Source organism: Silene latifolia, chromosome 7 (genome assembly GCF_048544455.1).
Source record: "Silene latifolia isolate original U9 population chromosome 7, ASM4854445v1, whole genome shotgun sequence".
Lineage (NCBI taxonomy): Eukaryota > Viridiplantae > Streptophyta > Magnoliopsida > Caryophyllales > Caryophyllaceae > Silene > Silene latifolia.
This window is the reverse complement of record NC_133532.1, coordinates 46,032,718-46,104,806: the sequence shown is the minus strand read 5'-3', so window position 1 is coordinate 46,104,806 and position 72,089 is coordinate 46,032,718. Positions and strand designations below refer to the sequence as shown.

The 72,089-nt window shown below is 38.3% G+C and overlaps 4 protein-coding genes and 2 long non-coding RNA genes across 7 annotated transcripts; 1 reads left to right on the top strand and 5 right to left on the bottom strand.

Moving 5' to 3' along the window:
• Positions 1-21,656: 21,656 nt before the first annotated feature.
• LOC141590030 (aldehyde oxidase GLOX-like) lies at positions 21,657-23,276 on the bottom strand. Its single transcript, XM_074410647.1, has one exon. It carries the CDS (start codon positions 23,274-23,276, stop codon positions 21,657-21,659), a length of 1,620 nt encoding a protein of 539 aa, XP_074266748.1.
• A 1,578-nt stretch (positions 23,277-24,854) lies between these two features.
• LOC141592118 (uncharacterized) lies at positions 24,855-29,044 on the bottom strand. 2 transcript variants are annotated; one of them, XR_012521054.1, is made up of 5 exons: positions 28,775-29,044; positions 27,682-27,759; positions 27,498-27,571; positions 25,818-25,943; positions 24,855-25,328 (listed from the first exon to the last, which is right to left on the bottom strand). It is a non-coding gene; the product is annotated as an uncharacterized LOC141592118 (long non-coding RNA). The 2 variants fall into 2 exon arrangements; XR_012521055.1 differs by having other exon boundaries at positions 24,855-25,333; positions 28,775-29,001.
• Positions 29,045-49,421: 20,377 nt separating this feature from the next.
• Positions 49,422-52,329, bottom strand: LOC141592113 (cytochrome P450 736A117-like). Its single transcript, XM_074412700.1, has 2 exons — positions 51,326-52,329; positions 49,422-50,439 (listed from the first exon to the last, which is right to left on the bottom strand). Exons 1-2 carry the CDS (start codon positions 52,265-52,267, stop codon positions 49,750-49,752), a joined length of 1,632 nt encoding a protein of 543 aa, XP_074268801.1. The 5' UTR covers positions 52,268-52,329; the 3' UTR covers positions 49,422-49,749.
• A 4,708-nt stretch (positions 52,330-57,037) lies between these two features.
• Positions 57,038-60,433, bottom strand: LOC141592114 (cytochrome P450 736A117-like). The gene is made up of 3 exons (XM_074412701.1): positions 59,754-60,433; positions 58,880-59,199; positions 57,038-57,890 (listed from the first exon to the last, which is right to left on the bottom strand). The coding sequence occupies exons 1-3, from the start codon at positions 60,370-60,372 to the stop codon at positions 57,252-57,254; spliced, it is 1,578 nt and encodes a 525-aa protein (XP_074268802.1). The 5' UTR covers positions 60,373-60,433; the 3' UTR covers positions 57,038-57,251.
• LOC141592117 (uncharacterized) lies at positions 57,684-61,946 on the top strand. Its single transcript, XR_012521053.1, has 3 exons — positions 57,684-57,774; positions 60,836-60,885; positions 61,018-61,946. It is a non-coding gene; the product is annotated as an uncharacterized LOC141592117 (long non-coding RNA).
• LOC141592116 (cytochrome P450 71A25-like) lies at positions 60,673-62,896 on the bottom strand. Its single transcript, XM_074412702.1, has 3 exons — positions 62,271-62,896; positions 61,665-61,984; positions 60,673-61,445 (listed from the first exon to the last, which is right to left on the bottom strand). The coding sequence occupies exons 1-3, from the start codon at positions 62,887-62,889 to the stop codon at positions 60,807-60,809; spliced, it is 1,578 nt and encodes a 525-aa protein (XP_074268803.1). The 5' UTR covers positions 62,890-62,896; the 3' UTR covers positions 60,673-60,806.
• Between the last annotated feature and the right edge of the window lie 9,193 nt (positions 62,897-72,089).

Below are 72,089 nucleotides of genomic sequence, written 5' to 3'. Positions count from 1 at the left end.
CCTTTAGTGGCTTTGCACGGCGTTTTGGCTTATGCACGCCGTTTTGTGCACATCGAGTTTGAGCTTCTTCTACTCATCCTCAATTTTGCACATCGAGTACGGATTTGGCTAACTCATCCTCAATGTTATTGTATTTAAGTTTAATACACTAGATTCTTAAATTAACTAGGCTATATGAGATTCGAACTCATACCTTTGTGCAAGATTTGCACATTGCTCTCCCATTTGAGCTAATAGCCGTTAAGATATACGAGTACATAACAAAGATCGGAATCAAGGGTGTGCAAGATATTTAAGCCATTCAAATACAGTGAGCACAAAATGAATTACTTTGCTCGTTGAAACTGATAAAATAAGTATAAACATACGTCACAAACGCAACAAACAAGACATGTTAGGACTTGAAGAAAGTACGAGTACTATTGTACTCCGTATATTTTTTGCCCAAATATCAGAAGCTTCTTATATTGTAATAGGGGTCAAATGTTTTCATTGGAGAAAACAAAGCAAGTGAGCTGCATTGTGGCATAGTCCTTTTTCCGGGTTGTCAATAGATAAGTAAATGACATTGTCCTTATCACAATGTCACAGAAAATAAACTATAAAAGAAACTAAATATCGCAATAGCATCCACATACCTGTACATCATCATTAAACATTCTGTAGTTATGCCTATAACGTTGTAATAACTTGAAAGCCCATTTGCTCTGAAAATCTTCAAACTGCAGAAAATAAAACAAGAGGTCAAAAAGGTTGCGGGAGATCAACAAACTTCTTAATGTGGTACGTAAAGCAAAAAGCGGGAACATCAAGAAAGTTTCACCGAACATTAACATGAGGCCAACGTGTAAAAACAGACCTCCATAAATTCATCTATAATCGCAAGATACTCCTCACCTTCAAGACGGTGCTCCTGCAATCCCAAATCTGCCGATAGAAGTATAAAATGTTAAACATGCAATCGGACATCCGCAACTTAGGATATAAACAATGCAGCCTTTCTTTGCATCAATTTCTTTTTTTCACATATTTGAAATACGGACGTGTTATTCTTAATGCTAATTCACTATGCTTGCACTGCTACATCCTCTGTCAAAAGACAACTTTCTAACAGTTTGGAACTTGGTATAGTTAAAGGAGACTTACGGTAAAAGCAATCGCAATCCATCACCACTTGTTCTTTGTGAGGTGTTTCTTAACTCCCTCTCTTTTTACTTCATCCTCTTCGTCAGACAACTGATTCTCAAAATCGGTACACAATTGAATATAAAACCCATCAGATCCGGCTTCCTCTGCCAGCCTCATCCAATCATACTCCGGGCGAAACAAATTACCCAGATATAAACGTGCCTTAGTTTCCCTTTTGACGTCAATATATTTAAGGTAGTACCTGTATTGCCCACGGGAGAACACTTTGATTGGATCGAAAGATGCAGCCTTTGTGTGCAAAGCTTCCATGATAAGGGAAGAAACTGTAGAATTGAAATAAGGTTATGACCAAAACTTAAGAAAATAATTAAGAAAAATCGAAATTGATGTATGAAATAGTAAAGAAACGGAAAGAAACATACGAACAAGTGAGAAATCGATCAAAACCTGCAAATAAAAAGAGCGAAACTCGGTGATTAAACTAATTTATGACCAAAATTTAACAGAAATCGAAATCTAGGTATCAAAAAGTAAATAAAGAGAATGAAACATACGAACAAGCAGAGATCGATCAAAACATACAAACCAAGAGCGAAACTTACCAATTAAACTACTTGATTGAAAATTCTAACAAATTGAATAAGTTTATCAAAAATTAGTGTGATGAATATAGAATGAAATCGAGATGCATCAAAAGGAAAATTAGTTGATCGAAATTACCTAGATTAGGATGATAATGGCGATCAAAATTTAGGATGATAATGGCGATCAAAATTTGGTGAAAAAAGCGATCAAAATTTGAGTGGTGCTGAAAAAAGAGAGACAGAGAGATAGAGAGAGAAAGTGAAGAGAGTGGGAGTGTACGGAGTAAATGAGTGAGTATGAGAGGAAATGGCGGTAGTTAGATGTGTTTTGTAGGGGGCACGTGGCGAATCGGGTGCGTCTATAGTTTTTAGATCTAAGGGTTTAGAATGAGTCCAGCCGCCTCACCCTAAGAAGGGTGCCTCACATGATTCAATCTCTCTCTCTCTCTCTCTCTCTCTCTCTCTATATATATATATATATATATATATATATATATATATATATATATATATATATATATATATATATATATATATATATATATATATATATATATATATATATATATATATATGAAGTCTATAACATTCATTAAAATTATGAATTCAAGAGTAAGCTGAAAGGTTGAAATTAGGTTACGAACTTACAAGGAATGGGAGAAGAGGAAAAACAAAAGTGGAGTAAATGCATAATAAAACATCTTGAATGTGTTATTATTTATAGCATAGTAGGAGGTTTTTGAGAGTTGTCACATGGCAATTTATAGATGATTTTGCTAGTCATTTAACTATATTGTATAGATAGAAATATATTTCAACGCGGACATCAGCAATCCAAATGCATTTTGGGAAAAAAATTGGGGAAGATGATATTTTGAAAATTGTATATGTAGTTGATTCATATGTGAGAAAAAGAACAGGAATTACTAGTCCGATTTTGGTTTTTTTTAAAGAAGGAAAAAAGAGTGGATTAAAAAATAATTTATTGCTAAGTGCTTTTAGTCGATGTTTACGTGACATTTATAATCCCAGATGGCTTTTAGTCGATGTCTATGTGACATTTAATAGGTGTTTCAAGCAGCCTTTTAATAAAATTTTATAGATTAGAGTGACACGTGGATTAAGATGTGGCATTGCAAATGTATACGTGGCTTTTTCTTATCCTACGTGGCATTGTCTGCGTGGCTTTTTGAGGCTAGCCTTTTAATAAGATTTTATAGATTTTAATATTATTAAATCATGCAGATAAAATTTAATCAAATAAATACTCCCTCCCTATCACACCAATGGTAATATTGACTTTTTCACACTTGTCGAGACACGTTTTGCAACATAAATATCTTTTGTTACACGTTATTAAAAATTATAAAAATTTGATATTCTTATAGCATTCATGACGATAAATCAAAAAAGATCTCACATGACTATATTTTGTCTTATAGATTAGGAATAATATCGAATATTCTCTACTGCCATGAATAGTGGCAAAACGGTCAATGTTACCATTGGTCTGGTATGGAGGGAGTATATAATGTTTTTTTTTTTACAATATTACATAATTATTTTTATCACTTTTTGTTATTTTTAATTTGATACCATGGGTATCAATCTCATACTCACCCCCCTCCCTGGGTATGAGAAACTCATACCCCATGGGTTTGAGGTATGGGTATGAAATTTTCATTTTAGTCAAACAAACACATGGTATGAGTTTGATTCATTCCAACCTCATACCTCATACCTATATTGGGTGAACCAAACACCCCTTAGAATTTCCCCAAAAAAAAACATCAACTCTGAGGTACAAAAGAATATATCTAGTTATCTATCCTAAGTAAGTTCTGATCCATCATTACACCACCAAAAATTACACACCCAATAAATTACAGACCTTCTTTTAGGGGAAAAAAATTCAGTCCTTGCAATAAATTACAGTCCTTCCAGCCTAAATTACAAAACCAAAAGTTATAAATTACATAATCTTCAATCAGCAATGGGAGCCAAGTGCCTCTCTCAAGATTCCAGGCAAGAAGTGGCCATCTATTTGCTTCAGAAATCAAAACAATGCAAGCTCACCCGTGGTGATATAAAGGCAGCAGTTGTCAGGTTTGGTGTGAAAGATAAAACAATCTCAAATATTTGGAAACTTGCAAAAGTGCCAAGAGAAGTAGGTCCAGCATTAGATGTGAAGAGCAAAAGAATGGGTAACAAGAATAGGAAAAAACTACTACCTGATATTGAGCATATAAAAGCATTGGAATGGGGTCAAAGAGACACCATGATTAGAGTCTCAGAAAACACGGGAGTATCAGTTGGGATAGTCCACTCTTGGGTATGTCAAGGTTTACTTAAACCACATTCAAGCCCACTTTATCCTCTCACCTCACTGATGCAAACAAGTACCACATATTGAAACATGCTTTGAAGTGCTTACTGTTGAACATGTTGTACAAGATTTTTTAGATCCTAATGCAATGCCAATCACAAGAATAAAATTTGCAGAAATGAGCCATATAATCCACATGGATAATAAGTGGTTTTACATTACTTATGATGGTCATAAATTTTATGTAGTTGAAGGGGAAGAGCTACCATATATGAGTTGTCAATCCAAGAGGTATATACGATTTTATTTTTGAAAAAGTATTTGATATTAGAGTTAGCTAAGTGAAGATAAAACTTGATATTAATTTATTTTGATCTTCAAAATCAAAATCCAACTTATAATCAATCTCTTTCGACATCTCATTCCTCGTTTAAAGAACATCTTTCACCCCGAATTCAACTCATTTATCCACAATAACAATGCAGACTATTCACCTTATATTCAACTTGATTACGTTTGAAAGTGTGTTATAAATGTGCCAAATATCATACACATGCCCGAGACGTGTCCAAATACCATGGACAGGTGCCCAAATAAATGAAAAAAAGTTGGACACGGTTTTATAGGTGTTCGACACGTTTAGGTGTGTGTTCCACGAGTGTCGGTGTCGAAGATGATGTCGGATACAAAACGACTGGTAATTAAGAGGAGTGTTCGTGGTACCTAGCTCAAAATTTCAAGTTATATCAATTACCCTCTTGCTCGTCACAAATTCACATTAGTGGCGTCTCACAAGCTTGTAATGAAGGAGAATGTGATCATTTTAATTATTGATCTTATATGATAAATAAGGATTTTTGGATTATTAATTTATTTCCGCGGTACGCATTTTACTCATTAGAGTACCTTTTTCCCAATACTTTCCATTTGCATACCCTTCTTCTTCAAAAAAAAAAAAAAAAGAAAGAAAGAAACTATAAACCTCGTGGCTCTCTCCATTATGAGCAAATCTGTAATACTAGAGATTTATTAAGCTAAGTACTCGACCGAGTAGAGCCTACTCGGCCGAGTACTGCTAAATGTGCATTATGATCTGGTTCTGCCGAGGCATACTCGGCCGAGTATGATGAATACTCGACCGAGTAGAGGATACTCGGCCGAGTATACTCTATAGTCGACCGAGTATCTGGTCTGCGGGTAATATTTTCCGCGGTTGATTTAGAAAGGATTAGAGTTATTTATAAACGCAAAACAGTTTCCAATTACATTTCATAAAACCTAATCACTCAAACGACGCTCTAATCCTCTCCAAATCTCCCCTTGTGTGTGTGTGTGATCATAACAAGTACGCTCATCCTTTGTTTCATCGTCGGTAAGTCCTTATTTCTATGATTCATTGGTTTATATTTAGGGTTTGTCTTTAATTATGAATTTGGGACAATGGGGTTTTGCATATAGTGATTGTTGTTATGTGATTATTGATTAGGCGGAGACTTCGTAGAAGAGCCATTCTAGATCGATTGCTTGTCTTTCTTGTAGTTGCGAAAAGGTAGGGTTTCTCCTACTTAGTACTGTTAATTGATTGAGATTGCATATGTTTTATAATTGTTGGTATCTGCTGATCATCGGAGGTTGGGTGTTGTTGTGACGATGTTGGTGTGGTTGTGTTGTGACGGTTGTGGTGTTGTGACAGCTGTGATGCTGTTTGTGTGATTGTGGTGGAGTCACTTGCGGGAGTGGCTTCACACCCTAGTTCGCCCTCCGTGGAACCCGTCACGGGAGGGGATGTGCACATTAAGGGACAGGGATTGTTAGTCGCTCGTTGATGAGCTGGACTAGGTGGGGATGGGCTGCGGTCACCCACTGGCGGCGAGGATTACCTGTTGCGATGGGTAATCTGGCAGGGCTACACACTTCGGTGTGTAGTCGGTTACTGTGTGAGATCGGGAGACCTGAGATGGAGGATGATCAGCTGGTTGCATATTGTACTTGTCTTACTTTGATTATCACGATCGACCCGTGTTGTTGTTTTGTAAAACTGCGGTGATCCATTCGGGGATGGTGAGCAGATTATAACAGTAATGGCAGATGTTTAGCTATGGGACAGTCATGGGGAGTCATCACTCGAGTCTAGCTTCCGCCGTCAAGAGACTTAGCTTGCATTCTTTGTAGTTATTAGACCTTTCACAGTTATACCTTGGTTTGGTTTTGGAATCATGTAATCACTAACTCTATATACTTTAATAAAGGTTGTTTGGAATTGGTAACTTTGATATACTAATCTCGGGAAACCGAGATGGTAACAGTCTTTCATGCTAGGGTAGTCCTTGGTAAGGTACCTTGGTATGAGGGGGTGTTACAAAGTGGTATCAGAGTTGACGATTCTGGCACCTAAAACGAATGAATCCATTGAACTTAGGGTGTCTAAATAAAATGAATCCGGGGAGAGTTGTTTGGAGCTACCGCAAAGACTTGGGAGACGTACCGAAGTCGCATTAAGGCCCTTACGATCTCAAGCCGGTCACATGGGGGGGGGGGGACTGTTGTGTGTCGAGTCGTGTATGTGTGTGGTACTTGGAACTTGAATGGTTGGATAATGCGGTATGAGAAGTGGTATGTGGAAACATGTGAAAAGCGTGGCGATATTTACTGATTTGAATTTTAGTATGGAATATGTTGGCATGTTAAGTATTTATTATGTGACTTTCAAAAGGGTAGTGGTACATGCGTATTTGATCATGATGATGTTAGTGTTTGGTTGTTGGTAGTAACATGTGATTAAGGTCATGCGTCTATATATATGAATGTCGTGTTTAATTTTCATGTGGGTATGATAAAGTTCACTTATGTACTATTTTTTTTTAAGTATCTAGTTGTTAAATTTTGCTTTATTCATGTTCAAGTTGTTTTGTTTAGAAAATTTGATTTGTATGAAGATCGATTATAGAAGGGTTGTCTTAAAACTGTCATAAGTTGAGTTCTAGAAAAGATATTGCTGTAATTCTAATTGGAGGTGATAGCTTGTCTTCTTACGATTCTAACGATAGGTCACACGCCCAGATTGACCAAGTAACGAGTGAGATATGACTGTTTTACGAAAACTAGACGGTGTTGAGAACTGCGCCGATACTCGACCGAGTAGTCCCTACTCGGCCGAGTATCTTTTATACTCGACCGAGTATTCCATATTCGGCCAAGTAATCTCTCTGTGATAATACTGTTTAGCTTCTGGAGTCGTTAACTCGGCCGAGTAGTCTCATTACTCGACCAAGTACCCTGTACTCGGCCTAGTATGCCACGTACTCGACCGAGTACCTCAGTGGGCGGCCATTTTGAGTCAGTGGCTATGTTCTGACCTTAAATTTTAATCGGAGGCTATGTTCTTACATTGTTTTGAGTCATAGCATATGTACACATGTATGTTTTGGGTCTTAAAGCGTTCTTTTATATATGTGACGGTCTGGATACGTAAGTTACCAAAGGCTATGACAAGGAGAATTCCGGCTTGTGAAGGACATGTGTTGGGTAAGGAATACATGTGTTAATATGGTCCTGAGGGATAGTGGAAAAAGGAAAGGGAGGAATGATGAGTTAATCAAGGTAAGGAACATGTTGGTGAGATATGGTGAGTGATATAGTCGTGTGTTGAGTAATATAAAAGTCAGTGTTTATGTACAAGAGTGCTATAAGCGTAAATAAATGTGAGGATGAAAGATTGAGATGAGGGATGCGAATAGCGACAAATTGGGATGTGTAGGGATTTATGGAGGGAAACGGTTAGGATTGTGTTGCTTAAGGATATATGTAATGAAAGGTTGCTTTGGAGGGATAAAGTAGAGGGTTATATAGTGAACGTAGATGGAGTTATGTCGTGACATAGATTTGTAGATAGTGACTGAGTTTGGGAATTTGGAATATCAAGGGATGAACCTAGTCTGTAACTCATTTGGAAATTAACGGTATGAGGTAAATTTTGGTTTTCTAGAGATACGAAAGAGAGAGACGACTAATTGAAGGGTACCTGTTAGTGCGTGGACTTGATGGTGACAAGGGTGAGTGATAAGCAAGATGAGAGATGACAAATGATAAGAAGAATGATAAGATATTGATATGAATTAATAGAGTTAGAGTTGCGGAGCTATGGGAAAATAAACATATTACTAAAGAGATAGGTAGAAAGAGAAAGGAGATGAATTATTAACTGGTATTATTGAGTAAAAAGGGGGAAAGAGGGATGGAAGTAAGTTGAGAGAACGTTGACCGAAGCTAATGAGCATGAAGGTAGGAAATTATGGAAATGTACGATATCCTCACTAGAGGGTGTGAGTTGATGGTTATATAGGAGAGCAGGACGACATGTTAACCGTGAGTTTTGAGGTATTAAGGGAATACGAAGCTTGTAGAGTGTTTGCACGATCTGAGATTTTGGTAGAGAGTTAGGTAACGATATGATAAAGGATAGAATTGGGAATAATGTAGAGGTGTGTTTTGTTGATGGATTGGATGTTCGTTATTTGGGATTATAACCAAAAAGAGGAAACAGATTGTTATATTAAAAAGTGATTGTAAGAGAGTAGTCACATGAAAGATGTTGGTGTCATAGTAGTGTCATTAGTGGTTGAGGATGATGTTATTTTAGGGAAGTTAGAGTTGTCCTAATGAGGTTGATTTTGTGGAGGTGATTAGTATGTTTGGTTGTGAGGGAGTATGAGATGTGGATATATGAGGTGTTCACTGGAAGTTGGGTACTGATGTTATGGCTACATTTGCCGGAGGGGTGATAATTCTGTGTATGAGAGGATATGTTATAAAGGGCACCTGAGTTAAGTCCGGATGAGAGGTATTCATTGTCAAATGGTAACTTACGTGATCAGGATTGGCTAGTTAGATTCGATTATGGGTCCATGAGGTGTGTAAAACTTTGTGTGAGGTCCTGGCCTCACGAGTAATGGTGTGGCGTGATAGTTACGAGTCGTTATATGTGTGTTCCGCGTCATATTTTATACTTATATGTGTATGTATGATATCTGTAAGTAATGGTGTGAGGTTCCGGCCTCAAGAGTCATGGTATGGATAATATTCACAAGGTTGGTATTTGTGATCCCGTCTAATATGCTGCGTCGTGATCTGGTAGAGCAGTTTTAAGAAAGTCTTGTGGTCAAGGAATTTGTGATGAGTCAGTGTTATGAGATTGTAAAGGTTGTGATGGCTATCGATGTGGTTGTTTTGTACTGTGCACGGTAATTCGTGTTGTGATACGAGTATTTTCGTGTCGTCATAGATCGTTGTTTGTTTACTGCTATTTCTTGTCAGTGTCGGTCGAGGCATATAGACCGTTGTGTTGTTTCCCTATGTTTCTTACCAGTGTCGGTATGGGTATGGTCCTATTGGTTTTTATAGAGTATGATATGAAAGAGAGTGAGGTATGGTTTTGTGGTTGTCATAGTATAGTAATATTCTGTTAATGGGACACGGTAGTGAGAGATTGTTGGAGTGCTTTTAATCTTGTTTTAGATAAGGCGTTGGTGGACATAATTGTGGCAAGAGAATTGTGGAGCATGTGTGTTATTGAACTGGAACTACATGTGGTTTAGTACCTTTTCTTGGGACAGTGAGTACGGAGTTTTAGGACTTAGTATCATGTCAAGTCAAGGGTGAGTTTTGTGGTAATAGAAGAGATAAACTTGAAAAGCTAATAGGAGTATGTGTAACTCTTGAGGATTGTGAGATAAGATTGTGGAGATAAGTGCATGTATAAAGAAGTATGTCATTTGTGGTATAGGTTATGTGGCGTGATACGTGCATTTTATATAGTCTTTTTAGCCTATTTTATGCACGTATTTCTATGCTTTTATCGTGGTTTTATGCTACGAAATGCCCCGAATTGCATACTTTGGAAGTTCTTGTCTTATTTGCAGGAATGAGCCATAAAGTAGCGAAATCAAGTCATTTACCGTCCGTTTTGCATGCATTTGGAGGAAGAGATAATTTGGAGCGGGAAATATTGCTGTCTTGGGATGCGTGAAGCTATTTCGGGAGCTAAGAGGACAAGTCAAAGACCAAACTACAAGACCAACACGAGCTGGAACCAGGAACCACTCGATCGAGCAGTTTCTCTTGGTCGATCGAGTGAACAGACGGAAGAACTGTTCGATCGAATGGCCAACTGTTCGGTCGAGCCTTATCTTTGGTCGATCGAGTAAACAGACGCAGGAACTGTTCGATCGAGTGACTTAACTGTTCGATCGAGCAGTTACAAGCTATTGGGCCTCTGTTCACGTGAAGTTTAGATTAGGTTTTATGTTTTGGAGGCTATAAAAGAAATCTAACAAGAGGACTACGGATCTCTCTTCTTTTTCTTCTCCTCTTTTTATCACTTTCACATACATTGTTACTGACTGCCACTTTTGTTCTTAATTTCCGGACTTAATTCAGTAATTCTTTCCTTTCCTTTTCTCCTTTAATTATTGTTTACTTATGTTTATTGTTCTTCCCTTATTTCTCGTTTCCCCCTTTATTATGCGTAGCTAATTCCCCCTAGTATGTTAGGATTAAGGAAGCCGTGGCAGCGATGTTTTAACTGACTTGAATAGGTTAGACTTGCGGTAGGAATTGTATTAGGCAATTTAACTGTTATCCGGTCGAATGAATGCATGCAGGAGACCATAAATCTAGTTAACCCCGACCTAGATCGAAAGATTGGAAGGGAAGGCTTGCTTAATTACAATAGGGTATTGCAGTGAGGGCGAAAGTTAAGCTGTTTACGCTCTAGGGCGGTTTAAGGACCGAAAGGTGACGACCATAGCTCTTCTTATCAATAGTTTAATCGCCTCAGTATTCCCAATAGTATAAGATTTGATAGCTGCCACGGTAGACCGACTCCTAGCATACTCCCTTTCTCTTATTGCTAATTCCCTTTATCCTTTTTCTCTTGCCTTTAGCCTTAGTAGTTTAGTTAAAATCAATTCAACCCCCATCGTGACATTAGACAGATAAATAGACAAGTAGATAGTACACCGCCTCCCTGTGGAGATCGACCCTACTTACCGCTGACTTCTGTTAGTAGTACTTAGGTATTTTATTTTTGGTACGAAACGACAGTATCAAATTTTGGCGCCGTTGCCGGGGAGGCAATATATTTATTTATTTGTTTAAATTTATCTGTTTCTAGCCTCAGGGAATTTTTCCCTTGAGGCCGTTCTAATCTTTTGTTTAGTGCTGTTTTGATAGGCCTTACAGGTACTACCTAGACAGTTCTAGGTGAAAGACCGTCAAAGGGAAGGCTTGAGTACCTTTGACCCGTCACCAATGTTCTATTATATGGAACAAGGTGATCTGCGGGAGATGTGGTCTGCGAGCACAATGCAGGTTGTAGTTGTGCCGCCACATCCACCCTATCAATGGCCACCGCAACAAGACCCTCCAGATATACAAGAAGAAGAAATTGCGAAGCTGAAATCTTATTTGGAGACACTTGCATCTCAAGTGCAAGCTCAACAAGATTTTAATAGACAATTCCACGCTCGATTCCGTGAGCTCGAGTCTGTAGTTGATCAGTTAGCAGCTGAGATGCAAGAAGAAGAGGTATACCTTGCTGAGAGCGGTTTCTCCCCTGAGAAAACCGTGTTGCCCAATGCTGAGGATGACCTCTATGACTCGGATGACGAGTTCCTATCATATTTCACTGTCCCACGCGAAGATTTCAGCCCTGTACAGGAGGAATCACTCGATCGAGTGACTAATACTAGTCGATCGAGTGATTTTCCAGGAGAAACAGCTCGATCGAGAGAAATTGCTGCTCGATCGAGTGGAATTCAGGAGGAAGTTGGTCGATCGAGTGACTATCCTACTCGACCGACTGACTTGGCCATTGGGAGCATTGATGCGTTACTTGGGGTCGTTTTAGACGATAATTTTGATGATAATAACGGATACGGTGAGTCCCCCTTATTCAAAGCCGATTTGGATGCGCTTGAGGTGAGATTTACTGGGGACGAATTCCACCGAGGGCGACGAAAGGACAGCTGAGTCGGTATTTGCTCCTAGCACGGATGAGGTATTACATTCCTTTGCCAGTGATTCCGCCGTTGAGAGCAGCCAACCTGAGGTAGTAAACGGTAATTTTATTATTGTTTGTATATTGCCTCCTCTGATTCATGCTTTTTCTTTTAATGCTTTACCCCCTCCCATGTGGACGAATAAATTAGCGATTATTCACCATCCTTGTCGTCTCAATTTTGTCAGTCTGAAATGGAGCCCTACTATATCGTCAATTGCTCTGCCGCTCCTATATTTTGTGGATAAGTTTAGGAGCGCTCATAGGAAATTTGTTAGGCTTAAACGGCTGTATAATTTTATTTCCTATTTCTGTATTCCACTTTGGTGCTACTTATGCTTTTTTGTAGCACATGCGCAGGTTTATGATTTAATGCTGCGCGCTTTGAGCTGTTTTGATTGTGATTAATTATAGAGGCTCGAAGAAAAGAAGGTTGAGCTGGGACCTGACTGAAGGTAGCGCTACCCGGGAGGCAACCCGGCGATTTTATTTTGCATTTTTATTTCATTTCAGTTGTAATAAATGGTTTTTATACCATAAAACTATCTCAGTATGCTTGTCTTGTTAGTTTGCGGGCTGTTTTTCATTGCGTTTTGCAGGAACACGCTGAAGATCACTCGATCGAGTAGTTTTTCTACTCGATCGAGCACTTTAGCTTATGGATTCACTCGATCGAGTAATTAATCCACTCGATCGACCACCTGCAAGATGAGGAACTACTCGATCGACTGCTATTCTCCTCGATCGAGCAGTTTTTGGATGCCCTTTCACGCTTTTGACTTGGATTAGCTTCCTGAGACGGTTTTACGGACCTTTAGCAACCTCCCATTTCATGGTCGGTTTGGGGAGGTCCCTTATTTCGCGTATCTTGTGAGTTTTCCGTATTTACTCTCTTTCTCCTTCAGTTTGCATTTCCTTTCCATGTTTTGGTACAATGGGGGCATTGTACGGTTTGGTTTGGGGAGGTTATGCATCCATATCTGTGTCTGCATATTGTTTTTATTTGCATTTCTGTTATCACGTTTAATTTTCTGTTTGCATTTATGCATCCATATCTGTGTCTGCATATTGTTTTTATTTGCATTTCTGTTATCACGTTTAATTTTCTGTTTGCATTGTTATTTATTTCATAAAAATTTAAAATTCCATAAGAATTCAAAAAAATTGTTCAAAAAAAAAAATTTCACGTTTATTTTAGCATATAGGTTGAGTCGGAACGGTAGATTTCAATGATGAAATTGCACTGCGATTGTCTTTTGGCTTAAGCCTTGCACTGAACTGTTATCTTTTAGCTCTGTCTTATTGCATATCTACGAGTTAATGTTTAATTTAGCTGAACGAATAGACTTGACCTTAAATTTTGGCAACCTACTTATAATTTCTAAGATTTAGAGCCTTATAAACTGGTGTCATTTGTGACCAGTTTCATGTAGGATTGTGAGTATTTACTCCTTGCATAACATGTTCATTAATTTGCACGTATATGAAATTCAATTGCTTTTTGCCTTCATACATTCGGGTTAGTGGTTGGTGTCACATGCAAGGAGGTGCTTACAAATTCCCTTTCTTTCATTTTTACCCATTAAACTCCACATTAGCCAAATTTGCCTGTTGACCCTTAGCTACATTCCAAATTTAGCCTGCCTTGTCAAGCTAGTTTAGATTGTTTCTGCGGTATATTGTCTATGGTATCAAATTTTGGCTTGTATTCTGTTGACTTGGAGTTGGTAATTTATGAAGGGAAGGATGATGAAAAAAGACGTGAAAAAGAAGAAAAAAAAAAGAGATGTTGAAAAAAAAAAAGAATTCGGAGAAAGAAAAGAAAAAGAAACCGAAAAAATAAAGAAAGAAAAAAAAAAGATTTCGAAAAAAAAAGGGATGTTGTTTGATAGTCGGTTCCACTCCTATATTCTATCTTATATCATTTGAGGAGTATTTCTAGTTTGGTTTGGTGAGTTTTGTGCCAAATGAAGGGCATGTGCTTAAATTCATAATTGAGTTGGAAATGGATGTTGTCATATGGTTCTGTTTAGGTACTAGCTTGATCACCTATACCTCCACATTCCCATAACATGTTTTGCCTTTTCTTACCCATTGCCTCACTTTACCATATTTTTTGTAAGCCCTCGGCTGTGACAGGACCTCGTTTGGTTGGAATGTGTGTACGGTAGCTAGAATTGTCTATCATATTAGTTGCATGCATGTTTATGTGGGTCGTAGTTTAGTTGAGCGACTATTTTTCTTCTTCTCTCTTACATTCATTTGCTTACCCTTTGCTTCATGAGAGAAGAGTGACCCGTGAGAGTCCATTATTAAAGGTCTTGCAAGGTCGACGGTTCAGCTACTTTTATAAACATCTTATAACTCGTTTGCATTTGACTGTCTTGCTATAAGTGTTAGTTTGCTTGCATTAAATTGGTTTAAGTGGGCATTTGTAGCTAGCTCTGAGTTATCTTTTCCGTTCCTTTAGTTGCATTTAGTTTACTCGGGGACGAGTAAAGGTTTGGTTTGGGGAGATTTGATACGTGCATTTTATATAGTCTTTCTAGCCTATTTTATGCACGTATTTCTATGCTTTTATCGTGGTTTTATGCTACGAAATGCCCCGAATTGCATACTTTGGAAGTTCTTGTCTTATTTGCAGGAATGAGCCATAAAGTAGCGAAATCAAGTCATTTACTGTCCGTTTTGCATGCATTTGGAGGAAGAGATAATTTGGAGCGGGAAATATTCTTTGTCTTGGGATGCGTGAAGCTATTTCGGGAGCTAAGAGGACAAGTCAAAGACCAAACTACAAGACCAACACGAGCTGGAACCAGGAACCACTCGATCGAGCAGTTTCTCTTGGTCGATCGAGTGAACAGACGGAAGAACTGTTCGATCGAATGGCCAACTGTTCGATCGAGCCTTATCTTTGGTCGATCGAGTAAACAGACGCAGGAACTGTTCGATAGAGTGACTTAACTGTTCGATCGAGCAGTTACAAGCTATTGGGCCTCTGTTCACGTGAAGTTTAGATTAGGTTTTATGTTTTGGAGGCTATAAAAGAAATCTAACAAGAGGACTACGGATCTCTCTTCTTTTTCTTCTCCTCTTTTTATCACTTTCACATACATTGTTCTTGTTGCCACTTTTGTTCTTAATTTAGGACTTAATTCAGTAATTCTTTCCTTTCCTTTTCTCCTTTAATTATTGTTTACTTATGTTTATTGTTCTTCCCTTATTTCTCGTTTCCCCCTTTATTATGCGTAGCTAATTCCCCCTAGTATGTTAGGATTAAGGAAGCCGTGGCAGCGTGATGTTTTAACCGACTTGAATAGGTTAGACTTGCGGTAGGAATTGTATTAGGCAATTTAAGCGTTATCCGGTCGAATGAATGCATGCAGGAGACCATAAATCTAGTTAACCCCGACCTAGATCGAAAGATTGGAAGGGAAGGCTTGCTTAATTACAATAGGGTATTGCAGTGAGGGCGAAAGTTAAGCTGTTTACGCTCTAGGGCGGTTTAAGGACCGAAAGGTGACGACCATAGCTCTTCTTATCAATAGTTTAATCGCCTCAGTATTCCCAATAGTATAAGATTTGATAGCTGCCACGGTAGACCGACTCCTAGCATACTCCCTTTCTCTTATTGCTAATTCCCTTTATCCTTTTTCTCTTGCCTTTAGCCTTAGTAGTTTAGTTAAAATCAATTCAACCCCCATCGTGACATTAGACAGATAAATAGACAAGTAGATAGTATACCGCCTCCCTGTGGAGATCGACCCTACTTACCGCTGACTTCTGTTAGTAGTACTTAGGTATTTTATTTTTGGTACGAAACGACAGTATCATGGCGTACCGAATGAATTGAGGTATGAGAACAACTAGAGTAAGAGAGCCCTGGATATAGGAATAGATGTAGTAGGTGTCGAGGCTATAGGCGGATATCATTGACATGCGGTAGTGATGAGGATAATGAGAATATATAGGTAAGGATCTAGTATTAGTGAGTTACGAGGACGTAACATTTATCTTAAGAGGAGTAGGATGCGACAAAGAGAGTTTGATGGTTGTACATGTTATAGTATAATCGGAAGTTTGAGTGTTGGTGTAGAGTAAAGGAAGGATTTGTGTTGGGGTTGATTTTATTACAGGTAATGGCAGTGCATGTAGTAGTATGATGTTTACGAGTGTGAGTAAACTTCGAGGACGAAGTTCGTTTTAAGGGTGGTAGAATGTAACATTCCGTTTTGACGGTTGATCTTGTTTTGTGGATTATCTTGGTATTGAGTTGCTAGTGAGTGTTATGGAAGTGAGACAAGTTTGGCAACATTATATTGTGGTTATTCGATAATATTATGGAGTTTATATCGAGAGGATATGTTATCTAGTAAGCGTGGTTGGTGTAGTTAGTGTTAGGTGTCCATGTTTTATAGGTTGGGTTAAAACTTCGGGACGAAGTTCTTTTAAGGGGGGAAGACTGTAATACTAGGGATTTATTAAGCTAAGTACTCGACCGAGTAGTGCTAAATGTGCATTCTGATCTGGTTCTGCCGAGGCATACTCGGCCGAGTATGATGAATACTCGACCGAGTAGAGGATACTCGACCGAGTATACTCTATACTCGACCGAGTATCTGGTCTAACGGGTAATATTTTTCGTGGTTGATTTAGAAAGGATTAGAGTTATTTATAAACGCAAAACAGTTTCCAATTACATTTCATAAAACCTAATCACTCAAACGACGCTCTAATCCTCTCCAAATCTCCCCTTGTGTGTGTGTGTGATCATAACAAGTGCATTCATCCTTTGTTTCATCGTCGGTAAGTCCTTATTTCTATGATTCATTGGTTTATATTTAGGGTTTGTCTTTAATTATGAATTTGGGACAATGGGGTTTTGCATATAGTGATTGTTGTTATGTGATTATTGATTAGGCGGAGACTTCGTAGAAGAGCCATTCTAGATCGATTGCTTGTCTTTCTTGCAGTTGCGAAAAGGTAGGGTTTCTCCTACTCAGTACTGTTAATTGATTGAGATTTCATATGTTTTATAATTGTTGTTATCTGCTGATCATCGGAGGTTGGGTGTTGTGGTGACGATATTGGTGTGGTTGTGTTGTGACGGTTGTGGTGCTGTGACAGCTGTGATGCTGTTTGTGTGATTGTGGTGGAGTCACTTGCGGGAGTGGCTTCACACCCTAGTTCGCCCTCCGTGGAACCCGTCACGGGAGGGGATGTGCACATTAAGGGACATGGATTGTTAGTCGCTCGTTGATAAGCTGGACTAGGTGGAGATGGGCGGTCACCCACTGGCGGCGAGGATTACCTGTTGCGATGGGTAATCTGGCAGGGCTACACACTTCGGTGTGTAGTCGGTTACTGTGTGAGATCGGGAGACCGGGGATGGAGGATGATCAGCTGGTTGCATATTGTACTTGTCTTACTTTGATTATGCAGTAACTGACCGCGTGTTGTTGTTGTTTTGTAAAACCTGCGGTGATCCATTCGGGGATGGTGAGCAGATTATAACAGGTAATGCAGATGTTTAGTTATGGGACAGTCATGGGGAGTCATCACTCGAGTCTAGCTTCCGCCGTCAAGAGACTTAGCTTGCATTCTTTGTAGTTATTAGACCTTTCACAGTTATACTTTGGTTTGGTTTTGGAATCATGTAATCACTAACTCTTTATACTTTAATAAAGGTTGTTTGGAATTGGTAACTTTGATATACTAACCTCGAGAAACCGAGATGGTAACAGTCGTTCATGCTAGGGTAGTCCTTGGTAAGGTACCTTGGTATGAGGGGGTGTTACAAAATCAACAATACGAATCAATCAAAACTTGTCAATTATCACATATAATTAAAATTTTATTTCGTCAATTGTAAATTATTAAACAACCTACTCTTTTCCTTCATTTTTTTAACTAATTAGTCTTATAATTTGTTTTAGGGTTTATTAATATTTGTTTTAGTGGTTGGTTGGTGGTCGGGAGGCGGCGCGGTTGTAAGGTCGGATGGCCGTGTGGGGGGTTGAAGAGTCGGCAGGTCGACCAGATTACGGTGGGGCGCGGTGGCCTGAGTACAGACTAAGAAGCTAAGGGGACGTGTTTTAGAGGGGATATGATACGTGGAAGGGTGTGGTGGGGCGAATCTTGTGTTGGTGAGTGTATTGAAGGGCCGGTGAGGCGGTTTATGGCCGGCGTGGTGCGGTGGTCAGCGAACGGCGACGTGGTTGTGGTGGTGGGAAGTCAGGGGAGGGGTGAGGATGGTGGTCGGTAGTACGATATTTTTTTTTTCCCTTTTTTTAATGCAATGGAGCACATCTCTCAAGAGTGAAAATGAGGGAGGGGAAATGGAAAGGGTAAATTAGTCAAAAGCGTACTGTAATGAGTAAAATGCGTATTGCGAAAATCAATACCCTATGGTAACAATCGTTGACTACTGACAGGTTGGACGGGTTGAGTTATTTAAGATGTTAAGTTGAATATAAATCAGGTCAAATATTGATGTGATTAGTTAACGTATGTTTAAGTTTGGTAGACCTTAAAAAAAAAGTTTGGTAAAATGTATTGGTAAATAACCGTTAAGAGAGTAGTATTATTTAGAGTAAACTAGGTTTATTACTCGTGAAATGTAGAAATTTATATATGCTTTTAGAGTCGGTAACTTTCTTATAAATTGGGAACATTTTGTTCTTTTCATTTTTCATTCGAAGTGTTTAAATCAGGGACATCTCTGTCACCAAATTATTGAAGTAATTAATGTGAATGTTGTAAACTCATAATAAATCATTGAAACTCGAAAGTGTGAAATTTTAAAACTATAATACTGTCATAAACACCATGAACAGATTAATATTGCATTTTTACTCTATGCGTTATTGTTCTAATTGATTTTTTCTAAAATATAGCTTAAACCAAACTATTTAACAAATTAGAGTTATTTTGAAACTTTGATAAAAAAAGGATTAATTCACAACAATAACCCCAATTATGAACGATCTTCTCATATTAATCCATACTACATTTTAACTTACAATAATCATAACTATTGGCCTATTCTTCTCAAAATAGAAAATGGTAGATTTTAATTTGTTGTTTTGTAAAGAAAATTGTATATAATAATAACTACTTAGTTTACTATCTTCAAAACGACCATTCTCTCATTTTCTTTTGTCCATCATTTATAATACAAATGAGTTTTTTTTTTTTTCTGGCCTTAGACTATTTTGAGGAGAAGATTTGATAGTTGAGTTTTTTCTACGTTAAAATGTAGTATGGATTAATATGAGAATGTCACCCATAGTTAGGATTATTGTTGTGAATTAATCCTAAAAAAATGGGTTCACGTTTTCTATTTTTGTGTTAAATGAAGCCTAGGGCTGTTCACTCGATGATCTGGACGGAAGACCATACCGGACCGCATAGTTTGGTCTGGTCCACGCTCCAACAATTTTGATTAATTCGGTCATTGGTTCTGTCCTGGACCAAATCGAATGCACCGTGGATTGAACTAATTTCTAATATATATATTAGGTAACTTAATATGAACTAATATTTTTCTAAAATAACCTTACAAATTTTGGTTAATTTAGTTGGCATTTATAATTAAGACGAACTATTTCTAGTACTGTTTTAGAATTATAAATTTTTAATACTTCGTATCACGTAAGTTATTTATATTCAATACATTTTCACAAAAACTTAAATTTGATTATTTGATCTGGTCTGGTCCGGTCCGGTCCACTCATATATGCGATCCAGTCCGATCCGGACCGGACCAACGTAATTACGTTCGATCTTCGGTCCACCTTTTTGCATAATAAAGTTCTTAACCTAGCCAAAAATGTAATTTCCATGTTACACTCCGTAATATAGTAGGGATGCGGTCCGGATTCTCTCCATTACTTGCTTCTCTCCATTACCTTCCATAATTCCATTACTTTTCAACGATCCGGATTTTATTCCGGTATAATCCAACGGTCATATGTTTTGATGAGTTGAAGAGAGTATAATAATTTTATAATGACATATTAGGAGTAATGGACCATTCATTACTTTTGAGTTTTGAGGCAATGGAGTATCCTCACTCGTGGGGATGGGTATCACTAAAACCAAACTCCTAATTCGGAATGAAGAAGTTAATTGACCAATTTATCCGTTCTGTTACAGAATTGCTACAATACTTGGATACGCCTAACAAAATGCGGATCGGAAAATCCAAGATAGAGTAACAAAGAGCCATATCTTATTTGTAACAATAAAAGATGAAAAGATATCATTAGTTTCCTGTGAAATTGTGATAATTGCAATAATAATGTCTCTAACATGCCTTCCTCCTCCAACATCATTCAAGAATAACAAGCGTTGGTTTCAAGAGCTCAACCTTCAAATTCTCTACGCCGAGGACATATCAATCAAAGATCATCATCATGAACCATCTAAACCGCAACTCATTTACGTCAAGTCGAGAATCCGAGGCCAGAAGCTACGCATTGCTCAGAAGACTGAGGCTAGACCGCTTGTAAAAGATGAAAATGGGACCGTTGTCACGTGGTACGCTCCGACCACGTATAAGATTTGCATCCAAAGCTTGTTTCAAAACCCTACTGTTGAGTTTCTTGTAATGCATAACATGGATAGTAAGTTACTTGTGGATCAAGTAATTGGGGTCGTTAGCGTGCCCGTTAAGGTATTTCATGATCCTACCGTGTCTCCGTTATTGCGTTTCCCTATAGTGTCTAAGGTGGGCAAGGAGTGTAAGGGTTTTCTCTGCCTTACCAAGGAAATGAAACAATACAACATTGGAAAGGCTTTAAGATTAGTTTAGTTTAGTTTAGTTTTTCAATTGAAATTGTACATATTTCTGATACTTTATCGATGGTGGTGTTGATTAAACGATTGTGTTAAGTGAGTCTTGTTTTTGTTTTTTTAAAAGACAACTTTAACTATATTGTTTTTCTTTTTTTTTTTTTTTTTTTTTTTTGACGAGCGAACCTGCACATGCTATCTTCGGTGTGTACCGGGTAAACCCTCAGATGTATGTGATAGTCTGCAAACCACATATACCAGTTAAGCCACCCGAGGGTGACAGGCTCGAAGTCTATTAGGCATGGACTCAGGCCAAGAATGCTTCACAAGATTTTGCTCTTTGGGAGGACTGAACCTGAATCTCCTAGGAATTTCACCCAAGTTTTAACTACTAGACTTTACCGTTGCGGGATCTAACTATATTGTTTCTTTGGTAGCATCAATTTGTTTTGCCCATCAACGGGCCAACGAATTCATCATGTTTGATTTAATCTTTGTACCGTCTATATATCTTTATTTACTCGTATTCTTGAATGAATTACTTCATACTAATAAATTATGCAGCCCTACCCCTAATTATATAACATCGTCACTGACATGCTTACATGAATAATGGAAAAATCTAGCTAGCTAAAACATCAAGTCTATAGAGATAAATAGAATTAATGCATTGTATTACACATTATATTACAACCAATTCTCGTCTTCTCGAGCAGGACAATCGTAGAAAAATATGGACTAACCTTTACGACCTAAACCTGACCCATTGAGCTACACCAGGAATGCCCCCATTAAGAACAAACAACATATAATAACCAGGTGGTGCAACATTTGGTGATGGAGGAGCCTCCACTGTTGCACTAATCCACATATCATCACCCTCGACATTTGTTCTTCTAAGCTTTAACATCCTCTGGTTCATTGAATTCGAGTGAGTCGTAAACGGAGGAGCATAAGCATTAAATTCCACCTTTTTCAATTTCGATTTTATTCCTAGCCAAAATCTCACTTTGAACTCTTTCCCATACTTTACACTGATGACCGTCTTGTCTCGATCACTTTTCTTCATTGCAGACGTGTAAGCCGTCTTGTTGCCAAATTCCTGGTTCTCTAATGAAATGTTACTAGGCCTAATTTTGTTGAATTTACGGTGTGCATACTGTGGAGCGAACGCCTGCAGCCTTAATTCTGTAGGGTAAGTTACATTATGGTAAGTGTACCTTTTATTTTGGTCACCTCCCCCAACCAAAACCCTTCCATCAGGCAAAAGTACAGCCGACGACTTATACATTCTGGCTACGCCACTGGATACAAGTACTGAGAACCGCTTCCCAGGCAGTCTCTCAGGCCTATACAGGGTCGGGGAATTTGCAGGGTGTCCTGCATTTCCTGACCCACCGGCCCCACGCTGGGCCCCATTTATCAGTAACAAGTGACCTGTCGGGAGAATCAACATATCCGACATAAGCCGGGGCCCAGGCATTTCTTCCATATCCCAATTGTTTGTTTTCCCTGTGATGACCATTCTACCACAGGTATTAAGTCCTACTAAGAACCTTTTATGGTCTCGGGCCTCAGTATACGCGCCTTCAGCGGCCCCACCACAGACCATAACCTCCAATGTTTGGAACCCATCTCGGTAGTCTAGTGGTAGGATGACCGATGAACCGGGCCCAGGGAAGGTTCTAGAACCTCGGCCTGGGATCCGAGGATAAGTCTTGATCACTTTGCCAATTTTGTAATTCAACAAAATTGAGTCTTTATTAGCAAATATAAAGAGATGCCCGTCTGGTGTTAAGTGAAGAAAAGGGTACAAATTGCTGCCAAATTGTGATTTATCATTTGTTTGATGCAAAAATGGAAGATTAATTGCTAATTCTTTTGAGGATTTTTTCGGAATAAATTCATATGAAAACGTATTTCGACCTCCAACAATAATTACTCTGTCATCAGGGAGCAATAGACTAGAAGCATGCCATCTATTTTCAGCAAGTTTTGCTCTATACATATTCCAATCACAACTACCATCATCACAAGGTTGGAAAATTTGTATTTTCCGGAATCCGTCGTCGAACCCGCCTGTTTGTAGTAGGGTTCCATTGCTTAGGAATGACCCGGCTGAGGAAAACGGATCAGGACCGATATTTAGAGGCCGGCGTTTTTTGGTGCGTAGGTGGTACTCGACCGAGTGTGCATAACAGGATGGGTCATGTACATCAATTGCACGGTTGAGCCGGCACTCAGCCCCACGGGGCCGGTTGTTAAGACGGTATCCTGAGGGACCGGTACCGGTTTGGTCGAAAATTAGGACGGTGTTTTTATGGGTTAAGGCCATATGCATGGCTACTACACCTACATTTCTCATTATGAGATGCCATTGTTCTAGTTTTCCTGTGTGAGTTGTGTTTGCGCCAGTAATTATGTGTTGTTGAAATAATACAGAAAATGTAGTGAATAATATAGCTAGGAATTTGGGTGGTAAGTTTCTCATTACTCCATATAAATTTGATTTGGTAAGTTTGTAATTGGTAGGATTTTTATACTAGGTAGACAAATTATGCTATGTTTTTGGGGGTGTCATGCAATTAAGAGTTTGCGATTCATATGGGATTTAGTATTTCTGTCGTTCTAATTTCTTTGGATTAGTTGCTACAACTTTGCAACACAAATCACATGATCCTCATTCCGGAAACATAGATAGTAAGTAGCAAAGGCCAAAGGGTAGCACTTGCTACCCCAAACTTTCTAAAAATGGTTAAAATTATGGATTTTTACTATCCAAGAATTCTTAATATGAGACTTTCGAAAAATGGTTAAGATTATCGATTCATGTGTTCTATCCTGAAACGTACCATGTTAAATACAAAGATCAAGGAACCAAGGATGTAATGTTAAGTGAGATATCGGGATAACGTCAAGATACTCCAACAGGTTTTCTTATACGAAGGTGCACAGAGTTCTTAGCTCGTTATCCAATAAGTAGATTATACATCTAATATGCTACAACGAATGGATTTAGTTTATGAGTTTTATAATAAAGTTTTCGAGTTTTGATTTAAAGAGTATACTGGATATATATACAATACGGTGGTTGACACTCCATCGACCAATGACAAATGATAAACTTGGATAACGTTAGAATCACGAATCGTTTTCCTTATAGGGTATTTCGACCCTTACATTTGCCTCGGGTTATACAAAATTTCTCGCAAAATAAGACTATCGATTTCCTCTCGTTTTAGGTAAATTGAATCGAGAGAATACCAATGCAATTTTGAATTTTTCTTGGTACTTTCAAGGTCTGAAAAATCTGATTTTTCTCATCTTTGTAAGTCACTAGTTGTTGTATCGCGCGCGTTGCGCGCGATACCCCAAGATATTGTGACTCGTTTATTTGAATTCGTATCAAATCATGCATGGAGTGTAGTTTCCTCGTGGACCGTTATAGTTGGTTAATAGTTTTGTTGCTTTGGTTTCCGGGCGATAACTGTTTTATAGAAGGGTATTTTTGGGTGTAATGCAAATTATACAATTGTTGTCTCCTGTGCATAAGTTCGATAATTAGTTTGCTTTTATTTTAGCATATACAAACAATCGGCGTATAGGAGTAACTATAGGACACTGCTTTCAAGAATTGTCGGCGTGAACTGACTCTACTTTCAAGAACGACACTCGACCACAAATAAAATGGTACAGGCAGCGAGGCAAACAGGTTACTATGTGAACTGAAGAACACCTCAACATATCAGGGACATGATGGTGAAGATACCTTCCTACCTCGAGCAATTCAAAAATTCAAGGCTCAAGTTAAAGGCAATTTTTTAAATGATGTACCCCTCACAATTCTCCCTTTTTAAACCTTTGAAAACTATATCTGGCGTGATAGCTATACTATCAGCGAAAAGAGAACGGAGGTCTAACAGAGAGTAATAACAATAGAATAACACAAACACACACTATCATATTGTTCAAGCACACCTAATCTTACAAGCAGATTACACAGAATAGCAACACGTGCTTTTACACAGACAAGCACAGACCCCATGCACTGCCTATAGACCAACATTGAAATTATTTTATTTTACTCCTTGATTCTCACACATGGAGAAGTAAGTACACACAGACACGGGAAGACACTACAAATCGTACATGACACTGCGGTCATTCGCTTGGCTTCTTAAAGTGCATTGGTTTTCTGGAACATTTCCTGGATGGCAATCTTGACATTATACTATGCACTATTAACCTTTGCATTAGTCAGGAACTTGGCATCATGCTTGGATCCGATGCGTATGGAACCTGGGCGTAGTTTCTTGCCCTGCACCCGTTTTTCCTCATGGCGTGAAACTTGGTGTTGTTGAAACGGTGGCTGTCGAGTAAAGTTTGTATGAAGAACAGTAGTGAAAGTCAGTCCTACCTGCACTAAATTGTAAAATTACTTAAGTATTGTGACGGATACTGATACTACATCATTTTTTTGGAAATTTTGGTAAACTACCTTAGCTATTGTGAGTTACCATGTACTATTTTTGCAGAAATTAATAAAGAGCAGTTATATAGAGTGCAAACTATCAGGCCAGACATATGCAGCGAATGTAACACAAACTACAAACCTTGAGTTCATGAATCATAGATATCAAACACACAAAATCAAACTGTGGTCATGTAAAGCATTTGTAGCCATATCACATATTCACATCTACTAAAGCAAGATTAGATGATTAGAAACCAACTACTTATCAAAAATAGAACTATGGAAAATATAAGAAAGGTAAAAAATGAGCACGAAGTAGATAAAAACCGAGATCACAAAGCCATTTCCTAATCCAATTGGTATTAGCTGAAACAGATAAATGCAGAACAAGCACGAAGTAGATAAAAACCGAGATTTCAGACAGATAGTTACCTCCTACTACACTCGTCATTCCAAACGAGATACACAAACACAGTAGAGTCAATCCAAAGAAGGTTCTCCATAGATCTCAACACAAGGTCTAGCTCCGGAACTCTACATCATCTTCAAACATCATCCCTGCCACATGAATCAATTTGAAGATCAATACAATAACTCATGTGAGTATGGCATTATTACCACCCACAGCAAAAGCACCACCTACAGTAACAAAGCATTATTATGATTGTACCAACCCCATACTCCCGACCACTAACTCATTTTTATAAACACGAAACATTATCCCAAAATGATACAAGGTAGAATAACGTAAACTTTTACCTGACTATGAACAAGATGTTTAGCAAGATCAACAGCTTTTGAAATCGTAAACGTATCAAATTCATCCTCTAGTTTCCAATTTGAATCTCCCCGGAACAAAATAAAACCTTTACATCTCCAAAATAGGCAAATAGTGATATTTTCTAGTTAGACCAATTTAAGATAAATCGGGTTTTGAGTCATGCTTAGGATTTTCTTTGGGGTCTGATATCGAGCTTATCAGGTTAACCAGGTCTAGCAATAAAAAAATACCATTTTCAAAATAACATACTAAAATGTGGGTTTTTTGTTTTAAATTCTTTTGCAATAATAGAAATAACAAAATAACTTGTTAACTTTTTATAAGAAAATATACCCACTTGAGCATATCAAATGAACCAAAACCCTGATACCATTTTCGAAACAACAGACATGAATCAAAATTCCTTGCCAACCCAGATAAAGAACCATTAAGATTTAAATGTTGCAAATTAAACTGGCGCCTGCAGCAAGGCGTGCATTTCAGAAATCTGAAACCATTTACGGCAACTATTTAGATAAAAGACGTGACTCACGTGAGAATGTCATTGAGGCGAGAGGTGGCGAACATTAAAAATAATAACCACTGCCCTCACCCGCCTTATTAACATCCCTAATAAAGATTAATCACTGCAATCATGCACCAAGCCATCAAGAGGTGCTTACCTTTATAAAAATCGAGTTTATTAGCCTAGATTCAAATAAGTGAGTCGTTATTCGTTAAGCGAGAAGGTTATGAAAATGAAAAGTTAGAAGCACTTATAGTTCACAACCCACCAACTTATGTTATCCTCAAACGTTGTAGGTTAAAAGTCTAAGCAGATTATGCGAAAAGTATTTAGATATCACATATCATCCATTCCATCCTTTCTCGACCTCTCATTCCAGAGCTGTCTCCCTCTATTATGGCTTTTCTACATATATTCATCCTTTCCCGACCCTCCTTCCCTTCGCTCTTTATTCCTTTCTTCATCCTTCCCTCCTTTCTTAATATACGCCCTAAAATTTCAAGACTTTCGGTTGAAATTTCCAATTTTTTCTAGCCTACCTTAATATACGCCCTAAAATTCCCGCCCCCCCCCCCCCCCCCCCCCAAACACCAAACCCTTATTCTACCAAACACATCACAGCCAAAAACAATGAAAACCTAAACAACACATTGCTTAGTGCCTGAAGTACGCCGATGGTGGTTGAAAACTTTGGCTAACAAATCTACAAGTTAATCCAGTTCTGTTTCTAAGCATTTCGATTCATCTCAAAACCATTCTTATCTAAGCGCGTGCTCACTTGAAAGAAGCAGACAATAAACCACAGAAAGAATGCTCACACAGTTACCTTGATAGACTTCATTAATCCCTTGAATCTTGGATGTGGCACCATCCTCATCTTTTGCTATCTGGGTGCCATTTCTACAGCGCAAACCATCATCAAAACATACCAGTAAACTTCCTTAAACTTTAAACATACAAGCTTGCCAAATCAAACATCATAATAAACATGTAAAAGTAATAAAACTAACCAATGCATGGCGTACGTAATTCGACCGAATGGATTTGCCAGTAGCATCATAATCCACTTCCAAAATCCTATAATAATCCTACACTAAAAAAACTCAATGAGTAGCGGATCCAGGTTTTTTTAGCTTAGGGAGCAAATTGATAATGCAATCACCTAAAATTTCCTCTCGACACTGAACACAAAAACACTCTCTTCATATTCAATTAGAGAGCGCATACCTCGAACTATGTAAAACAGTTTTAACAATCTGATCATGTCATATTAATAAACTGAACAGCTAATGGCTAATTCATAATTTTATGCACAGATACCTCAAATGTAGCCACTCACAAGATTGATCAACAAAAAAAAAAACTGCCAGCACTCCTCTCCTCATCAATGTAATGCTTATGTCCTTGATGCAATCCCAACTCAAATCTTCCTTTTACTCAGTTTCAAATTAATTCATTGCAGTTCCTACTCGAATATTCCAATAGGAGCAATTAACTTAATTACCGAAACCTAATAACCATTTTTCTACTGCCAAACTATAATTTGGCTCATAGTGGATACCTATTTTAATCTTTCAACATACCCGAATGATATATTCACTAAACTGCAACCTCATAACTTTCACTCCAAGTATAGGATCCATTCACAAATGCGTGTTACTATCAACACGCAGCAAAACTTGCTAATTAGTACGGTAATTTGAAAATACCTCGCAAATAAACCCCCTTGGGGAACAAAACATATAAGTTGTTAAAAATCACATGAAAGATATATAACCAAGCACCTCAGTAAATTGAAACCCGTATCATTTCAAAAAGTAGAATCTTAACAGGTAATACACATCTCCAAACTCGATTACAAAAACACCGAGATGTACAAATCTCAAAAAGAACCTTAATCCCAAAATAACCAATCAAATCAACTACGGAGTACCATTTAAAGAACCAACGACAAACAATCAAGTCAGAATCCCTAGTCAAAATGTACCCAAATAAAACCACAATTAACAGATCTGGGCAAGTAAAATGAAACAAACCTATCAAAAATCCAATTAAAACCCTAAACTTTACACAAAATTTACAAAAGAGAAACAAAAATGAAACCTTGCACGATGTTTTTTCATGAGGATATGACCATTCTTGTGGATGTGGATAGTACAAGTTGAAGGCAGAATATCCCTATCAATGGAGGTTTGATCGGTTTAAAATGGAGGTTTGATCGGTTTAACGATAAAAGATTTTGTGGGTAATAAAGTAGCAAAGAGGAAAGAGGGGAGAAGACAGAGAAAAGGGAAGGAGAGTTAGGAAGAGTAGTGAGGACTGATGAGGTTGGAGTGAGAATACGGAAAGGAAAAACAAAATGGGCAAACGATCAAAACGATTCGTTTTGAACTGTTCATTTGAACAGTAAACTCCCTTGTGCACATTTAGAATAAGGTGAGTAGATAAGGTGAGTAGATACACAGACATGTATTTATACATGTTGTATTATGCACACTCAAGGAAATAATTAGTTATTTTCAAAAGGCACTTTTTAAGACAAGTATGATAATCAGTGACGAAGCACAGGCCTGGCCAGGCGGGCCATGGCCCGGGTAGGTTTTCTGAAAATTTTCCATACATAAAAAAACGTTTACAAAAAAATAAAAACTTCCTTCATCTTCTGATTCTTTCCATATTTATTGCCGCATAACAAATACAAAGAAAGTTAAATTTGGGCACAAAATAATTGCAAGATAACTACCATAATTAGAACTTTCTATATTATGGGTCAAATTTCCGTAAATTGTTATCATACTAAAACTAATTACTGGAATACAAAGTAAGTAAAACAAAGAACCATTATAAAAAAAACTCGTTGAGTCTCCATTATTGCCGATTTGCATTGATAGGAAGTCCAAACTTCGGAATTTGGAGACCAATTACAAGTAATTTCTCATCTAATTTTATTTCTCCTTCCGGTTAGCAAAATTACTGTATTAATTTGAATTGGAGTTGAAATTTTCAATTAAACTGCTGAGTCTATATTTTTTGTCGTAAAATTTATAAAGGGGTAGATAGATTTGCATTTAGGTTATACCAAAGATTGTTGAAAATATATACTTGTATTACTTTAGGAGAACTCAAGAGCATCGAACCCTATCGAATCGAATCACTTCGCTGTATACTGGTAGAAATTATGGTCAATGGATTAAGTTAGGAATAAGAAGAGTATGAAAAAAAAAAATGGAGAAGTAGAGTTAAAATTTTTGATTTTGTGCTTGTTAGATGACAGAAAATTGAAGATGAAGTTTGTTGTACTGCGTAGAAATAGGAGTAAAATTTTGATTAATTAGATTTAGAAGTATGGTGAATATGTGTTTTCTTAGGACTTTAGTGGGCTAATTTTGACATTTTAGTTAGTTTTGATTTCTTCTTACGAGAATACATCTACAACATCCATGCTTATAATCGCACCATAATAAATTAATATTTTATTATATAAAGCTTTCATATGAAGGCGATATTGTAGCCGACGTAACAAAAATTTCGGCCCAGGGTGTAATTTGACCCGAGTTTCGTCCCTGATGATAATATAACTTATCCAAAAGCCGCAAACTGGATAATCGTTTATATGAGCGTGCACTCCACACTCCCATACCCACATTATAGCGATTTGAGTCTACTTGACTTTGATCGAATCCCGACTACACTCAAATGATTCAAGTGATTCACTTAAATCACCAACAGAGTATGAGTTTTATTATAAAGTTTTTTAGTTCGTTCACCTAAATATTAAGCTTAAAAAATTACAATATAACTCAAAAACATCACATATAAGCGCAGTTAAATTTGAGTTTTGATTACAAAAAATAAAAAGTAATATAAACTTTAAAAGTCTCACAAAAAATACGCATAACTCAACTACATATTAAGTTGATGTAGTACATCAAATATATGTTCATTTTTTTACCTTGTCATCGGTGGACGAGTTAATACCAACAGATTAAATTCTATTATTCGGTTTAACTCCATTTTTCCTTAAATATTTATAGAAAAAAGAGAATTAATTTGAGAATTAATTCATTTTTATCCTAACCTGACCCGAGTTGTCACACAATGGTGAGTGGTGACCCGACCTAATAATGATCCGGCATGAACTATATCCAACCTGAACCCATAATTGACCCAACATAGTTTGAACCCGCTTTATTTCGCCCGCTTTAGCCCCATTCATAAACGACCCAAATGACCCAATTACCATCTTTATCACACCCTTAATTTTCTATTTGGAACTCTCATACAGTCATACAAATGAGTAGGTTTCTTGAGAGACGATCTCTCAATAAGCTTATTGAGAGATTATTTTATTACAATTTTAAAAAAAAGGTACTAAAGGTAACAAAATATGTACAAATTATGATTAAAAATAAAATGAGTATATTTATTATGTAATAGGTACAAAATTATTGTGTCATGATCAACAATAAAAGGGTCACAAAATACAAATAAAAGAGTATGAAAAGGATCACAAAATATAAATAAAATAATACGAAAGACCTATCTCACAAGTCTCAATAATTTTTTTTTTTTTTTTTGGAAAGCTATAGATGGGTTGTTAAGTAATACGGGTAAGATTATTGGTAGTCTTGAGATAAGACTTTGGTAAATCTTAAGACAAGAGTTATCCAACACTACCAATAATTTATCATAATCTTGACAAAGTCTTGAGTTGACTCTTGGAAATCCAAGACTCAAATTAAGATTTTGGGTGAGTCTTGACCTTACCTTAAAAGAAAATTAACTAATGAGTGAATTCTATGTCTTATTTCTTTGAAAAAAAGAAGTAAAGTGAAAAAGTAGAGTTTGAGGTGAGTCTACGTATCTGAGGTGAGTTGAACGATAAAGAAATAATAAAAGTTAGTAAAAACTAAAAAGCTGATATGATAAAGTGTTAAGACTTTAGTGAGTCTGATAATCATACCCTAAGTTATTATTAAATACATACTCCCTCCTATTTTAAATAAGTGTCCCATTTGCCATTTCCGTCAATTCACATAACTGTCCCATTTGCTATATTTGGACATGATTTTTTACTTTCCTACCCTTGACTCTTTTCTTTATTTACCACCCTAACCACCCATAACCCATCATATTCAATACTTTTCATTATTTAATTCCTATATTCTTATCCCTATACAATTATTTTCATTATTTTAACTATATTCCTTAATTTTCGTACCATTGTCCAAATGGGACACTTATTCAGAATAGGAGGGAGCAGATATTACAAACTCGAAATCTACCTAGTATAAAAGCTAGGTTCTTTAAAGGCTTCTGATTGGCCGATAAAATTCATAAAATTGACTCTGTATGGGTCCCCCCATGTTTTACCTCTCATTTAATTACCCTCTCTCATCTCTAATAAATTTCTACTCTATTCTGATTATTCAACTGTCAATTCTTAATTACTCAAATTCAATAATTAGTGATAATAATTGTAAACTAGTTATCACTCTCCAACCCACTTTAAATAATCTTCTTGACTTTTAATTTCAACAAGTCAACTGTTACATAAAAAAAAATAGTTTCATGATCAAAGAAAATGATGTTTAAAAAAGAAGTACGGAGTATAGTAAATAAATATAAATTCCTTAAAAAATAATGTCTTAATAAAAAAAATACCAGCTATCTAAAAATATTATGTGTATAATTATTTTGCGGAAATAAATCTAATCATTGGGAATACATCGACCTATTTAAAAAAAATTAAACCACCATAATAATTATAATTATACTACTGAATCTTTTAAAAACTGTAGATTTGAAGGTTTTCGAAAAAAATATTGTTAAATCTTTTAAAATGAAAAAAAATACGAGTAACAATTAATGTAGAAGTGGAGATTTTCGGAGAAAAAAAGCAAAAAAAAAAAAATATATATATACGAATAATCCTCTAAAAAAAACATAAAAAAACACTTTAATGAATATACTAAAATATAATAAATAAGAAATAGTCAAATAAGAAGCATGTTAGATCTGAAAAAATCTTGGAAAAAACATATTGACAAAATTTTAAAAATCGAAAAAAAATATGTACTTTGAAATGGACCAAGCGAATAAAACAACCCAGAGTATAATTTTTGGATCATACTTACACGAATTTCTTCTACTTATACTATTCAATTAACTCCAATATTGACATTAAATTTATTAAATTCGAATCTAAAAGGCATTAAAGATTAAAGAATATGTATATTAATGTAAATTGTCGATAGGCGGAAAATTAGAGAAAAATTTATCTTTATTTTTTCTGTTAGGGTGGAGACCCGATAGAGATCGGAATAAGAGGTGAAAAGTGTGAAGGTGATACTGAGAATGGGTAGGATCACAAAAGGAGAAAGATGATGATGAACAAAGATTGGTTTAAATGAGCTTAAAAATATAAGAGGTGACTGATGAGGAGTGCGGCGAAACTTTAAGATAGGGATAGAGAGCCACATGAAATGGGACGAGGGGGTAAAATGAGTGAGAAGGTATGGTTAATTACTTAAAACATATTTTTGGTTATGTATAATTTGTTTAGCTTTTAAGCTTTGGTAGGTGATGGGGCATATTCTGCACCCGCTGACCGAGTCAACATATTGACCAAGGTCAAAGCTAAAAGACAACAAGCCAAAAGAAAAGCGGCCTAACCGACGAAGCCTGTCGGCCTGTCACTTGTGTCTCGTCTCGGCAACTAGCCGGCCGAGAGGTATATCCGTATACTCACATCCGGTCCCCTCGGCATGGAGTCAACCAGGCCCGCCGGCCTGTCATGGGTCCCTCGGCCGAGGGTAAGACAGTCTTTCCACCTGCTACGCCACTTGGCCACTACGTGACAAAAGGTGAAAGTCTATAAATACTCCACATCTCTCATTGAGAAACAAACTGGAATATCTGGTATAAAACTCCCTTATCTCTCTACAATATACTTTGCCAAGTTAAACATACAACTTACCTCTCTAAGTTTACTGACTTGAGCGTCGGAGTGAGTACGCTCGGCCCCAAGCCGAGCCCTCAGTTTGTTCATCTTTACAGGAAAGAGTGAAAGGAAGAGACGAGCAACGACATCATTCTACAAGCTTAAGTGGTCACAATCCTGCTCCGGAATTACACCCGGAACAATTGGCGCCGTCTGTGGGAAAACGTACTAAAAGCTAGTCACCTACATTAAAAAAAAAAACCATTCAGCGAGCTAAGAAGATGTCAAAGCAACAAGAAACTGTGAGTGAAGGACCTGCATTCTTCCAGGATGACACGTTCCGTAATTCTGAGATCGGGCAGTCCCCCACCGGCCGAGTCACTAACACGGCGCTCGGGATGCCGAAAGAGCCAGAACACCGCGCCACCGACCAAGTCAGTCACTGTCATGGGACATGTGGTCGATGCGGCCAAATTAAAGCTATTCCCGGACCTGATGGGTAGTACGCCGATTACCCCTGTCACGACGACGGGGATGGCAGCGCATCCACAGGTGACCAGGGCCCATAGAGTGACTCCGAACAACTTGTCCGGAGCGATACAAGGAGTTAGGCGTGCTAGAACGCCGGCAGAGCCCGTGGTGCCAGTGGCAGACCTGAGTCCTTCCCCCACTCGCGGGAGGACAGCGTCGCCGCGGCAACAACGAGGCCAGCCCCGAAGGAATGAAAGAAGTCCGACTCACCAAAGTCGGACAAGAAGCCCTTCCCGCCAGGGGGAGATAAGTCGGACTAGGGTTGTGAGGAGCCGATCGCCGCGTGTCATTCGACACGTGGTCGATGACCCCTCGCACCTATGTCCTCGAGATCCCCGTGCCGACTAAGTGAAGTCGCCGCCCTTATCATACAAAGGGGATAGCGACCCGACCGACCATGCCGAGGCTTTCGAGTCGTACATGTCGGTATGGGAGCAGCCTGATGAGGTGTGGTGCCGAGTCTTCCCAACGACCCTGCATGGGATGGCTCAGAGTTGGTACAAGGGGCTACCTAATCCTAATGGCTCGGTATACTGTTATGCCGACCTGAGAGACAATTTCATCGCCCAGTATGCTTGCAACAAGAGAAGGGCCGTGGAAACATCAGATCTCCTAACTATCCGACAGGGGGAGGACGAGTCCCTTCGAAGCTACGTGAAAAGATTCGACGCTAAGGTTCAGCAGATCCGTGAGCTGAACACCGAACCGGCGGCCTTCGCGCACGATAAAAGGCCTCCGAAAGGCGAGTTCAAAACGAGCCGATCAAGTGCGAAGACCTCAACTTAGACTCCGCTTGAGAAAGATGGCCGACCGAGCCGTAAAGGTGGAAGACTATCACAAAACACGGGTAGGCCACGGTGAAGCTGGACACCCAGAGGAAGAGAGCCGGACAACATAGATGAAGGTCGCCGTGACGGGAATAGGTCACGGCTTGAGAGATCTAATAGGAAATGAAGACTCGGCGGCGCCGGGGAGTTCGGGACCACACTACCGAAGCGGCATACAGCATCTCAGCCTCACCCCCGGTCGCCTCTCCGGCCCGAGGTCTTTACCCTAAGCAAGAACGATGGGAAGTGGGCAAGGCCCCTCAAGGCGAGGGGACGGTGACACAAGCCGATTTTGCGAGTACCACGGCCACACCGGCCATAAACCGATAAATCGTCAACACCTAAGGAACGCTATCGAAGAGCTAATCCGAAAGGGGGCCTCGGCAAGTATATATAGTGGAGGCCCAAGAACAAACGCCGACGGGCGAATAGAAAATCGTTTTTCAACGAATGGGAGTAATCCAGGTTGTCATCGGGGGAAACGAGAACGGTGGGTCAACTAATGGGCACAAACGGCACCTAAATGAGTTATACCAAGCCATCAACTTTTCGCCCAAAACAACGATCCCCGCTTCCACCATCCCCGATATAACCATTGGAAAGAAGGACTACGAGGGAGTCGTCGCCCGCACAATGACGACCGCTTGTAGTCCACCCGGATATAGCCAACCACTTGGTCAAAAGGTGCACGATTGACACAGCGCCTACACGAACATCATGTTCGGGGAGTGCTTTCGTAATCTCGGTCTGAAGATTGGAGACCTGAGCCCCTGCATTAACCCGCTATACAGCTTCTCTGGGGTCGGCCTGGTACCCCTGGGGTCAATCAGACTGCCGGTGATGTTCGGCCAAGCTGATGCGGCTAAAAATATTCTATCTGAGTTCGTAGTTATCGATGGTTCGTCTGCCTACAATGTTCTCATAGGCCGGGTCACTTTGAGCGAGGCCGATGCAGTGATGTCCATCCGGGCCCTGACATTGATGTACGTCTCGGACCGGGGGGAAGCACAAAAGCTCGTCTCAAAGGACGAAAAAGATAAAATAGTCAATATCCAAGTGTCTGCCAGGGGGTGCAACATGCAATCCCTCAAAGTGGCGAAGAAATCGGAGAAAGGGAAGAGCCCATCCCTGCAGCAGGATGGCGAACCGATGAATACTGATGTCGGCATGGTCGAAGAAGCCGAGACCGAGGAAGTGGAAATTGACCCAGAGCGCACCGTAATCGCTTCGGTGTCGACACGGGAGCCAAAATTCGAGCCGATCTCCTAGACCTGCGAGGAAGAACAAAGATGTCTTTGCATACTCACCGCCGAGATGTCGGCGTGAGTCGGAGGTGATCGTTCACAAGCTGAACCTACTCTCCACCGCTCGGCCGGTCAAGCAGAAGATGAGGAACTCCTCGGCCGAGAAGGATGAGGCCATCAAAGCTGAAATAGACAAATTATTAGCGGTGGGCTTTATCATGCCTTGTACTTACCCTGAGTGGCTAGCAAATGTTGTAATGGTGAGGAAATCGTCAGGGGTGTGGAGGATGTATGTTGATTTTACCAATCTTAATAAAGCGTGCCCTAAAGATTGTTATCCCTTGCCTCGAATAGATAGTTTAATTGACGCCACGGCAGGCTACACTATGCTAAGCCTGCTAGACGCCTTCTCAGGGTATCATCAGGTATTTATGGCCGAGGAAGATATGCCTAAATGCGCATTCATCACCAGTCACGGCACATTCATGTATAAAATGATGTCGTTCGGTTTGAAGAACGCTGGCGCAACTTACACTAGGTTGGTGGACAAAGTGTTCCAAAATCAAAAAGGGCGAAATATCGAGGCTTACGTCGACGATGCTATTGTAAAAAGCAAGTCTGACAGCGAGCACTTAGCCGATCTAGGCGAGATATTTTGTTCACTAAGGAAATATAAAATGAAGCTTAACCCAAAGGAATGTAACTTCGGTGTCCGGGCCGGCAAGTTCCTCGGCGTGCTTGTCAGCGCCAGGGGAATTGATGCCAATCCGGAGAAAGTCAAAGCAATACTAGACCTACCGGAGCCGAGAAATCGAAAAGAGGTTATGACGCTGACCGGAAGGATGGCGGCTCTCGCCCGCTTCATCTCTCGGTCGGCCGACAAGAGCACTTCGTTCTTTAAAGTGCTAAAGGGGAATAAAGACTTTAGCTGGGGGGAGGAACAGAGCACGGCTTTGTGCAATCAAGGCCCACCTTCTCGACATCGCCGACCCTGGCCCTGTGCCGACGGGGAGACGCTATATCTATACTTAGCATTACCTCGGCCACGGTCGGTCGTAATCGTCGTCGGGGAAGAAAATAAGCGCAAAGAATACCCAATTTACTTTATCACCATACATGTTGGCCGCCGAAAGAAATTACCCACTAATCGAAAAGGCAGCCCTCGCCGACGTCGTTGCCGCAAGGAAGCTGAAACCCTACTTCGACGCACATCCCGTGACGGTCTTAACCGACCAGCCATTGGAGAAAACATTAGAAAAATTCGAAAAATCCGGCAGACTTATCAAATGGGCAGTGGAGCTCTCCGGCTTTGGCATTCAGTACAAGTCGAGGCCTTCGATAAAGGGGCAAGCGCTTGCAGACTTCCTGACCGAGTGCACATATCAAGAAGAATCACATCCCGGCATGTGGGAAGTGTATACCGACGGGTCCTCCACGGCGACTCACCAGAGCGCCATCCTTATCATCAGCCCTAACGGAGACGAGTTTGAGTACGCCTTGAAGTTTACCTTCTCGGCCTCAAATAACGAATCCGAATATGAGGCGGTGATAATTGGAGTCGAGTTAGCTAGAGCCGCCGGGCGGAGCATATTGTGGTGAAAACAGACTCGCTCTTAGTGACTAATCAAATCCGAGGAGAGTATGAGACTCGAGACGATGGGATGGTAAGGTACCGGGAGAGGGTAAAAGCTGACACCTCAAAATTGAAATCTTTCCAAATACAAAGTGCATCCCTGTGTCCGAGAACAACCGAGCCGACGCTCTCTCAAAACTTGCCGTTCAAGCATAAAAAATGTCGGTCGAACCGTCTTTGGTGGATATCGAAATGTTAAAAGCATCACTGAGACCGTCGGCATGGTGGGCGACATCGAAGCCGAGACGACGTGGATGACTCCGATAATGAAATACAAGCTGACAAAAGAGTTTCCGGAGGACCGCAGTCTGTCTCAGAAGATAAGAAGAATCGCTGCAAGGTACTTAGTATTCGAAGGAGAATTGTACAGAAGGTCCGTAATAAGACCACTCTTGAAATGTGTCGGCCCAGCCAACGCGGAGCTTATACTGACAGAGATTCACGAAGGCATCTGCGGACATCACATGGGGGCGAGAACGCTAGCCCACAAAGCTCTCCGAGCCGGCTACTTCTGGCCTACCATGCTGAAAGATTCCAGGGCAAAAACCAAGAAGTGCAAGAATTGTCGGATGCATGCTCCGTAATACATGCACCTTCCCGAGACCCGCAACCAAGACTTAGTCCCCTACCATTTGCACAGTGGGGATGGATTTATTAGGACCATTTCCGACGGCCTCCGGAGGAAGGAAGTACCTGATTGTCGCCGTTGACTACTTCACCAAATGGGTCGAGGCTGTCGCGGTACCTGCCAAGACCACGGCGGCCGTAAGAAAGGTGATTTGGGAGAACATTATAACTCGTTTTGGGTTACCCCAAGTCATTGTATTTGACCACGGACGAGAGTTTTGGAGCGACATGGTGATGAATTGGTTGGAAGAGCTCGGTACCAAATTTGCATACTCCTCTCATCGCCACCCTCGAGCAACGGGCGGCGGAGGGCTAATAAAACAATACTGAACGGGTTGAAGAAGAAGGTTGAATATCTAAAGGGAAGATGGGCTGATGAACTACCCGGCGTCCTGTGGTCCCTTCGAACCACGGAGAAAGAAGCAACAGGATACAATCCATTGCACCTAGTCTATGGGTCTGAGGCCGTCCTGCCAATTGAAGCAGCGGTGCCGACATTCAGAACGCAAACCTTTAACCCAGTCGAAAATGAAGAAGGCCTGAGAGCCTCCCTGACACTGGTCGAAGAAAGTCGAGATACGGCACGGCTCAACTTAGCAGTATATCAAAACCGAATGAGAAGAGCCTACAACCGTAGGGTCCACAAAAGGGACTTGAGAGTAGGAGATCTAGTCCTGAGAAAGTCGGCCGCAACCAACAAAGGAAACCTCCATGGTAAGATGACGGCCAACTGGGAGGGACCCTACATGGTGGTTGAAGAAATGAGGCCGGGGACATACCGGCTGACAGACATGGAGGGTGTGCCTCTAATGAGCCATTGGAACACAGACAACCTTAGGAAATATTTCGTATAGCGGCGGAGGTGTTCGAGACTGTTGTGGGCACCCCAACGCGTGATTATATCTTATGAAGAATGATCCAAGTTTTCCATCGAAATGCTTGTCCCCTCCGTAGTCGTACCAAAGTAGACGCCACGCCAAAGCCGGCAAATCACTACAAATGCGATTGATACTCGCGAAAGCGACCAACATGCTTAAGAACGTATAAGTACAGTTGAGAAACGCAAATCTGACTACCTCGGCCAATCCGGGAGTGGCAGAGGAAGCGATCAATATGTCTATAGATACGAATGCAGTCGAGCCGTGACCTCGATTGCCTCGGCAAAAGCCGGGAGTGACGGGGGAAACGACCGATATGCTAACATGTTTACAACAGCAGTTGGGAAGCGCAAATCTGACCGCCTCGGCCAGACCGAGAGTGGAGGAGGAAGCGACCGACATGCCAACATGTTGCTGAGCAAATTGGGAAACGTGAATCTTGCTACCTCGGCCTGTTCAGGTGCAGCAGAGGGCACGACCAATATGATAAAAACGTTTAAGTACAGTTGAGATACGCAATCTAGTTGCCTCGGCCAAGCCGAAGGTAAAACGAAAAAAAAGCGCTCAATATGTTTAAAAACGTAAGAAGACAACTGAATGGAGGATGAGATCAAAGCCTCGGCCAAGCCGAAGGCAAATAAACAAACTTCATTAAAAATGTTTACAAGTGAAACAAAACAAAGTCGACGGCCGTCCCCATAGGGATAGCCTAAGCTCAACCTACCAAAGTTTAACAAAAAAGAAGGAACAACAAAAATTACAACATTAAGACATGAAGCGCCAAAAGGATCGCAGGGAGGAAAGGCTCAAAAGTTGGCCCCCGAACAGCTGAAGCTGTCCGAAGGGCCAGGTGAATCTGGTGACGACCGCCCGTCTCCCTATGCTTGTTGCCGCTCGCCACCGACAGCAGTAGCAGCAGCATCACCATCGGTGGGCGGCCCAGAGGACGACTTGGCAGCGTCACGTGCCTTTGCCCTCTCAGCCTCCTCTCTAGCCTCCTTCACCTTAGCATCATGGGCCGCCTTGGCCGCAGCTTCCTGAGCAGCCTTCGCCGCTTTCGCCTCGGCCGCGGCCTTGACCTCCGCAGCAGCCGCCTTCTCATCCAGAAGTTTGTCAAAATCTTGCCACGGAAAAGTGCATTCAGGAAGGAGCTCCTTAATCGCATCCCTTGTGGCATCTTCAGCTTGGTCCCGGTACCGGGCACACATTTCAGGGATGATGACGGTTTTCAACAGCTCAATATCCTTCTCCCTCTGAGTAAGGATAGCCTTTGTGCCCTTATGTTCCTTCGCCTCGGCCGAATGCAGGGTCTTCCATCTTTCCCTCTGCTCAACCATGGCCTTATAACCACCCTCAAATTTGTTTCTCTCCTCCCGCAACTTAGCGGCATTAGCCAACGCGGATTCAACCTTAGCTCTCTCGGCCAGGACCACCTTCTCAGCGTCCTCCTTAAGCTTTCGCTCAGCAACGAAGTCCTGCATGGTGGCCAGGAAGTCCCGCTTCGCCTTCTCGGCCTCCTCCCTAGAAGCGGCAAGCTCAAGCCTAAGCCGTTTGAGCGTAGGGGCAGTTTGAGCCACGAGCTTTTCTTGCTCGATAAGATGAGTGCCGGCAACGTCAGCCCACTTCACCAGCCTATTGGCCAACCTCATGCCGTCCGCCCTGAGCTGAACGAAGGAAGCCTTCTGGGACGCGGTGTTGGCGGAGACATTTTTGTCGCCCATCTGCACAGGTTGCTTCTCCAATTGCCGTTCGGTGAAAACAACAACGACGGTGACGGCCGATCTAAAAAACCTGACAAAGCGTCCATGTCAACATTCATCGACATATCGTAAAGCCTCGTCATCGGGAATGCATAAGGAACCTGCTAAATCCGAGCCATGGGTTAGATCCGTATCAAGATCTTGGCCTTCTTGGATTGAGGGCGGTGACCCTTTCTCTTTCCCCGCCTCTGAATAGCAATAAAGCAGCAGGCGTTGTTTCTTTTCTCTTATTTGAAGGAGAAGGACCCTCCAGAACGGTGAGGTCCTCGTCAACATTGACGACCTCCTTATCTTTTTGGACTATGGGGATTGGAGATCGAGTTGGAGTTGACGTCGTAGCCGCTGAAGACGTTGCTTTTGGTTTTCGGCGCGGCACATTACCTCCAATCTCTGCTTGAGTCGCCCCCACGTCCATTGATTTCAACGCCTGCTCCATGAGTTCGTGCGGGGCCTGCTTACGATCACGCGGCGCGGCCTTAGGGTGCAGCTCAACAACTCTCCTGTCCTGGTCAAGTCCCAACTTGTTTAGGATGGAGACAGAGAGATCCCGGCCAAATCGATCTGCAAAAAAACAAAGCAGGAGTTAAGCAAAAGAAGTAAACCGAGGCTCAAATATCGAAGCATAAAAGCAAAGGAGGGCCTCATAACGACCCCACTCACCATGGCCGAGGGCCGGTATGAGGCCGACGTGACAAAGCGGCTCATCTTGAAGGACGATCTGCGTCGGGGGCATCCATCCCTTCGGCGTGCCATCCTTCTCAGCCTCAAACATGCTCATTGCCCGCACTTCGTCGTCGTTAAGATAAACCTTCTTGGCGTCCATCTTAATCTTATTACGAGAGACATATCTTTCATGCTCCCCCTGACTCTCACAACAAGCAAATTGACGTGTGGCGCGGAAGGACCGGGCGTGGATAGTCCCTCGGAACCTCGACATATACCCACCGCCCCTTCCGGTCTTTGCGGGATGTCGGCTTGAGACGGTCACGTAACCTCGGTTTGGTTTGAACGCTGTACCACCCCATGACGCCTTGGGCAGACAGCCGAAGATGGTGGAGCCGGCAGAAAAGGTTCACCGTTGGGGCCACCCCCTTAAAAAGACAAAACCATACAAAGCCAATAATCGTCCTAATGGCCAACGGGTGCAGTTGTGCCACGGCGACATTCATTGCTTTGATTATGGCCGAGACATGTTCATTAAGAGGAAAACGGAGCCCATACTCCAGATGTCTAATATACACGCTTATACAACCTTCGGGAGGGCAACAGACTGCCTGATCACCCACAGGGACAATAATTCTATACCCCCTGCCGAAGTTGTAGTGGTCTTCAAAAAGTTCAGGCCCGGAGACAGAAGCGAACTTGTTCGTCCAAACGCAATCAGGTTTGATCGAGCAGGCTTCGCCGTGCCACAAGTAATGCGGCCTCTCTGAATCAGATTGGGTCTTTTCCTCCTCCTCATCATCAAAATCCTCGAGATATTTCTCGTCGATTTCAGGAGAAGACGACTTGCGACCCCCGAACCCTACCGGGGTGACAACCAGTGGCTCCTGTTCATCGGGACGCGAGTTCGCCGGGTTCGAGGTACTAGGCGGAGCATCAGCAGCAGACATGGTGGCAACAAATACTTAACAAATAAAAGTTGGGGAAGAATTTGTTTTTTTACCTTGAAAGAAAGTGTTACGCCGAGTAACGCTTCGAAAATTAGAGAGAGAAAACTCTTCGAAAACTAGAGAGATGAAATTTTTCAAGAAAAAGTGATTTGCACAGCAAAATGAGGGGCATACTGCTCTATTTATAGAGCAAAGCCCATTCAGTGGACCAATCAGAGCAAAGCCCATGAAGCATCCACCAATCAACACCAGGCCACGTGTCAAGCATGCAGCCACGGAATGTCAATCGACATACAGTGACCCATCTTCTTCGACACGCTCCTTGGTATCTGCTTGCCAACGGCCAGCTGATCAACCAAGCTTGGCAAAGACTACTGGGGCAATCAAAAGCACACGGCACTCTCAACCTTGGTCTCGGCCAGCGCCATTTTCTTTTCCACATTCGATGTCCATTACACAACCATGTGGAAGGGGGATATGGTACGGCCTGAACAGGACCAAGCCGAGGAAGAAGTTCGACATGCGCAGAATACGCTCAACACGCATCGAAGGTCCATACCATGGCATAGACTACGCTGGGGGCAAATTGATGGGGCATATTCTGCACCCGCTGACCGAGTCAATATATTGACCAAGGTCAAAGCTAAAAGACAACAAGCCAAAAGAAAAGCGGCCTAACCGACGAAGCCTGTCGGCCTGTCACTTGGGTCTCGGCTCGGCAACTAGCCGGCCGAGAGGCATATCCGTATACTCACATCCGATCCCCTCGGCATGGAGTCAACCAGGCCTGCCGGCCTGTCATGGATCCCTCGGCCGAGGGTAAGACAGTCTTTCCACCTGCTACGCCACTTGGCCACTTGGCCATTGCGTGACAAAAGGTGAAAGTCTATAAATACTCCACATCTCTCATTGAGAAACAAACTGGAATATCTGGTATAAAACTCCCTTATCTCTCTACAATATACTTTGCCAAGTTAAACATACAACTTACCTCTCTAAGTTTACTGACTTGAGCGTCGGAGTGAGTACGCTCGGCCCCAAGCCGAGCCCTCAGTTTGTTCATCTTTACAGGAAAGAGTGAAAGGAAGAGACGAGCAACGACATCATTCTACAAGCTTAAGTGGTCACAATCCTGCTCCGGAATTACACCCGGAACAGTAGGTTTATCCGTTTATATGTCAAAATCAGAATTTATAGGTAGGTAATACAGACTTCCGGAGTACGTAGTAGTGAATAATAGAGCGTACAATAGTAGTGAATAATATGGGATATTGTAGTTTTTGTGAAGCGGTTTTGCCGATAAGACGATTTTATTGTCTAAAAATACAAATTATTTATTAGCATTAAATAAAAAGTTTTCTAATAAAAATAGACCGTTTTACAGTATGATGTCATACTATTCTATAATTTGTTTAAGGGGCATATTTGTCATTTTGTGAAAAGTTATTTATCTGACATGGAAATAGATAACAAATGAATAATATACTTAAAATAAAAACAGATAACAAATGATTCAGCCGGAGGGAATAATAGTTTTGAACTCATATTTTAGTCATATATGCATTTAAAGAACTGAAAATGTCAGCCCAATTACAATTTAGGCACATTGGGATTGTCGATCTAAATATTATAGGAGTATAATTTATAGATGAACATTTATTTTAACATGTCGAGATAATATATAGTTATTTTCACTTCCGTCGGCCCTCCATATAAGATTTTTCTTTGTTCTTTATATCAATTTAAATGTATGAAAATCATGTTATATTCACTAGATACTTTTAACCAATTTAATTGATCATGAATTTAAAATTCATTTAAAAACATATACTTATATTTTGCTTTTATCTTTACCGTTGGCAAAAAAAAAAAAAAAAAACTTATATTTTGCTTGAATATATTCTCATCGTTGTTTGTTTTGCGATGTCAATAAACAAAGTCAAGGATAATCTACCTCTACTTACCATTATTTTTTTTTCATTAAATAAAATTACTTAAAGTTGCATAACCCATAAATTTATCATTAATATATTTTTTATAACATATCCTAAAATTACGATGAAATAAATTTTGAGACAAATTCCCTACTCCCGCTATTAATATTTTACTCTTATTAATGAAATAATAGTAATAACATTTCACTACGTGTCCGTAATCATTGTTACTTTCACTATTGCCGCATTAATATTGATTATTTCACTACTCCCGTTGTTTCTACCCCTCTTACTAATCTCGTTGATAATATTGTTACTTTTACTATTTAAATGAGTGATTACTATCATATAACTATATCTAATGTTACTACAATTCTTTTCTTTACTGACGAAATTACTTTTACTACTTACGCATGCAATTTTATGAGGATATATATTTATATAACTATACTACATATATGCATTAAATCAAATCGAAAGAATTACGCAATATTATATATTATGGAATCTAACTTGAATTATTTATAACCTACTTATTATATTTTTGTATGTTAAATAATTAACATCTCTATACATCTAATAAAATATAAAATTTAATAAAATTACATAGATTTTAAATTTAATATATAATTTTATGATGATAGTAATTGATATCATAAGTGTGCATGTTTATACAAATTAATTATTTTATTTTAATGAAATTGACCATCTTCTAGTCTTCTATAAATATTTTGGAAAATTACCAGGCGTCTTCTCACTTTTAGTCTCCTTGAAATTGAACATCTTAATTAATTATTTTATTTTAAGGAAATTAACCATCTTAATTAATTATTTTATTTTAAGAAAATTGACTATGTTTAGGAAAATTATCAACCTTCTATATAATTTACTTTTAATCCAAACTATATAATATTTGCATTGATATCCTTCAATTGGGTCCATCACACGGTACTATTGATTTAAAACTATATAGTATAATTAATTTGTATAACTTTAATTACATTGAAGTCCCTTGGTTTCTGGATTTAATATATAGTACTAGCATTGGTGCCCGGCTTCGCCCGGGCTACCTCTTCTTACTATTAATTTTTTTTTCATTAAATAAAATTACTTAAAGTTGCATAACCCATAAATTTATCATTAATATATTTTTTTATGACATATTCTAAAATTACGATGAAATAAATTTTGAGACAAATTCACTACTCCCGTTATTTTTATTTTACACTTATTAATGAAACAATAGTAATAACATTTCACTACTTGCCCGTAATCATTGTTACTTTCACTACTTCCGCCGTAATTATTGTTACTGTCACTACTCCCGCCGTAATTATTGTTACTTTCACTATTGTCGCATTAATATTGATTAGTTCACTACTCCCGTTGTTGTTTCTACCACTTTCACTAATCTCGCTAATAATATTGTTACTTTTACTATTCAAATGAGTGATTACTATCATATAACTATATCCAATGTTACTACAATTCTTTTCTTTACTGACGAAATTACTTTTACTACTTAAGCATGCAATTTTAAGAGGATTCTACATTTATATAAATATATTACATATATGCATTAAATCAAATCGAAATAATTATGCAATATTATATCTTATGGAATCTAACTTGAATTACTATAACCTACTTATATTATATTTTTATATGTTAACTAATTAACATCTCTATACATCTAATAAACTATAAAGTTTAATAAAATTGTATAGATTTTAAATTTAATATATAATTTTATGATGATAATAATTAATACCATAAGTGTGCATGTTTATACTAATTAATTATTTTATTTTAAGGAAATTGACCATCTTCTAGTCTTCTATAAATATTTAGGAAAATTACTAAGCATCTTCTTTTTATTAGTCTCTTTGAAATTGATCATCTTAATTAATTATTTTATTTTAAGAAAATTGACCATCTTAATTAATTATTTTATTTTAAGGAAATTAACCATGTTTTAGTCTCTTACAAATGTTTAGGAAAATTACCAAGCTTCTATATAATTTAATTTTAACCCAAACTATATAATATTTGCATTGAGATCCCTTAATCGGGTCTATCACACGGTGCTAGTGATTTAAAACTATATAGTATAATTAATTTGCATAATTTTCTTTAATTACATTGAAATCCCTTGGTTTCTGGAATTAATATATAGTACTAGTATTGGTGCCCGGCTTCGCCCGGGCTACCTTTACTTAGCATTAATTTTTTTTTTTCATTAAATAAAATTAATTAAAGTTGCATAACTCATAAATTTATCTCTAATATATTTTTCTATAGCATATCCTAAAATTACGATTAAATAAATTTTGAGACAAATTCACTACTCCCACTATTAATATTTTACTCTTATTAATGAAACAATAGTAATAACATTTCACTACTTCCTCGTAATCATTGTTACTTTCACTACTCCCGCCATAGTTATTGTTACTGTCACTACTGCCGCGTTAATATTGATAATTTCACTACTCCGGCCGTATTAATTGTTACTTTTACTATTGCCGCATTAATATTGATTATTTTACTACTCCCGTTGTTTCTAAAACTTTTACTAATCTCGCTGATAATATTGTTACTTTTACTATTCAAATGAGTGATTACTATCATATAACTATATCCAATGTTACTACAATTTTTTTCTTTACTGACGAAATTACTTTTACTACTTAGGCATGCAATTTTAAGAGTATTATATATTTATATAAATATATTACATATATGCATTAAATCAAATCGAAAGAATCGTGCAATATTATATATTATGGAATCTAACTTGAATTATTTATAACCTACTTATATTATATTTTTGTACTTATTTTAAGGAAATTGACCATCTTAATCAATTATTTTATTTTAAGGAAATTGACCATCTTAATCAATTATTTTATTTTAAGAAATTAACCATGTTTAGGAAAATTACCAAGCTTCTATATAATTTAATTTTAACTCAAACAATATAATATTTGCATTGAGATCCCTTAATCGGGTCCATCACACGGTGCTAGTGATTTAAAACTATATAGTATAATTAATTTGTATAATTTCCTTTAATTACATTGAAGTCCCTTGGTTTCTGGAATTAATATATAGTATTGATTGATTGATTGATTTAAGTGCTCTTATATACAATGATAAATTGATAACGCATGTTATTAATTACGACCCGTGCATTTTCTGTACGGGTTTAAAACTAGTAAAGCAAGCTACTCGGTACTTTTGCGGTTTTGCCATAAGGATAGCCGTTGGAGAGTCCGATACTCCGATATCATCCCCAAGCAGTTTAACAATATGTATTCCTCCGAACCTAACATATACTCTCAAATTTCCTGCCTTGTATATGCAAATCGTCCTGCTTCGAAGAACTCCGGTATGCTTAAGATATTCAATGTGTTTTTTCTTGTCTTCATTTTCATTTGTTTGAATTTTTTTCAATATGATGAACTCAGAAGTTGGCAGTTACATTGACGCCATTGACGGTAGGATTTACGAAACCAACTGTTTGTGCTCTAATTTTGCGCTCTTCTCAAACAGTTTTATTAGTGTAAAACCGCCTTACACAAGAATTTGTGGTTCTGATTATGTGTAGTTTCAATTTTTAAGGTGCTTAAAACTGTAATCCAGTTTTAGTTTCAATTTACTAATAAACCTTTTTTTTAATCGATGTATTTGGGTCAATTAGCATGTTGTTCTACAATCTGACTCGTTTAAAAGCTTTACACGAGTATTTGTGATTGTTCGTAGAACGCTGCTTTGAACAGTAGCGATTCTTGGATAAATTCAGGCAGGGCATTGATGTGAATTATTACTATGTTAAAGATTACAGTAGAGTTAAAAGCACATTAAGTTTGACATACATTTCTTAGGAGAAAGGAGATCGAATTTCTCATAAATATTAGTGTGTACCGGCCTCAAAACCATTTGAAATTAGGGTCTAAACGGTGTGGAAGGATTGTCAATTTAGGTTATTAGGGTTGAAGCAGGACTCTATAGAGCTTAGTAATCGTTGTTGAACGGACTAAAGTAATATGTTAGCTATGATATAAAGGCATATGGCAACTTAGAGTTTTGATTTCAAGTTGATGTAGTTTGGCTTTTGTGTTAGTAGCGTTGCTGCAACATTCAAATTTGTATAAACTGAAATAGATACGAGCTGACAGTCGCTTTTCCATGGAGATCGGCCATTTGCTGCTATGTGATTAACCCACATTGTAAGTGGGCATGGGCTTGTTGCTCAAGAGGACTCAAGTTAATTCATTATACCTTGATGCTCGAAATTTCCCAGTTTGTCTGGATCATATTTGACATTTTGTCATTTTTCAATCCCATTGCTTAGCCAATCACAAACAATCATTGTATATGACATCTTTGTCAATGTTTCTTTCAATATGTGTCAATAACGTCTCTTCCATCTCGAAAAATGTAGTTCAACATAATGTCGATCATGATATGCTGGGTGTCTGCTCTCTTTTAATGAGGCATGTTTTGTACATTTGCTTCTGATATGCATCTAGAATTCTAGATCCATGCAACTATTCTCGTGTTTGAACATTGCTCATTTTCATTTGATGTCAAGGAATAAGATTATTTACAGTCTCAAAAATCAAAATATCTTCATTGCTGTTGAAATCTATGCGACTATGCATTATTTCATTCACTTTACTTCTCATATAATCTACTTTTTTTTACAAGAAATGGCTAAATAATGCAGATAGTTCAGGAAAATTACTTTTTACATCTTTTTTTTGTCATTCTACTATAATGAAAATTGATTAGGTGTATGAGTTTGCAGACCTGGTATTGGCATTGCTTTGAAGTGATTAGCAACTTAGTTTCATTATAGCTGTCAAAGTTTTAGCATTGCTCCCGGGTTCTAGTCCTTTGCCTTTAGAATAGAAAATGATCAACAAGCTATGTTTTGGTGATCCATAGCTCTCTCATTTTGTTTGTTTACTGTAACATTGAAGTTAGGCGTATGACAGTTATTTCCATCACTCCAATTTCACGGCAACTTTGATGTGTGTACGTGTGTGTGTATATATACATATATACCTTTCCCCGATCAGGTTACATGTATAAAAAATACTCCTTAACATGTTTGTCTCTGCCATCTCTAATGCTATACCCTGTATCCTTTGTATTCAGCTTGAAAGAACGAGGAGTTGCGACAGCCAATAAAGGAACTTGTCTGTGTATGGTAAGTCCAGTTCGTTGGCTCATATCCAAAGTCGTCTCCTTTTCCTCCCCAGATAGCGCCCAATCGAACATATTCACGAGGTGTGCTAGCACAATCTCATTGTTGGCCATAGCAAAGTTTATTCCAGGGCAGCCCCTCCTGCCATACCCAAATGGAATTAGTTCAAAATCCTGACCTTTAAAATCTATCGGTGAGTTTAAGAATCTTTCTGGACGAAATGCCTCGGGTTCTTCCCAAGTTGAAGGATCCCGGTGTATTGCCCAAGCATTGGTTATGACTCGTGTTCCTGCAGCTATGTCAAAGCCATTAATTTTGACATTGTGAGTGGATTCACGTGGGACCAAGAGTGGAATTGGAGGATACATTCGGAGTGTTTCCTTGATGACTGCCTTTAAGTACGTCATTTTCTCAAGATCATCTTCACTCAGATCTAACTGGTTGTCGGTAATACCCCTTACCTCTTCTTGCAATCTTTTCATAGCTTCAGGATGCCTTAAGAGTTCTGTCATAGCCCATTCTAGTACAGTGTATGTTGTATCTGTTCCACCAGCAAATACGTCCTGTGTGAAATAAGATTGAAACCATATTAACTTGCAGACAATTTATTTTCGCACTCTTATAGTCTTATGTAATGTGTATGATAGTTGCATGTTGTTCACTCTTAGAATATTTGGAAAATTACTACTACTGCAAAAACCTTCCTTCACTAACTAGATTTGGTGTTATCTATGAGTGAAGATCGACTTGGAGGGAAGAAAACACTCTATGAAATGGGTACTACTGTTACAGTTGACATTAAAATCAGAGGCGATTATAAATTATTGGGAGACACATGAAGTAATGAAGACACTAGGAATTAAGTTTACTATAGCCCCATATTATATTGGCTTCAATTATAGTGATCTGTTTTGTGGCGGTTTGGTAAACTTGTGATGTTACTCATATGCGTTAGTTGCGGGGAATAAGGGCATAAATTAATATAAACTTGGAGGGAATAATTTAGACACACATGGAGGGAATAAAATACTCCATGTAGATCATATTACTGTCCCATGTTAAGTTTCAATACCATCCATGTTATGTCGGCTCTAATCAGTGCTCTCTTTTGTGACGGTATTGTAATTTTTGTGATGCTGACATTCTATTGTCTTTTATACATCCTGAGACTATTGTTCTTTTATGTATTTTCTGTACTCATTGATTTGCTTGTAGCCGGGTGGAAATTTTGAAGTGCCTGACTCCTACAAAAACCGAAACTTACATGCTACATAAATTCGTATGTTTTACGGGGTTGGCGGGAAGGGAGACATGTGAATGATATCTTTTCATTTTTTATCAACTTGTTAGGCTGGTTGCAAACCTCATATTGGATATGTAATTATGTACAGAATTTCGGGTTATTAAATGATGACGAGAATACAGTACTAAATTGGAATAGTGACATACCAATATGAGAGCTTTGATGCTATCTCTATCAATGGGAAAACCAGTTGTGTTATTCATTTGAACCTTAAGTAGTACATCCACAAAATCTTTCACCCTCTCTGTTTTTTCAGTCACTTCACCATTTCCTTCCATTGTTAGCCTATCAACATGCTCTTGAACGATCCCCTCGAGGAACTGATCAAATTCTTTAGCAAGTTTGGTTACTTTTGTATCCAAGCCATTAATTCGATCAATCCAAGCTAGCCATGGTATGAAGTTACCCACAGTAAATGTACCCAACAACTCCACAAATTCTTTCAAGAGTTCTTTAAACTTGGCACCGTCATCTTCACCGCTGTATTTTCTCCCAAAGGCCACCCTGCATATCACATCATTTGTAAACACCATAAACATCTCGCTTAAATTCACAGCACAAGTTGACTTTCCGATCTTTTCCATCATTAAGGCTGTCTCTTGTTCCCTCACTGTTCGAAAAGACCGGACCCTTTTGTTACTCAAAAGCTGGAGGACACATATACTTTTCATTTGCCTCCAGTATCCTCCATAAGGAGCCCCTGCAACATTTTTCCTATTGTATATCAATCTTTTGCTAATGATTGATTGCGGCCTGTTGGAGAATATAATATCATTAGTTTTCATAACCTCTCTAGCGGCATTTGCAGATGAGATGACAAGAGTCGGTTTGCTACCAAGGTGAAGCAACATAAGCTCTCCATATTCCCGAGAAAGGGATTGAAGTTTTTTATGAGGGTATTTGCCAAGCTGGTGAAGATTACCAAGAATCGGAAGCTTTGATGGAGAAGGCGGTAAGTTCTTTCGTTTAACCGCTTTAAAATTGAGAGATTTATAAAGGAAGAATAAGAATGTCAAGAAGGAAATGAAGGAGAAATTATGCCAAAGTAGCATTTTCATATATTCTTCAATCATCTGAATGGTAGACATATTTTTTCCCTCTTGTATTTGAATGACTTGCTTGATTACTTATGGAATTCTTGTACCATGTTGTCCAGGAGATAATGAGCAGTTGATGGTTGACATAGTGCAATTACACGCTGGTTCTTTATTTAAAAATCGGTTACCTTAACCTCCCTATTAGTCAAACACTATGACAAAAGGCATGTTATGGTTCCTTTCAAGGTATGTTTTCAGTATTAACACTCAGGGTGAAAACGTTTTTTTTTTTCCTTTTTATTCGTGGTTACTCATAGTCTATGTTACTCCGATTATAATTTTGACTTTTAACGTAACAAAATGATACAAAGACCATATAATACTTTTTGTCGTCTATGTTACTTCGACTTTCTTAATTTCTCGCATACTTATGCCCGACACTCAACACTTCGGCAAGGGTAAGACGGTTGAATATATACCTCATTTCAAGCCAAAGCATGCATAGTTTTCATATAAATAGCTAAGTCAGACACTTGAACACGCACCTGATACTTTTAAACGAGTTTCAACACAGATTGTTGAGAGTTTCAAGCCACTAAGTATCACATGTTTGTTCCACAACAAAGAAATGTAGCCATTTTATTTTAGAATGAAACCTCTTTTAAGTTGATTAAGTTAATTATGTCTATGTGATAGGGCGCCACCGGGTGACGCCCAAATTGGGTGCCACCCTCTCACAACAATTTTTTATTGAAGGGGTCCCACTCACCACATGTGAGAGGGTGACGTCCAAATTAGGTGTCACCCGGTGACGCCCTTTCATTTTCCATATTTTATAGGATCCCCACAATTATGTCAAGGGTCTCACATGATACCACACATGGTTAATGTATTATGTCATGGGTGATGAATTGCAAATGGCCTAATTAATTATATTTGGACAAGGTTTCTCCTCATTTTTATTTATCCACACTCTAATGGAAATAATTACAACACAGTCTCCGTTTAAAGTGTACTTTTAAAAGAGAGTTTATTACTTAATAAAATTAGAAGTGTTACATACGGAAATAATATAAGAATTATTAAGTAAAAAACAGAGTTTTACTCAATTTTCTTTACTCTTTGAAATATATATAAAAAAAAAATGATTTTGTACCTCTAAGGAAAGGGTTGACTTAAGATATCATTGTTTTATAGAGAAATTAAGATATGATTTTGTATCATGTGGTCTTTGTCATTCTAGGACAAGTTGACGTTTTTATAATGTTTCTTGATATCAAGTTGAGCAAAGACGTCGATTTCGAAAATTGATCTTATTTCCTATTAAAATCAAAAGAATAGGTTGTGATAAACCGCCCATTTATGGAGTGAGCTGCACTGAAAGTCACTAATCAACATTTTTCAATGTCATATTTTATCTCAGATTCTTGAAAGTTTGTCACACCCCATGTAATTTTAAGACGTATAGAAATGTTAAAACTTAGATTATAGTATTAGTTCAATGTTTGTCATCAATGTTAACTTTGTATACTTGAATGCTGACAACATCTCCACATGCATTAAGGATATGAGTAAAGAATTAGAAAGTTATTTTTATTGAGAAGGTTACTATCACCGTTAAAAAAATATCACCTCCTTTTTTGTATAGAATGTTTTCGTTTTTTTTGTCGGTATTGGACTTCGCTTTTGTAGAAAAGTAATTAGGTCACAACTTATAAGATTACTTATAGTTAAATTCCTGCGTTAACAAAATAAGGAGGTTGTTTTCGAATGACAATAAATGAAAAGTGTGCAGAGAACTGCATTGAAAGAATGCTACTTCATAATAAAAGAAAGTAGTCTTCACCAAAAAAAAATAATAAAAGAAAGTAGCGTAATTATTCTAGTAAACCATTTTGATTTATTTCATATGAGAGTTTATTTCATATATGATGATAATATTTTGAAAGATATTAAAGTGAAAAAAGAGTGTTTCGAAATGTAAAAATGATGTACGCCGTGTAAAAATAAAATAAAAGAAAGTAGAAATGATCATTGTGAAGAAGGGTCTTCGTTTTGAAGTGTGTGAGACCCCTTCCAAAATGGGCTGGTTGTTTGTAGATACTGCTCCAGTGCTCATAGCGTTTCTTGTCTTTGTTAACCTTGTCCCTTTCTAATCATAATGCATGCATTGTATTTTATGTGAATAAGAGTGTTTCATGATGTTGACGATGTCCTAGGACAAAAAGAAAACAAACCAACAGGGCCATACCCTCAACGATTTAGGTCGGTTAACATAAATTTGGCAACCAAACAACCCTTTTAAAATTTCACAAATTTTATCTTGTCGACCAAAGTTCATAGTATTTCTAACTTAGGTAACTTGAGTTTTGAAAACATTCTCATTTTGGTGACCTAAGGTATAACATTCTTAAGTGTCATATTAATTATGACGATATCAAAGTTGGTCGGCGTGAGTGGTATGGGTTCCCATTCCCTTTCTCAAATAAGTATTCATTAGTTCAGTTCTTAACTCATACAAATAACAGAAAATTAAAATCCCGAAAAAGATGGCCGTAACTATCACATAATTTATGAAATTTTGGTAGAGGTGCCAAATGTACAAATTTGTTAAAGCAAGAAGAGGTTAAGAGTGGGGGAAAGAATATTACTGATTATGGCCTGCACCTTTTGAAACCTCTCTCTATCATGGAAGAGGATGATAAGAGCATTCTCCTACTACTTCCGTCCTGGCAAAAACTTGTGCTAAACTTCCTTGCCACGATCTTCATTTTAAAGCTTGCCATGCAAAATGTCTTATGCTTAAAAATGACAACGTATTGCTTTTTCCTTAAGTTAGTGGGCAACAAATTAGTACCTTGGGGGACATTTTATAATGCTAGTCCCATCCCTTGAAAGTCATATTACTAGAGTGTGACCGAGTTATCAAGGTTTTGTAGGTTATTGTGACTGTATATCAAGTTGATGGTGGCGGGTGGCCATATTTATAGCAAAACGCCTGAGATTAAGCTGCGACTACCGATTTCAAGATTTTAGTTTTAAACCAAAATTTAATACTGGACCTATATGACAATTGACAAAGTTCTTGAGCTGTAAGATAACTTGCCGAATTTCTCATATAAGCTTAACATGTTTTTTTTTTTTTTTGGTGAAATATAAGCTCAACAAGTTAAAGACCAGGTTCAATTACAAGTTTGTGCATCATGGATCAAAAAGTTTAACTTATAGATCAAAAACTAATATGCAGAAGTTCAACCAGTGTAATGCACAGTTTTAACAAGTATAATCAATGTTTTATGCACAGTAGCATACTACTGGACGGTTGGATCTTTTTTCTTCCATGTGTGTCGAAACTTCTGACATAATAATGTCCGACAGTTTTTCTGCATCAAAATATTTAAGTCGCAAGAGGTGCAATTTATCTTGTACTGTATAAGGAATTAAGAATTGATGTTAAGTGATAAGTGCATGATCCTCAGACAATTTACCATTCAGACTGGTTTTCCTGCTTCGATTGTGGGAATGATGACGATCAGTTATCGTTATTCTGCTATGAGAGATGCTTAGAAGGATAGGACTAATAATGGTTCTGGGTTTCAGCAAAAATACTAGATCATTTGAGATATGTGAACATAAAATTCACAACTACCTTTTTTCTGAGAGAATCACAACAATTTTATACAGAAGGTCTTGTTATCTTTCTTTGATACAGGTGGTAACTGAAACGAGCGGTCATTTACCTGCCCAGGCTGCGCTTACAAAAGAGATGCAACCACAATAAGAGGAGCTTTCCTGTGCTCTCTTTGTCCAGTGCATTTACTGGTGTCCAAAGACTCACTTCCTACTCGACCAGGTAATGCCCAATTAAACTTATGGGTAAGGTTTACTAATACCGACTCAAAATATTAGCAGTAGAAAATTCTGGACTAACCAAGCATGGATAGTTAGAGCTACCCTCATGCTGCTGGTATACATCCAATTATTGTGCATCTTTGATTATAAAGTTAAGTCTGGGCACCAGCAGCTACAGCATATATGAATAAAGCCTATGCATGCTTGTATCTTTCGGGGTTTGGTGGGACTATTATGCTGCAAACTAGGTTGCCAGAGTTCTTCGTATTGAAGGGTTGTACGAACATAAACCTGATTCGCAAAAACGAATCAAACACAAACTCTTGCAACACTAAGGCTAGGAGCTATGATATTAGGACTCGGCTGCAAATGTCAGACGCGGCACATTGAGATGTCGAATCCGGCTATTCTATATTTTTATGAACACTGAAATGAAGTGTTGAACTGTCCTGTTGTGTTGGAATGTCACACACTCGCATACGTGATGTCAACGCCATTCACAAATGAGGTGTAACATACACAATAACAAAGCCAGTTCAATAACCCATAGCTCCGTTTTGACATACTGACATATTTGACCGACTAATTCAATGTTATTAACTAAGGTATTTTTGTTAGAAATACAATGTTATTATGTTCGTAGTTGATTTATTGGTGCAGTTGGGATCAAAGGTTAGACACGGGTCATCGCTTGAGGGTTGATTAACATCATCTCAATAATTTCTTCAGACCGGAACGCTATGACAGACCTGTTAAATTTCCGTTCTGCAGAATTTCATTTTAACTTCAAAATTCCGCAAGTGTATAAACTCATTTAACTGTTTAGTGACAGTTATGTTACTCAGGAGTCAGGACCATGTATGTCTATTGGATATGATTATGTTTCCAAGTGTTACGCTCGTCCGGTCCCCAATTTCGAGATACGAGGATGTCGTCCTAAATTTAGGTCATGGTACATGACTACATGGACACAAATTAAAAAGATAAACCTCATTAAAAATCTGAGAGAGAGATTATTTGAAGTGAAATGCAGAGATGTAACAGGCTCTGAAGCATAAGCCTTAAAATTGTCAGAAATTGTACTCTACTTTATCATCCAACTCCATTTTCCACTTTTTTTTTGGCATTTAAACATTTCATTAATACAATTTGCCTCCTAACCCCATCGCCTTTTCTGCTTCTATCACCCGGTTTCTGGCTCCGCCATTCCAGCTGCAACTACTGAAGTTGCAACAACAAGAAGAGGAGTTTTCCTGTGAATGGTTAGTCCTTTGCATTCACTGGCATCCAATGTATTGCTATTTGCTCCACCAGGCAAAGTCCAATCAAATTTATGCATTAGGTTTGCTAATACTAGCTCATTGTTGGATATCGCAAATAATATCCCTGGGCAGATTCTCCTGCCTGATCCAAATGGAATCAACTCGAAGTCCTGCCCTTTGAAGTCTGTTGGAGAGTTCAAGAACCTCTCAGGATTGAACGTTTCAGGTTCTTCCCAGGTAGCCGGATCTCTTTGAATTGCCCAAGCATTGGTAATGACACCTGTCCCAGCTGGTATATCATAGCCATTTACTTTGGCATCAACAAGGGATAACCTCGGTACCAACAGGGGAATTGGAGGATGTAGCCTAAGAGTCTCTTTGATTACAGCTTTCAAGTACTTCATTTGCTTCAAATCATCTTCATTCACCTCGTATTTTGTGCCGGTAATTTCTCTAATTTCCTTTTGTAGTTCATGCATAACCTTTGGATGCCTTATTATCTCTGTCATTGCCCATTCTAGCACTGTGTAGGTTGTGTCAGTTCCACCAGCGAACATATCCTAAATAAATCAATAATTTCATGTTAATTGCTTGATAGTAATAACTGGCTGCTGTGTTACCCTGACTCTCCGACACGGGTGTCGTGTCTGACGCGTGTCGAGTGTCGGATACGGCTATTTTGTGCGGATTTTTCAATTTTTTGGTCTAAAGTAAAGTATCGAAGTGTCGTGTTGGTATCGGACCAATAGGTGTCGGATACGCGACACAGCGGCTAAGTGAAGTGTCGGAGTAACATAGATTGGCTGATATGCGAATTTGGTTGGTACACTGGATTTTCAGCCCATCATGCTTAAATTTCTGCAATACAGAAAGGGCTTTAAAAATCGCCACCAAGACAGAAACTAGACACTTTATACATTGAATTTCACACGTGACCACGTCATTTAGGTTTCTGCATTTCGTGGTCAATACAGTGATTACAGAGGCTACTGATATCGTTACTGAATACTGGAGTATAAACTGGACGAACTCTGTCTAATTAACAATACGGAAATCGTATGCTTGGTATCTATTTCTTTCCCCTGTATGACTGTATCAAAATTGTTATGCACTTATGCAATGTTCAATTCATAATGTCAAGACTGAAATTAACTAAATTTTACAATAGCCATTTTGCCTAATGTTCTATTTTACCTGAGTTATAAAAATGAACTAATCAGTTGAGAAGTCTATTGGAAGAGAGTGTCACCTTGGCTGACTAGTTAGCTGCTTAGGCGACCTAGATCGCGATTAAAGAGAATGTTTGCATTTTTTTGTTTTCAGTTTGCTGCATTTAGTTTTTTGCTACTGACTGCTTGTCGAGTTATTGTATTTTGATTTTCCTGATAAATCTCGGTTGCAGCTTTACGCCTATGGAATTATCAAAAAGAACAAAAAAACCGAACCATGAAAATTGAAATATGATTGAAACTCGATAACCCATCGAGCAAATGTAAAGCAAAGAGCCTCAGAAATCAGAAGTTCCGATCCGATACAATAGAAGACTCACCAGTATGATAGCTTTGATGCTGTCTCTTTCAATAGCAAACCCAGCTGTCTTATCCTTTTGAATATCAAGTAAAACATCTACAAAGTCCTTTACTTTCTCCGTTTCCACTTTATCCTCGTCGTCACATTGACGATCCTCGTGTTCCTTCACAACTTGTTCAAGGAACTCATCAAACTCTTTAGCCACCCTGTCTACCTTTGCATCCCACCCATCAAGTCGGTTAGTCCAGGCTAAGGATGGTATGAAGTCCCCAACTCGGAAAGTCCCTAACATTTCCAAAAACTCCCTCAACAGCTTACTAAATTCAGTACCTCCTTGACCTACAGGAACAACACACCCTTGTTTATTAATTTGGGTTGGTTACTCATTTGAAATTTATAATGAATAAAAAATCGATAATTTACAAACAATGTCCATAAAGCGAAGAAAAGAATAAATATTTACCCCGTATATTTATTTTATAAAATATTTAAAATAACACAATACTTGTGGAAGACTGTAAGGCAGTCTTACAAAATTTATTATAAAACGGACTCTTATAATAACTAATTTCACCTTCTAATAGGATTAAATATGGATCCTGTCTTTGTGTAAAACTGTCCTAACTAACTGAAATAATTCAAATATTAACAATAACAATATTACAATAACAATAGCAATGATAATAATAAGGGTAATAATAGTACTGATAATAATAAGACTACAACAACAACAACAACAACAACAACATTACCCCAGTGCCTCAATGGCTCCCGCAAATTGCGGGGTAAGGGGGGGTCGGATGTACGCAGCCTTACCCTTTGTTTTAGCAACACAAAGAGACTGATAATAATAAGACTAACTGAAATAATTCTAATAGGATTAAATATGGTACCTCCTTCAGTTTGACTATATTTCCTCCCAAAGGCCACCCTGCAGATCACATTATTTGTTAAAGTCAACAATAATTTACTAAGATTGACAGGCATAAGTGATGTTTTCTGTATCATTTCCATGAGAAGAGCCGTCTCTTCTTCCCTAACATGTCGAAAAGACCGAACCCTTTTGGGACTCAAGAGCTGTAATATACATATACTCTTCATTTGCCTCCAATACTCACCATACTGTGCTGCTGCAACATCTTTCCCATTATAGAGAAGCTTGTTTCCTGTTTTTGTTGACGGCCTGTTTGAAAATGTCGCATCTTGTGTTTTCATGATCTCGCGAGCTGCTTTATCAGACGATACAATAAGGGTGGGTCTTCTCCCGAGATATATAAACATGATATCGCCATAGCGTTTAGAGAGTGATTGAAGAGAGCGATGAGGGTATCTGCCGAGCTGATGAATGTTGCCTAGAAGTGGCAGTTTTGGCGGGTTTGGAGGGTAGTGTTTTGTTGGGGTTGATTTAGTGAGAAGATGTCTGTAGAGGAAGAGTAAGAAGATAAGGAATGAGAGAACAGTGAAGAACTGGAAGCAGTTCAAGTTCAGCTGTTGAATGCTAAGGAGAAACATATCTGGGTGAACTGATTAACATTTGTCTATTTTCACATTATTTATGGGTTTCCTCATTATAATAAACGGTCTACTTTGTGCGTCAATTTGTTAATTTGTTTCATTTGCATTTTCTATTATATAGTCCATATTGGACCGCCTTAAAAGTCACATAGGATAGGGACAATGATTTATGATGTATCAAATGATTTGAGTTGTGGTTACAAATCACACAAATTTTTATACGGGTATATCTGTCTTAAACTTAAGACGGGCTAAGTAGTATGAGGATTATTTAAAGTGAAATGCAAAGATGTAAGAAGCTCTGAAGCATAGGGCTTAAAATTGTAATTGATTGTACTCTACTTTTTTTTTTTTGGGCAATTCATGTAATCAAGCCTTTTTTATTAATACATTATGCCTCCTAACCCTCAAAATTACCTTTTATACTTCTATCACTCGATTTCTGGCTCCGCCATTGCAGCTGTGACTACAGAAGTTGCAACAACAAGAAGAGGAGTCTTCCTATGAATGGTTAGTCCCTTGCATTCGCTGGTATCCAATGTATTGCTATTTGCTCCACCAGGCAAGGTCCAATCAAATTTATGCATTAGGTTTGCTAATACTAGCTCATTGTTGGATATCGCAAATAATATCCCTGGGCAGATTCTCCTGCCTGATCCAAACGGAATCAACTCGAAGTCCTGCCCTTTGAAGTCTGTTGGTGAGTTCAAGAACCTCTCGGGATTGAAGGTTTCGGGTTCTTCCCAGGTAGCCGGATCTCTTTGAATTGCCCAAGCATTGGTAATGACACCTGTCCCAGCTGGTATATCATAGCCATTTACTTTGGCATCAACAATGGATCGCCTGGGTGCCAACAGGGGAATTGGTGGATGTAGCCTAAGAGTCTCTTTGATTACAGCTTTCAAGTACTTCATTTGCTTCAAATCATCTTCATTCACCTCGGATTTTGTGCCGGTAATTTCTCTAACTTCCTTTTGTAGTCCATGGATAACCTTGGGATGCCTAATTAATTCTGTCATTGCCCATTCTAGCACTGTGTAGGTTGTGTCAGTCCCTCCGGCAAACATATCCTAAATAAATCAATAATTTCATGTTAATTGCTTGATAGTAATAACTGACTGATGAATTTTGGTTGGTACGCTAGATCAGCTCATCATGGTTAGAATTGGCAAAAGAAACTAGAAACAAGAAAATTGAAATATGATTTAAATTTGATAACGAATCGAGCAAAAGTAAAGCATAGAGCCTCAGAAATCAGAAGGTCCGATTCGATACAATAGAAGGCTCACCAGTATGATAGCTTTGATGCTGTCTCTTTCAATAGCAAACCCAGCTGTTTTATCCTTTTGAACATCAAGTAAAACATCTACAAAGTCCTTTACTTTCTCAGTTTCCCCTTTATCTTCTTCGTCACATTGACGATCCTCGTGTTCCTTCACAACTTGTTCAAGGAACTCATCAAACTCTTTAGCCACCCTGTCTACCTTTGCATCCCACCCATCAAGTCGATTTGTCCAAGCTAAGGATGGTATGAAGTCCCCAACTCGGAAAGTCCCTAACATTTCCAAAAACTCCCTCAACAGCTTACTAAATTCAGTACCTCCTTGACCTACAACAACAATACATAATTACTTGGGTTTGTTACTCATTGAAAATTTATAAAAATTAACAAATAATGTTCATAAAGGGAAGAAAAGAATAAATATGTACTATGTATATTTATTTTATAGTAAAACGGACTCTTAAATAACTAACTTCACCTTCTAATATATGGTTAAATATGGATCCGTAATCCGTTTTAGGTTGTTTTTGTGTAATACCGTCTTACATAAGACTAACTGAAATAATTCAAACAATAACAATAACAATGATAATGATAATAATGAGATTGGTACCTCCTTCCGTTTGACTGTATTTTCTCCCAAAGGCCACTCTGCATATGACATTATTAGTTAAAGTCAACAATAATTTACTCAAATTGACAGGCATAGGTGATGTTCTCTCTATGATTTCCATGAGAAGAGCAGTCTCTTCCTCCCTAACATGTCGAAAAGACCGAACCCTTTTGGGACTTAAGAGCTGTAATATACATATACTCTTCATTTGCCTCCAATACTCACCATACTGTGCTGCTGCAACATCTTTCCCATTATAGAGAAGCTTGTCTCCTGTTTTTGTTGACGGCCTGTTTGAAAATATCGCGTCTTGTGTTTTCATGATCTCACGAGCTGCTTTATCAGAAGATACAATAAGGGTAGGTCTTCTCCCGAGATATATAAACATGATATCGCCATAGCGTTTGGAGAGTGATTGAAGAGAGCGATGAGGGTATCTTCCGAGCTGATGAATGTTACCTAGAAGTGGCAGTTTTGGTGGGTTTGGAGGGAAGTGTTTTGTTGGGGTTGATTTAGTGAGAAGATGTTTGTAGAGGAAGAGTAAGAAGAGGATAAATGAGAGAACTGTGAAAGACAGAAACCAGTTCAATCTCAGCTGCTGAATGCTAAGGAAAACCATATCTGGGTTAACGGATTAACATTTGTCTATTTTCACATTATTTATGGACCGCCTCAAAAGTCACATAGGATGGGGACAATGATTTGTGTTATAATATATCAACTGATTTTGAGTGCCGTTACAAAAATCGGGTCTAACTGTACATGTCAGCTAGCTTAGCTGGTAAAGTCATGAGAATTGGTAATCATAACTTGGGTTCAAATTCTGTTAGTATCATATTTGCTCTTGTGGCTCTCTCTAAAAGAAAAAAATCGGGTCAACTAAGTCATTTCCTGTTATCCCTTCATTGACTTTTGTTTTGAGTCGGTAATTGTGGGTCATCTTGATCATTTTTGGGATGGGGTTATTTCAAGTTCAGGTCTAATTTCGATAGTTCTATACTTCAATTCGTGTTGAAAAGTTTGCTACATCTAGTAGCAACAAGGATACAACGTCCCCTCAAATTTACGAATTTTGCATAGTAAAAATTGATAACTTACGTCTCTCGACCAGCTCTCTCTAAATGGACAGAACCAATTACACATGGTACCAGTAAATATTAGATTCCTTTTATGGATCATTTGTCTTGGAATGAATAGATTCGGCATAGCAGACGTAAACAAATCAAGTCATTCAGTGGACTAGCAGCAGTAAAAAGAAAAGAAACAACCACAAACAACGCGATAATCATTATATAGAGTAATTAAATGTATCATGTAGTTTGACAACATTATCACGTTGGTTGTATAAATACCACCGCCTTACTTTGTCATAGGCACAGATTGTCGCCTTATTTTTTCAAAGCAATTTCAATATCTTTGTCTTCTTAAATGTAAGAGCAAGACTGGTACATTTAACTCCCCTTACTCCTAAATTTGCGAAAGCTATTGAGATATTTGGATAATATTATTGTTGTATCAGAGTCCGATGTATTTTGTTGGAATTTGAGTAGTGAAAGTATCTTGGATTCAAAAGTTGTCAATATAGATTACATATATAAATTGAAGTGATATACTGTTATAATTTAAATCTATGTTATGTATCGTGTAGTTTGACAACAGTCACGTTAGGTTGTATATTACGAACGCCTTACTTTGTCCTAGGCAGTGATTGTAACATTGACTCTTATTTTTCTCTTATATGCTATGTATTTTGTTGGAATTTGGGTAGTGAAAGTATTTTGGACTCAAATATTATCAACGGAAAATACACATGGTTTTCTTGAAATTTGCCATTTTGCACAAAATATCCGAAATTTTGATCCACAAAATTTTAAGAGGTCATATCTCGTGTTTATGAGATCAGAATGTGACGATTTTTTTTCAAATAAATCGTCTTTTCGAGAACTACGATTTGAAAAAAAAATTCGAGTTTGGAACTCGTGACCAAGAGATATGATTACTCAAAGTTTGTTCGGTAAAAAAAACTTTAACATACAAAAACTCCTAGCCACAGGAGCCAAATACGGCGATTTTTTTTTCTAAATCGTAGTTCTCGAAGAGACGATCGATTTGAAACAAAAAAATTGTCACATTCCGATCTCGTAAACACGAGTTATGACCTTTTAAAGTTTTCCGGATAAAACATTTGAGTATTTCGTGCAAAATGACAAACCTCGAGGGCACCATGTGCATTTTTCGTATTATCAACATATATTATAATATAAGTTGGAATGATATACTTTTACAATTGCGGGGACACAAATTCTCTTTTGTGACAGCCGATATCCGTTACAAGCTTGTGATTGGTCAAATAAAACCCATATAGGAAGATAAAGACAATCATTTGTGATTTCCTATTCATTCAACTTTTTGTCTTATCTCCCCATGTGGGTGATACTTGACCCGTCACAAGCGAGACCTATTGTTGTGGGGAAGAGGTAAGAGAATGTTGGGTGATAACATCCAGCACAAGATTTAATTAAGCTAAGTGTTATATGTACAAGTATTCATGATGTACATGTAACATTAGGATGGTGTTAAATAATGTTAATGCATTTGCTTAGCATTACGTGCAAATTGTTTTAACATTGGTGGAAATGAATGAATTATATTAATTCATTTGTGTGGTAACGTGAAGTGACCTTATGACATTAAAATATAACGTCACTTCACAATGCTATATAAAAGGATTGAAATCCTTTGGTAAAAGTATCTCACAAAATGTAATCAAACAAAGTGACTACAAAGTCGGGGTTTGAGGGTGAGGTGGAGTATAACGGGTGTTTTTATACAATAATTTAGGAGGTTGCTCTAGGGGTGATATTAGTGGCATTGACTAATATTACAGGAGGACTAGAGGTTGTTATCTTATACTCCCTCCTATTCACTCATTTTGTCCCTCTTTCCTTATTGAAGCTAGTCGGGTTTTTGTCCCTCTTTCCATTTTTGGTAAGTTTTTAAGCTGTGAATTTACCATCTTATCCTTGTCTATTTTTGCATATTACAACATTTGCCATTCACTAACCCACTTACTTAACATAACCCAAATCTAATTAAGCCCACCTAACACTAACTAATCCAGCCCAAAACAATTAACAACCCAATTATCAATCCAACTCCCGCCATATAATCCCCTCATCCTTCCCCAAACCCTAGCAGCCTCCTTCCTCTTCATCTTTCTAGAATCGTCTCTTCATCTCTTCATCTCCAACCCAGAAAACCCTAAATCGTCTCTGTCATCGCCTCCTTCCTCTCATCTTTCTATAATCCCTAAATCGTCTCTATCATAATCTGAGACACGCTTCTCATCTGTGATCTCCAATCTCTTAAAACCCGATCATCAACATGTCGCATCTTCAAATTCACAATGAATCCTCACGATTTGACTCTAAATCTCCAGATCTGACTCATCTTTTCTCCGATATTGAAGATGGTCCTTGCCTATTCAACATCTATGAACCTCCTTTTGTTGATGTTGACGTTGATGACTATGGCGATAGGGAGAAGAGTATTGCACATGTTGAAGGCATGTCAATGAAGATCGTTCCTGATTCGTATGATGACTATTCATCATCTTCTGAAGTTGTCCCGAACGAGGTTGTTCCTGAATCTGATGTTGAGGTTGTTCCTGAGACATGCATGGAGACTGAACCTGAACTTGTTTACCATACGTGCTTGACTGAGCAAGATGCTTTTAACATTTGGTTTAAGGAAGATGTTGAGGAGAGGACTAGGAAGAAATTGGCAAGATATGAGACACCGGAGTATAAAAGAATGGCTTTATTGGAGATGTGCAATTTTTTACCTGCTATGAAGGTGCTCCTTGAAGAATAAGGGAGGTTAATTTCTTTAGATCCATAATTTTATTGTTTTTTTTTATGTTTTTGTTGGTTGGGTTCGTAAAAATGGACTAGTGATGATTCTTTATTACAGTTTGGGTATATTTCCTTTGTTAAAATGGACTAATGCCCAATGATCTGTTATTGAGGGCAAAATCTGACCCTAAATCACTTACTGCATGCATAAAGCCACCACAACTCAAAGTGATGAGGCTATGCAAGCATTAAGTGATTGGGATCTTGAATTCGTTGAGCTACTGAATTTTAAAGTTGTACGCAAGTGAATTGCGTCAAATCGATGTTCATAATATTTGTGTCCCGGTTTACATTTAAACATTGTGCAAAGTTCATAAATAAGCATCAAAATACACAAATTATGAAACATGTTCTTTGTTGTTTGATCGATCTTCAAAATATCGATCTTGATGTTTAGAGTCCGCTTGTATTCGAGCTTGGTCTTCTTAAGCGCAAAACATGTTCTTTCGCTTTTGACAAAATATGGACCAATCGATCTAGCATTTATGTTCATAATATCTTTGCATAATGTTAGCAAAAAACAAATAAACCACAACATCATTCATGAACCATCTCAACGGGTTCATTGGTTAGAACCCGATCTTGGTGAGGTCAATATATAATGATCCTGTTGGTTAATTACTGCACCCAGGTGGTTCAGTAATGTTACCAACAAGTTCAGCATCTGCAGTAGCATCTGCATTAACATTTGCATCAACAAATGCATTAGCCTGTATCCATGTTTCAACCTGTTCATATGTCATATCACTGAAGAATGCTCATGTTGGTTCATTACTGGACTCAACAGGTTCAGTAATGTTGCCAACAGGTTCATTTATATCAAGATAATGTGTTTTCACCGCATCAACCAATTTTTTTATGCTAGAAGCATCACCCACATTGTTCAAGTATGTTATACACTCTTGCACCAAGTTCAAATCAAGAGTTAGATAGTCGTGCAATAAGCTGCGGTGCTAATTTGGATTTGTGCATGTGTGGTAAGGGGTAATCATTTTCTCCTTTCCTTTTCAAAACCTCTATCATGCATGCTTGTAGTGTTATGAAGACATAATTGAGTTTAATTACCTCCAACTTTTCAAAAGCATTATTAACTTCCACAACAAGTTTATCCAACTTGTAAGCATTTTTTTTTTTGTCAAGTGATGAATAGCTCGAAAAAACCCAAATCTAAGACATTCAAATCGGTGAGTTTGGTGGTTGACAACTTAACTCAATATTCCACCCATCCTTGTTTGCTTGACTTTGAAATCGGATCCAATTCTTTATGTGTGGACGTGCATTATCTTGTTGTATGATAATATGCTTATTTTCACTTTCGTGCCATTTTGCCTTAATTCTTTGGAATAACAATTTTGAGTATCATATCTTTAACAACTGTTTGTTAATTGATTCTATGCATTTTGTTTCCATTGTACCTGCAACTCTATTCCTAGAATTTCTCTTAGCTGGTAATTCAACTATGAAGGGCCATATACCTATCTTACCTTCAAAAAGAACTTCACCATTTGACCCATATCTTGGTCTGGCAGCAGCACACATAAACATTACTTTTCCTATAAATTTTTTGGACTGAACACTTCTATATGGTTTTTTTTTTCTGATTTAGATAAGTAGAACCTCCTACTAGGCTGAGTTAAGTAAAACCATTTTTCATCCATGTGAATAACAATACTTTGATCATTGAATTTCACTTGCTTACATACCTCATCATAATGTAGCTGTCCAAGAGAGAAAAGCAATCTCTCAAGTTTGTTTTTGTCATTCAACTGAGGTTTGATTGCATTTGTGTGAGAAAGTATTGTCTTATCATTACCCATCTTGATATTCTTCGATCTGGCTAGTCCCATAAGCTTCAAAGAATACTATGTTGAGTGGTCATTTCGAAAGGGGGATTTTGTTGAACTTCTCAACATCAAAAACCTGCCTTGTATGACATTTTTGCCTTTCGGTTCTTTGTTAACATTTATTGCTTGGCTCGCATCCAATCGCTTCTTTGTTTCATTCCGGATCCTTGTGATACTCTTCCTGCAAACACTGAACTGGTCTGCCACCTCTAGCATTATACCCCTTTTGATCTTTCCATTATTGCTTCTTAACAATAAAATTTGAGAAATCTTACTTCTTTCTAAGTTTGTCAAGTTTTTAGTCTTCATTTATTGTTGTTTGTGAGAAATAAATGTGGATGAATCAGATTTTTTGGCTGTTTTATGTAGATTTATTATTGTAGGAAAGTGTTTTTTTTGGTTGTTTGTGTATAAATGATCACTTTAGTTGCCACTATTCTATTTATAGCTAACTTGAACTTTGCACAAGTCTAAATTTGGTGAAAAATTTGGGCGCAAAGTTTAGAGCCATTTTCATTTTGGCTCCTTAAATGAATTTGGTGCCAAATTTGAATGAATAATGCACTTGGTGTCCTTTAGTTTGGCAGTTTGCTTATTCAATATGGACGTCCAGAATGAGAATGAAGGTATAAAAAGATCCTTGCTGAAATCTGAAGTCCAAATCCAACAACAATATTTTGTCATTTTTTTTTTTTAGCAAACTTGTTTTATTAATTTTAGAATTCAATTACTGTGTAATTTTCTTATGAAGTGTAATTTTTTAATGTCAGATGTAGAACTCCAAAAAATTATCAAGTACTGTAATCGTATGTAGAACAAAAAACTGGTATTGTACTGTATTTGTACTCTTTTTTAATCAAGTACTCCAATGGGAAATTATCAATGTAATCTCAAGTCTTAATCTTTTGGAGGGAAAGCTTAGCATAAGCATGTCTACTTAAATTTCCTTAATCTTACTTTCCTCTCTCCATTCACCTTGGTCCACCATGTCCTTTATTCATTTTTTAATCCTTCCCTTAATTCTTGTGCACAAAATGAAAGGGACAAATTGAGTGAATATGAGGGAGTATTATTGTGGGTTTCGAATTGGTATTAATTCGGGACGGTTACGTTGTACTGGTACTATATTATTATGGTGGATTCTAGTCTATTTGGCTAGTGGGTTTTACTTCCGGTTTGGAAGGTTTTGCCTTGGGTTTGACCCTAAAATATCGTCTCATCTTATTATTGCTTACATTTATTTACTTTTACAGTTTACTTGTCGATTGGTTGCTTCCGTTGCGCGTGGGAGATTGACGCTAATTTCCCAACAGAGAAACTTAATTTTGCTTAGATTTTCAGAACTTAATTTTGCTGAACTTAACCTATAAAAGCTGAACTTATAGAATTTAACTTTTCTGAACTTAACTTAATTTTACTGACCTGAACTTAAAAAGAGCTTACTTTAAGTTAGACCTGGCAAAAGCAACCCGGCCCGAAAAGGCTGACCTGAGACCCGAAGTGACCTGAACTACATCACTCGAATGTGACCCGAAAACCCGAATTGACCCGACTCGAACATGACCCGAGCTTTCTTGACCCGAACTGGCCTACCCGATCCGAAACCATTAAACCCGAAAATGACCCGACAAAATATAACTCAAATTGAACCGAAAAGACTTGAAATGATAATTTCTCTATTATTCATTGACTCGAAAATGACCCGACCCGCTTGACCTGGACCTGACCCGACAAACAAACCCAAAACAGACCTGAAATCGGAAATGACCCATCCCGACCCGAGTTAACCCGAAATCAATGAGAAACCCGAACTGACCCGACCCGAATTGACCCGATCCAAACCCGACCCGTTGACCCGTTTGCCATGTCTACTTTAAGTACAAGACAACACAATAGAATGTATTTTTTTTTTGACAAGTAACACAATAGAATGTATTATACGTAAGATTTATACAATCTACTCATAAAATGTCATATTGCAACACTCGCGTATATGAATGCCCTTTGGCCTTAAAGTATGGATGCAAGTACATGTCTCCTTCATACCTGGTACTAACTCCGATACTATGTCAAATGAATCAAACTCATGGTTGGAGTTAGTAATGCATTACCTTTCCACCCTCCACAACCACAACTAACCACCATCTCCTCCCATTTCTTCTTGTTTTAGCTTCTATTACTCCCTTAATAATTACTCTCATCCCAAGCAAGCCCTTAATATTGAATTTTATTAGCTTGATATCTTGATATTCTCGTTTGCGGGAGTCATTAAGGTATCGAGGTAAGAAGTTGTTTGTTGAGAATAAAGCTTTAGCTCATATGAGTTACACATGTAAGGATTTCATATTGGAGAATTAGAAGAGAGTATTCCACTATATAAGGCAAATGACTACTCCCTCTATTGTCAATTAGTTTTAGAGTAAAACTTTCTTAATTGTGGTACTACAATCTTATATTTTTACTCTGTCTTGTCCTTTTAAGAGTCAACGCCATACAATCTTTAATAGCTTGCGTATAGTCGGAAATAAATTTGGTTCTTTTTGTGAGGGGGTAAGAAGTTCTTTAGAGCATCTCCAACAACGCTTTTCACTCTCCGCGTTTGTCCATGCCGTACAAAAAAGTGCCAGGTGGAGTCAAATTTGGGATGAGGATTGAAACACTGCGCGGTTACTCAAGGATTGAAACACTGCGCGAAACATTGTCCATATCATCTCTTTTGTTACTTTTTCAATTTTATAATTCTCCAAAAGCAGATGTGCAATGTATTATTTATTATATACACATTTACCCAACTAATTAGTTTTAACCTATTTTTTTATTTTTACCAAAATTTAATATGTAATTATTATTTTTCAAAAAAACTAATACACTATAGTTTCTATTTTTTTTTCTCTACAAATAGGTAGTAGTATTGACATATATCCGCTCACTTTTTCTTATCTTCTTTCTTTGATTTTCTTCTCTCTCTTAAATATTCTTTTTTTAATAGATGTTTTAACCTTTTTTTTTTCTATAATAAAACTGAAGTCGATTAATTATCGAGTTGAAAACCCGAACAAATTACGAAAATAGATTTTAATGTAAAAAATGAGTGGGAGAGGTGGCAATCGGGTCAGTCGGGTCGGGTTTGGGTCGGGTCACGTCGGGTCGGGTCATATCGGGTTCGGGTCATATCGGGTCAGCATACCCTTTCGGGTCGAGTCGGGTCGGTTTTGGGTCGTTATCGGGTCGGGTCAATTCGGGTCAAATGATGTATCGGGTCGGGTCGGGTTTGGGTCGGGTCATTATCGGGTCCGGTAACTTAATCGCATTACTATAATTTTTTACCATTAAATTTAGTTTTTAACCTATTATTTCGTTTAATTAATTCATTACTAAGTCAAACATATCAATCTAAACACAAAATCACTTTCATTTTGATCAAAATTAAGCTTAATAATTGTCGGGTCATCAATTTAATCGGGTCAGTATCGGGTCGGGTCAATATCGGGTCGGGTCTGGGTCGGGTTTGGGTCACTGATAATCGGATCGTGTCGGGTTACGGGTCGTCATCGGGTCGGGTCGGGTCGGTTCCGGGTTACAATATTTTCGGGTTCGGGTCGGGTCGGGTTTGCTCGGGTTCGGGTCGGGTCACTCGGGTCGGGTCAGACTTGCCAGCTCTAAGTGGGGTATGTTAAAGTAAGAGAGATAAAAGATGAAAGAGAGTGATGAGGAATAAATGTAAATTATTGTTGGAGGAGTAAAATTGAAAAGTTGAGGAATAATGAGGTGGATGAGTAAAAAGTGATAAGAGAGAGTAAGATAAGGAAGAGAAGTGATCATTGTTGGAGATGGTCTTAATTTGAAGCATATGTTCACGAGACGAGTATCCACAAGCAGTAGAGAGAATCTGCAATGCCTCTTGAGAAGTTTTGGCACTTATGACAAGAGGAGTCACAGTTGGAGGCAGAGGCAGTTCTGATGGGTGCAGCGGATGCATTTGCATCCTTTTCCAAAAATAAATATAAATTTAATTTGTAAAAATAGATCTGGTAAAACGGGTCAACGGGTTGGGTTTGGAT

Bases quoted from the DNA above. Each gene is read 5' to 3' on its own strand.
- LOC141590030 (XM_074410647.1), bottom strand. From the start codon at position 23,276: ATGAGAAATGTAGGTGTAGTAGCCATGCATATGGCCTTAACCCATAAA.
- LOC141592113 (XM_074412700.1), bottom strand. From the start codon at position 52,267: ATGTCTACCATTCAGATGATTGAAGAATATATGAAAATGCTACTTTGG. The intron at 50,440-51,325 runs GTATGTCACTAT...TATTTCACACAG, and splicing joins GCATCAAAGCTCTCATATTG to GACGTATTTGCTGGTGGAAC.
- LOC141592114 (XM_074412701.1), bottom strand. From the start codon at position 60,372: ATGTTTCTCCTTAGCATTCAACAGCTGAACTTGAACTGCTTCCAGTTC. The intron at 59,200-59,753 runs GTACCATATTTA...TTGTTCCTGTAG, and splicing joins ATATAGTCAAACTGAAGGAG to GTCAAGGAGGTACTGAATTT. The intron at 57,891-58,879 runs GTGAGTCTTCTA...TGATTTATTTAG, and splicing joins GCATCAAAGCTATCATACTG to GATATGTTCGCTGGTGGAAC.
- LOC141592116 (XM_074412702.1), bottom strand. From the start codon at position 62,889: ATGGTTTTCCTTAGCATTCAGCAGCTGAGATTGAACTGGTTTCTGTCT. The intron at 61,985-62,270 runs GTACCAATCTCA...TTGTTGTTGTAG, and splicing joins ATACAGTCAAACGGAAGGAG to GTCAAGGAGGTACTGAATTT. The intron at 61,446-61,664 runs GTGAGCCTTCTA...TGATTTATTTAG, and splicing joins GCATCAAAGCTATCATACTG to GATATGTTTGCCGGAGGGAC.